General features: G+C 27.2%; 3 protein-coding genes across 3 annotated transcripts; 1 reads left to right on the top strand and 2 right to left on the bottom strand.

Annotated features, from left to right (window-relative positions):
* Positions 1 to 36,591: 36,591 nt before the first annotated feature.
* On the bottom strand, positions 36,592 to 38,249 carry LOC145831981 (uncharacterized). The gene is made up of 3 exons (XM_082939338.1): positions 37,978 to 38,249; positions 37,432 to 37,564; positions 36,592 to 36,937 (listed from the first exon to the last, which is right to left on the bottom strand). Exons 1-3 carry the CDS (start codon positions 38,198 to 38,200, stop codon positions 36,784 to 36,786), a joined length of 510 nt encoding a protein of 169 aa, XP_082795464.1. The 5' UTR covers positions 38,201 to 38,249; the 3' UTR covers positions 36,592 to 36,783.
* A 5,881-nt stretch (positions 38,250 to 44,130) lies between these two features.
* On the top strand, positions 44,131 to 53,038 carry LOC145831849 (uncharacterized). The gene is made up of 5 exons (XM_082939192.1): positions 44,131 to 44,243; positions 48,447 to 48,555; positions 50,419 to 50,558; positions 50,916 to 51,073; positions 52,020 to 53,038. The coding sequence occupies exons 1-5, from the start codon at positions 44,146 to 44,148 to the stop codon at positions 52,187 to 52,189; spliced, it is 675 nt and encodes a 224-aa protein (XP_082795318.1). The 5' UTR covers positions 44,131 to 44,145; the 3' UTR covers positions 52,190 to 53,038.
* Positions 53,039 to 63,071: 10,033 nt separating this feature from the next.
* Positions 63,072 to 64,391, bottom strand: LOC145832452 (leucine-rich repeat and WD repeat-containing protein 1-like). The gene has a single exon (XM_082939767.1). The coding sequence runs from the start codon at positions 64,389 to 64,391 to the stop codon at positions 63,072 to 63,074; it is 1,320 nt and encodes a 439-aa protein (XP_082795893.1).
* Between the last annotated feature and the right edge of the window lie 7,698 nt (positions 64,392 to 72,089).

Below are 72,089 nucleotides of genomic sequence, written 5' to 3'. Positions count from 1 at the left end.
AAAATGATCGATCATTTAGTGCTTACAAACTGGCTATAAAAAATAAACTGAATATATAATTATTTCAAACCCGCTTAAAGTTTTAGGGCTAGGCAGCATTTACAAACATCAGTAGTACAACAAATAAATAGTTTTACAAATGTAAATAATATATTAGTTTTTTTTACAGTATTTAGGATAGTTTTACACTCCAGAAGTAACGCAGTACAATTAATTACGTTGCAACATATTCTTAACATGTATGTTTTTATTTCAGCAAATATTGTTTCTAGAGGTTATGCGTTAAATTATTTTTCTGAACATTAGTTTAAACTAGTGACAATAAAACAAACAATAAATAAATAGTCTGCAGACAATTTCCGAATTACTTTAATTTTACTTTTATTCCTAAAGAATAACAGTAAAAAACATTGTTTTATCATCTGACATACGTTTAAGCACATTTATATATGTATTTATTTTTATTTGAACACACAAATCCTAAAGACACATTAAAACAACTTGGCAAAGAGATATGGATTTGTTTTAATTTTATGTTAATAAGAAAATGTTTTTTTTTAGGTAAGAAGCAAGTTCAAAAACATTTTTCGAGTTAACCAACATTGCTAGAATATTTAAAAAAATACCCATTACCTCAACTTGAAGTTTGTTTAGTTTTTATTATTGATAAACAAGCCCTTAAAGAGTGTAAAATTTTTTGCTTGGTCACCGTAAACAATGTTCAAAATATTTAATAGAAAAACTGTAATCCGGACTTAAAAAACATAAAACTAATAACTAAACTTTCTTTATCCCGTCTTTTCATTACGCGCCCTATTCGAGCACTTTTCTAAGAAGCTAAACACAATGCACTTGAACTCGTTTGATCTTCACTTGAGATGATAGTAGCGTTAATACTGATAAAAATCAGAAAAATATATTTGATTGATTAGAAAAAGTTGAAAAAAAAGGAGACAGTAGTTTATCAATGTTGGTAACTTGACCATTTAGTTATCAATTAAAGTATACAGATATTACAAGATATATAAAACCAGCTGGTTTGTAAAATTTTTCGTAGTATACAGTTTCGTTACAAAAAAGCTTTATTGTTTAAAGATTTCAAGTTGAACTCTAAAGTAAGTTATTTAGAAGAGAATAGTATCTTAAGTTTGTAGAGTTTTTGTTACACAATTATAATAAATGAGTAAATTTTATTAACAAAGGTTAAGATCTGTTGTGGGTGCTTGATTTAGCAACATTAAGTTTTGCTGTTAATTGAAAATAATAAGCTTAACAACAGTTCATTAAACTAATGTAAGTTTTCAAAATTACTTTAAATAAAAAATTACTATTGTACTTTTATAGCACTATTAAACATTTCAAACATAAAACTTTACGTACAATTTTCTAACAAAAAATCTAAGTTTTTTAGCAACAAATAAAAAAACAGGTTGATTTATTAAACTATTCGTTTTTTAATCAACTTTTGCTGTCCTTTAATAAAAATATGATTCAATTACAAGTTTAAGCGTGTTATAAAATGTATACCTTTCATTATTATTTAAATTTGTCTAAAAAGAAAGTCTCTAAACCTGAATAAAAAAATGTTAACGTTTAACACAAAACAAGCAAGACTAAGTTTGTTTAGTAACTAAATTTAAGTTTTATTTGAGCCGAAGCCGTATTTTTTTTAAACTTAATACACAGTATAATTCATAATTTTATAAAACATTAAACGTCTCCTAAATCTAAATTTATTTAAAAATAAACAAAATATTAATGTTAAGCTAAACTAAAATAAAAATCAAATTACTTTTAACGTGAAATGCATTTATTTTTTGTAATTCATTAATGAATTATTTTTTTTAACAATTTCGAAAAGCTAAAATATAATATTTTTGGGTACAACTTTTTTTATTGAGTGAATATCTCATACTAATCATACTTTTCTGAAGTGAATATAGTTTATTTGCAAAAACTCCAAAGATACGTACTAAACTTTGTGTTTCACATACACATTGATGTACTAGACGTTGTTAAATGTTTATATATAAATCAAGTTTCGGATAAAAAAAACTATGTGTTTTTTTATAACTTACCCTAAAATTTACCCCCAAAATTTTTATGTAAAAAAGTAAAAAAAACAATAAATTTTGATTTTTTCAAATAGTTATTTATACTCTTTTTTGTATTCCAAACTATGTTTTCAAGTGTTAAAAATTTAACACTTCATTGAAGTTAGTTTTTTATTAGTCTTGAATTATCATTAAAGTTATTAAACTAATAACAAAGCAAAATAAGAAAGATTATTAGGTAGTTAGCAAATTTATAATGTAATTATTTTTCTTAACAAGTCAATTTTTACTTTTAAACGTTTTTATACTCTAAACAAAATATTTTAAGAAAAAATTTCGACAGAAATTAAAATAAAATTTATTAAATACAAAAACTAGAAAATCCTGTTTAAGTGTTAGGCAGTTACGAATTTAAAAGTATACAAATATACTAACAAACTAAACATAAGTATTTCATTATTAAAATTAAAACCTGCTAAATTATTAATCGGAAAGTAATAAAAAACAACGTCAGCAAAAAAACAGAATCATTATTTCTAGAATTGAAAAGTTCAACAACACAACAACAAAAAACTTAATAACATCGTTTTATTTTGAAATAAATATGTTTTACCGTTAAAACAAAAGTTTTAAAATCATAAAAGAATTTCTAATCTCCGCTAAATTGTATTTCATTAAACAATTGAAAATAAAATTAAACCAAAAGGAAAGAAAAAGTTGTTAAACAGAAGAAGAAAACGAGTGTCCTAGCTTAAACAAAGTGGCTTTTAAGTTTCATCAAGGCTTTGAAGATAAACCACACATGAGCGTTTTATGATCAAAATATAAAACTGCTTGAACTTTTAATTCAAAACATAATAGACAATAACTCCGATATCAAAATTTAAAAACCATCATCTTTTTAAATATTTATCCCTGCTTGCTGGCGCATTCATCGTATGGACTTCCACTTTGTTGTGACGTCATAGTGCAGTGGCAAGCATCCGAGATGCGAAACGTCTCTTTACCGCCATCTAGTGTTTTGAAGGTGGCGTACTTCCATATCGGAGTGTTTTTAAACTTCTATAAAATTTGTTAATTTATAACTTGGTTTTACGTATTTAGAGCTTTATTATGATTTCTATATATACTTTATGTATATGTATTTTTTTTTATAATTAAAAAACTTGATTGTTTTCCACATACAACACCAGTTATTTTATTATCGTTTGTAACTGTAAGAAAACAATTTTAGAAAATTTATGATTCACTTGTTTTAAAGTATTTTTACTAAAAAAGCATTTGTTAGCAGAGCTTTAATAATACATCTGATTAACTCAAAAAAAGGTTATCTTGAACACTCGGCATGTATTCGGGTTGTAACATTTTCCAACACAATCTTTCACTTCAATGAAGCTAACCTCTAGGTTTCTATAACGTAGTGATTCAATATTAAAACTAACTTTTAAGAATATTTAAACTTAAGAAAAGTCAATTAAGTTTTTTTTTTACTACAAGTAGGTTATATAATAAACATTCAAGTACATATGAAAAGCTAATCAATAGTTTTTAGTATTAATCACAAAAAACTAAAACTGTACTTAAAAGCATATTTGATTATTTCACACAATCAGTAAAAACTATTTAAAGTTTTAGCGAAACAACTATATAACTAACATTATGTTTTGATTAAACTCATTAGTTTTAAAATAAACTGAAAAAACTGTAGCTCACCTACATTTGAACCTATAAGTTTTGTGAGGAGCAACCGGCTTGATATTATCACTTTGATGCACACTTTCGAGTTGAGTCAAATTGTCAAACTTGTTCAACAGAATAACATAACCCCCTTGCTGAAACTCAAACGAGTGGATAACAGTGACCATTAACACAGTTGTTAACAGTTTTATGTTTGATGTGAACATAGTGAAAGTCAATTTTTTTTTGCTAAATCTGCAGTTGTAGAAAACGTAACCGCAAATATTACTAAAATCTTAAGGCCGTAAAAAAGTGTTTTTGTTCGTAAAACTTTTTAGTTACTTTATTTGTGCCAACTCATTTTTAAGTTTATGAACTATATTTATTTAATGTATCCATATCAAAAAAACTGGCTAAAAAATATTTCCTTTTTTATTTTGAACAGTATAAGAAATGGCTAATTTGTTGACTAATACAAGATAAAAAGATTAGACTACATTTTTATGTTTGGCTACTAGTTTTAAACAAAAAAATAATTCATTTTTTAGAATAGAATTTTTAAATTGTTCTCATTTAATCGAACCAACATCTAATTTAAAAACTAATTTGTTAAAAAATAAAAAATTTAATTAATACTGCTTAAAATTTTCAAAAATTTTAATTTTTTTGTTTCACATTGTCGATAACTTTAAAAATTACAACATAGTTCATAAAGGAAAAGTCATAAAGTAACTAGTCAACTACGTGTTGTAGTATAACAAAGTTTATTAACTATCTATCTTTTTTTGTTATTTATTTAAAAGAGGTCAAACCATTTTATGACAATATCAGACAGTTTTGTCTTAAAAATAAATCTAAATCAGCAAAATATAACTAAACTATAGTTTAAACCTTTTAGACAGATTTTTACACTTAACTCTATATGACTAGCTATTTTAAGCTAGACATATAAAAATCCTTGTATATAACTAAATTTACTTTATAATTTTATCAGTTTTCAGCAAGCGTATTCTGATATCAAGCTAAATGAAATTAATAACTTTTTTTTAATGAGTGACTTATATTGTTTTTTTTAGTTAATATTAGTAACAAAACAAAGCTTTTCAATTAGACATACAAAAAAAGTATTTATAAATATCTAAAAAACTTTTAAAAGAAAAAATATTGATAAAAGTGTATTAAGACTGCATAACTTTTTTCTATGTTATTTTTATTATTAAATATCGATAAATATTTTTTTTTGTTATTATCATCAAGTCTATTTACCAAAACATATTTTAAGTCAACAACAAAAGCTTACCCTTAATTCGATAGATAGTCAGTACTAATAATGTTTTTTATCCATCACAGTTTTTTTTAGAATAATAAACTATTTTATAAAGTACAGCTTCTTTGAGAGAGTTATTATTGTTTTTCTTGCAGTCATTTTACTGTTGAACTAATGTATTATAGCAAATTACAAGTAAAACATCTGATTTGGTAATAGTTTTACTTTATTTAAAAAATTCATTATTGAATATCAACAGCTTTTGTTCAAACCTTATTAAAAACGTCATTTTTTTGAAACATTATTTTATTTTTTTCTTCTATCCTATAAAGTTTTTTAAGTCGCTGTTTAAGTAAAAAAAAAAATTTAACTGTTTATATTAGTCATATAAGATTAACTTGTTATTTTTTTAAACTTATTTTTTGAAATTTATTGTCATGAAATTTAAATAACTCTTAAACCTTATATGCAATAGGTGCTGTCAAGTTATTCAAAGATTAAAATTGTTTCTACATTTATAGATTTTATTATTTTTATTATTTTTTGATGTGGGCGGTATTGATAGAAATTATACCCTAAAGAATCTGCAAAAATATTTGAAAAAAAGTTTTATGTTTCGTGTGAAATACTTTTAAATTCCGTAAATTGATAGTTTAGTTTTGAAGATTGCTTATTTGAATATTTGAGCATTCGTGTGAATTTATAAAGTATTAAAATAAAACTACAAAAGTATTTGTTTAGCCGATGCATTATTTGTATTAATATTTATCGTTATAAAGTGTATCTAGAAAATATAGTCAAATTGTTCTAAAACTATTTTTATTTTTGTCAAAACAACTTTAACTCAAATTAAAATAGGTTTAAAAATACAAGTTTTTGAGTGAATAAAAACGAAATAGCTTAACCTGTAATAAAATTGTTGTTAAAAAGTAATATTGAAATTGAAATTGCCTATAGTTAAACCCCATTTAAAACGATTTTCTTTTTGCTTAATTACATTTTCTTAAAATAGGTACTTCAGTATCTGTATTTTTTATTACATGCTTAAAGACTAAAGTATATTTAAAATATAAGTAAATAAGTAGGTCTTTTGACATTCTGCATTATATTATATCTATTATATTCTGCATAGTTTTCTGTTACGTCATAAGAGTGTGTAAGGAAATGTCACCTCTTGCATTATCAGTTTTAAGTTTAGTGAATATTTCTGTGTGATCTGCATTAAAGAAAAAAACAATATTTTTACGCTTAAATTAAATTTTTACTAATCACCTAGAAAAAATGACTGCCTTGGTCGATAATTTTAGATTAGGATCTAGTAGTTAAACATATTTGTTGGCTTCAATAAAAAGATTGTTTAAACAAATGATATTTTATGATTAAGGTAACAACATATCCTTTCATAATATTATTGACATTTACTTTTAATGGAATAAAACTTTTTGTATAAAAGTGTTTTTTTAAGTTCGCACTTTCCATTAGTTTTTGTTTTCTTAAAAGTAAAAACTCAAAAGGAAGATTACTGTATCAGTTTCCCTGAATTTTGTTTTAATATTGCATGATATTAAGTGATTATATGTACTAGGAAGCATTTTAGTACTAATTTTCAAGTTAATTTTAGATTCGTTCTTAGTTTTTAGTTTCTGCTAAGTATTCACTTACATTTTTTGTTATAATGCGTTGAAAAATATACATTATCCGTCACCTCTTATCCCAACTTTAACCTGTTTTCTTTGGCAGCACAAAAACATATACTACTATTTTTTAAATACTTTTTTTCAAATCTATTAGATTATAGTTGTTTAAATGTCTTTAAATATCAACTCAATCGTAACTTTTTTTATTCTAAATGTAATTAATGAACTTATCTTAAACAAAATATAAAAACTAAAAGAACAATAAACCATATTAGTTTGTTTTCACAAGACGTAAAAAAAAGTTATATAATCAGTAATCACAGAAAAAAAATTATTGCATAATAACAAACACAGGTAAGATTTAACAAAAATAAAAAACATAGTTATAAAAGACTTAGTAGAAAAACATAAACCAACATTGAAACCAAACTATAAATGTCACTTAAGTACTGGTAATATAAAATTCACACATTAAGTCTTTGAAATTTTAATATAGCTTACTTACTTGAATTTTTCTGATTTCATCGAAGTTTTGAAGCTGAAAAGATCGTTATTGACGTCATAGCTGTTGACATTGACTTTATGGTTTTCTTTTTTGAAAAAGTGAATTTTATTACCAATGATAACTGTCTGTTATGAACAAATAAATGGATCATATTCAAAATAATTACATAAACTTTCTGATGTTCTCACCCATTTTGGCATTGTTTCAATATACGTGAATTTTCTTGTAACGCTGTCGAACACTTCAGAATAGTCACTACTATCTCCAATTATAAACATTTTGTTACCAATTCTAACTGCAGAATGGTTAGTTCTTCGTGATAGCATACTAGGAAAAGAAGTCCATTTGTTTTTATAATGATCATAAGCTTCTACTAAAGTCGACCTCAGTCTTACAAAGTCTATTACTACAGAATTATGAAAAGCCTCATAGGTCATAATCCGTCTTCGAACCGTTTTGAAACCTCCTGAAACAATAATTTTGCCTTCGAAAACTGTACAAGCTGTATCTTCTCTACTTCCAACCATTAATGCAATAGGTCTCCATTTATTAGTATGTTTGTCATAAAACATGCAAAGTTTTCCAATTATACACATTTTTTGCAGAAAAGAACAAATAGAATAAAATCCCTTTTTATCAGATATTTCCAACTTTTAGTTGCAGAAGAAAACATTTTAACAGAAGTTGAATTGTACTAATTTCCAGTACTATAGTTTCTTTTTCCTAAAAGGTGCTGATACAACAAATAAATGTTACCACCAACACCGACAGACTTTAAATTTCCATAATTATCAACTGTTTTGAGCCTTCGTTCTTTATTCAGTTTTTGAGGTTTGCAACTGATTTTTGGACTGCAGTTTGTCGTCAAATTAGTTAGATGGTCTTTAGTATCGAAATTGCTCAGAAAAACAGGTTTATCAATATAAGTATCTTTGCCATCGTAATCACTACAAAACGCAGCAATTTCGAAATTTTTCTGTTCACAATATCTGCTCCTATACAAAATAGGAAATTGCTGTCCAAAGTTTTTCTCAGGTTTTGAAAAAGAAGATCCCATTTCTCTAGTTTTACAACAATATTTTTGTAATTACAGTAAATACTACAACTGAAAATAAATTATAACTTAAGCAAGTAGTTTTAAATACAACTATTTAAAACTTTTTTATAGCATAAATATAGTAAGATCTAAGTGTGTTCAGCTGAAATCGAAGATGTTTTTTTAGTTAGTTTTTGAAATAAGTTATTTTTTTGTGCTAAAAAGTTTTAAAAGCTATACTAGTAATCAAGTTTTATAATACCTGAAACATATGCTTTTTAACCAGGTAGTATAAATGATAGTTGTATAACAGATAATCAAAAGTATGTTAATTAGATTACAAGCTATTTTTAAAATGTTATGGAATGTTCATTCAAGTTTTATTTACTAATAAAATTACCATTAATGTTCAGATTATATTTAGAAAGATACTTCAATACAATTTTTAAATTTTAAATTGTACTAGAACAATATCAGATTTAAAGCTTAAATATAATCAAAAATTTTTAAACATTTTCTGTTAAGTAAATCCATGTACAAAGATTCAATTTTTAAAACTTTTATACATGTTTAATACAATAATTATTTATAAGAACTTAAAACGATGAATACGTGACCACTCATTATAAATGTAGTCAAGTAAATTTAAGTTTTTATTTCTATAGAAAAAAGTTAAAATTTATACAAATAAAATACTACTTGCCTGTAATATGTAACTGTAGTGAAAGTAAGCATTTTAAATTAATATTTTTAAAACATCGATTTGATATTATCACTATTTCTTTTCCTGAAAGATTCAAAAAGAAAAGAAAAAAATTTTTACTTTTAGTTTAAAAATGTTTTTGACTTATATTAAACCAGTATTAAACTTAGACAAGTACTTAAAATAAATAAAAAGTATATTTAAAACAGAAAGAAATTTGCTGTTGCTAATACTATTTTTTTTTGTTTTTTGTTGTCTTATTAAAAGCATAAACTCAACATTACTTAACTTTTTATTTTCATTTATAAAATTTAAGTTCAGTTATGATAGAATATACTTCTTTAAAGTTATTAAAAAGTTATGAAATAGTTTATTTATCTATTCAAATATAAAATTATTTTTACTGTTCATATAAAGTTATTAAATTAAGTAAAAATAACATTTTTAGCACAATAGATATACTGACTAAAAATAAAAATAAAAATTAGCATAACACATTTTTTCTTTCTTTAAAAAGGTTGTAATCTATAACTCAATTATAAAAATGATTGCTATAAGTATTTGTTTATCTCCTTTTATAAGTTGATTAAAACTTATATCTATTTTTTAGTTCTTATTTTACTAAACAAGTTTTTTCTTTCATTTCGTTTAACTAATTGTTTTATTATTAAAGATTTAGAAATTCAAATGATAAAAACAAATATATCGTGTAATAAATAATACTATTATATGTTCAAATTGTGTATAATTGCTTATTTAAATTAGTTCAGTTAAATGGTAAAATATGCCGTGATTTTATAAAGAGACAAATGAAATCATGTATGTACTTGTTTATTTTTTTTCTTTATCTTATGTTAATAGAACTCATTTTTATACTCAATACAGTTTAAACTGAAACTTTGATTACAAAAACAAGAAAGAAATGAAGCAATTTTTAGTTTTAAAAAGTATAATACAATCCATTTATACAATAACTTATAGTTGGACTTTTCTTTCCCAACTAATATTTTTTGTGTTTTGGAGCTGATGAGCATGACCAAATATTTTTAATCTTACATCAGAGTTTAATTTTACATCAGAGTATTTTGTAGTTTAACTGTTTTTAAAAATCAACTATTTTTATGTTCTTTAATTTTATAATTATTAATAAGCTTATATATACCAAAATGCATGAACTAAAGAATTTTAACAATTTTAGTTCGTATTAACTTCAAATTTATTGAGAATCTAAAGATATTAAAACTTTTAGAAACTATATAAGAAGCAATCGACAAAAATAATTTTATTGTAAACCAACATACATAGGTAAAATTACAACAAAAATTATTAAGTTATAAAAACTAAGTAGAACAACATAGACTGACATTTAAATATTTATAAATACAACAAAAGTACTATAACTATAAACTTCATACTTTAGGTCATTGGAATTTTAGTGTAGCTTACTTTCTTGAGTTTTTCTTATTTCATCGAAGCTTTGAAGCTGAAAAGATCGTTTTTGACGTCATAGTTGCTACATTGACTTTATTGTTTTCTTTTCTAAACAAATAAATTTTATAACCAATGCTGACGGCCTGGTATGAACAAACAGATAGATCTCGTCTGAAATGATCATGTGAACTTAGTTCTGATGTTCTGACCCATTTCGGCAAAGTTTCAATATACGTGAACTTTCTTGTGATACTGTCGAACACTTCAGAATAGTCACTACTGCCTACAATCATAAACAATTTGTTGCCGATACTAAGTGCCGAATGGTTAGTTCTTCGTGATAGCATACTAGTAAAATAGGTCCATTTGTTTTCATGATGATCATAAGCTTCTACTGAATTCGAGCTTTCGCTCACAAGTTTTCTTCCAACGGAATTATATGAACCCCGATAGGTCATAATTATTCTTACAACCGTTTTAATTCCTCCTGACACAACGATTTTGCCTTCGAAAACTGTACAAGCTGTATATTTCCTTCTTTGTATCATAAAATGTTTAGTTGCAGAAGAAAACATTTTAATTGTGTTTGAACAACAATTTTTTCCAGAACGATGGGGTCTTTTTACTAAATGGTTCTGGTGCAACAAATAAATATTATCTTCATTACCAACAGACTTAAATTTTGCATTGTTAACAACAGGTTTTGAATTACTGTTATTACTTACCGATTTAAACCTAGAATTTATTTTCAATGTTCTAAGTTGGCAACTGATTTTTATACTGGAGTTTGTCATCACATTAGGTATATTCGCTTTGGTATCGAAGCTGCCAAGTAAGACAAGTTCATCAATACAAATATCTTTTCCATTGTATTCACCACTAAACGCAGCAATTTTAGAATTTTCCAGTTCACAGTATCTGCTACTATACAAAGCAGGAAACTGCTCTCCAAAGTATTTCTCCGGTTTTGAAAAACCAGGTCCCATTTAAAAGTTTGACAACGATATTTGCTTGTAATTGTCCTAAATACTACAACTGAAAATAAGTTTTATTTTAAGCAAATTAAAATTAAAAAAAAAACAGCTATATAAATTATTTTTATTTGTTCATGTATATCAGGGTTTCCCAAAGTGGGCGATATCGCCCCCCTTGGGGCGATTTTAGTAAGTCGGGGGGCGATAATTAGTAAGGGGGCGAAAAGGGGCGATTTTAAAATTTTGGGCTGTCATAAAATTTTTACTTTTCATATTGCTATTTTACTAATTTTGGCTTGCGTTTAAATATTTGACCCTGAGGTAAAACTTAAACAAAAAAAGTTTATACTGTTTATGTAAAATATAGTACTTATGACTCCTACTTTCAAGTAAATTACATATTTTCATTCATATATTTTATTATTTAACATTTACATCGATCATAGATGATCGGAATCCCTCTCACCATTTTATAACCTGGCATATATGTTATTTTGAATCATAAATGGTTTGTAATAATCTATGTTATATATTATTAAATTTCTAGGTAAACTGGCAACCCTGTATACCTTTATTTTTATTGGAAATATCATGAGATGATAGTTATATCACCTCATGATATTTCAAATTGTTTTTTGAAAAGTCACTAAGTTAGACTAAGAAATAAAACTATACAGGGTTGCCAATTAATCTAGAAACCTGGAAAAACCTGAAATTTGACAAATTACGCAAAAAAAAAACCTAAAAAATTTAGAGTTTTTAACGATTTCAACATATTAAGTAGTTTAATTTCGATTTAACACAAAAAAGCTTTCATATAGATAAGAATATGGATCTTTTCGAGGCAGATGTTTTTGAAGTAAACGACTTACAGGAAACCTTCTCAGACTTACAAACTGACCTTGAACTTAAAGTATATTTTTCAAAAAAACGATATGAAAGCTTTAGGACTCAACAAAAACTAAGGCAAAAGTATCCAATCATTTGAGAGGAATTTAGATTGTTGTTTATAGTTTTTCCTTCTAGCTATGTTGTTAAAAAAACTTTTAAATCAGTTATCAACATCTTAAGCAAAAGATCTAATCTAGATATTTAAAAAGGAGGCTTTATTTTACTGATTTAGAATCATATTAGAAAAACTTGCAAGCAGTCATGAACCTAATCCTTCACATTATATTAGACTTCAGTAGCAGACATAATTTTATGAAAGTAATTTTTATTTTATTAAATCTTTTAAAATACTTCTTATTTAACCTGTTTTTTATTGTATTTAAGTAGTCTTTTTATAATAAAAATTTTATTAAGTCATTTATTCTACAACAGGTTTGCATAATGCCTAATAAATATTAATTACGGTAGACTTCCTCTTGAGTTCGCACTTTTTACCCAAAAAAAAATGCAAACTTATATTTTCTAAAACTTAACTTATAAAATTAAATAAATTAATAAAGTCTATTACTATTAAGTATTAATAAAACAAAAAACACATAATATTTAATAGCTTATATAGATATATTTTTTAATGAATGTTTGTTTTATGTTTTAGTTGATTTCATGTTATATGCATAATGTTATTGCATATAACATATTTAAATTTATCATTTTTTAAAAACAATGGTAATAATTCTTGATTTTGCACTTTTTGATTTTGTTCAAAGTGCGAACTCAAGCGAAAGTCTACTGTATTTATTAAATGGTTTATGTTTTAAACATTTTAATAGTTTTATTTTGACCTGGTTAATTTTGTAGTTTATATTTGTCGTTATACATTACACTAAAAGTTTTTATAGCATAGTGACTTAAGTATTTGTTTGAAAGAATTTTACTTGACATATTTTGTTATTATTTGTTTAACCTGTATAAATAAAAAAATCTTGATTACCATTAAAGTTTTTATTTAATTTTTTTTTTTTGGTTTTAGAGAGTATAGATTTGAGATCTCGTATTGAAATGACTTCAAGTTTTTCATTTAAAAGGTTCTTAAACTCAACTTTATTTTCTAACTTGATTTATTATTGTTAAAAAATCTATGTATTAAGGATTTTTAAACTATTAATACAACTGTTTTTTTGTTTTATCTTAATTCTTAATATTTTAGCAATTAAAATGTGTTGTTTATTTTAATAGTTCAATACTAGCTTTTAGTTTTTCACTATTTTCTTCTTGTAAATTATTATAGGCTAATAACTAGAGAAAATATAAATTTAAACAGTATTAAATAAGCCATCAAAAAGGCTGCTACAGTTACAAAACAAAACTTTAACCTAATTAAAAGAATTTTATAATCGATTACTTTCTGTTCACAGAATTAACTGTAAAGCTTTGGATTCATTTTTTTGAATTTAAATTAAGAAAATGAAAATGTAAAATTAAGGTTTAGTTTCCTAAAGGTTATTCCAAGTCAATTACTATTTAATGGTATTCTACTACAAAGCGTATAGTTTAAAAAGTTAAAAGTTTAGTTTTTAACTTTACAACTAACTTGCTTATAATATATCTTAGCATTGAAATTAATAATTTTACTGCATTAAATGAAGCTGTTTATGAAACCACTTTTCATGTGAGATAATCAACCAGTTAGTCAAACTTCTTCAAACTAGATCATAAATTATGCTTTAATATTATCATATTATGTGTAAAATAAACTGTTCATTCTTTTGTAGTTTTTTAATCTCTGGTAAAAGTAATTTTAGAATATGCCTATTTATAAAATATTTTAAGTATTTTGTGCGGCTTAAATAAGTTACTTAGTATTAATTTCTAAATGTCCGAAATTCGTTATATGAGAGATTATTATAATGTCAGGTTTAAGTTAAGATTTCAGATGGGTAACGTATAGTTAAGATCCAGTCAAATTTAGACCCGCTAAGTAACTTAAAAACTACTTGTGGAAAATAAATAAAGTTTGGTTTTTTGATACTTAATATTTTGAAATAGACTTTCAATTTGGTTTTCAATTAACAATAGTAATTATAATAATAATTAATATATAATAATATATAATAATAATTAGTAGGCATCATAAATCTTTCTCCGGGTTCTTACACGACCGGAACGACGCAGTTCATTTTCTGGAAACACTCCATCGTCATTAAAATTTCTTTCAAATACCCTAGATTTATCATTAGGGTCCAAACGAGACAATACACCATTTTTCTGATTTGTAGAGGATTTGCTTTCATCAGTGCAATTTGAATCCTCAGTTGAAAGGAAGGTAGCTGGTTTTTCTTTGCAAATTTTGTCAAAGTTATCTCCAGCTCTGAAACGTATTCCTTTATGGGAGCGCACACAATCAAAACTTTCCTTGGAATCTTTTCTCTCATAGTTGCCAGAAAAAACCAACTTCTGCGTTGGTTTGTTTGCTTTTCTAAGATAAGGGATACTATTTTGAGATTTGCAAACAGGAGGATTAAATTTTCTTAAAAACTTTCGATTTCGTACAGTTAAGCGACCTGATCCATCAATTTTTACAACATACTGATGATAGTCTTTTAGCTCTACTATTACACCACTTTTCCCCCACTTGTTAGGGAAGTTACCTGCTTGATTCTGTATCATGACATAATCACCGCAATTCAATGGTGGCAACAATCTTGTGTGCTTACTTAAATTCTCGAGAGACTTAACATAACGAGACCTAAGAGCTTCTTCCTTTTTATCCATGCGTTACGCCAAATGTTTAAGATCTGCGGGTTATTGTAAGCCATAATACTCTTCCTGAGGTAAGGCAAGGAGTCCTTTAAATTTCGTCCCAGAAGGATCTGTGCAGGTGATAGTTTGCATCCTGAATCAGGCGTGTTTCTCTGCGTAAGTAAAGCTTGTACCATTTTGTCATTATTTAGTTCACCATTTGAACCAACATTCTCCATTAACAATCGCTTATAAGCCTTTACTGCTAATTCCGCCCTACCGTTTGACACTGGATGATATGCAGATGACATACGATGGTGTATACCCCATCGTTTCAGAAAATCTTTGGTAACTTTTGCAGAAAACTCTGGACCTCCATCAGAAGATATTTCAACTGGAACACCAAAAGTCACAAAAATACGACGCAAAGCTTTACACAGCCCTTTTGAACCAGAATCATTTGTACCCAATTTTATTCTTTGTTGTTCTGTCCATCCTGAAAGTCTGTCGGCAGCTACAAAATAATACCAACCTTTGAACTGAAAATAATCACAAACAATTGACTCAAAAGGAACCTTTGGAATCAATGGTTCAATTGGAGGTAGGCGAGGATTGCTTGGTGCAATTAAGTTGCAACTATTGCAATTTTCCCGACAACCTTGAATGTCATTTGTTATTCCCGGCCAATAAACAATCGATTTTGCTCGCTCGTTCATTGCAGTGACTCCTTGATGAGCAGAATGCAACACTCTTAAAACCTCTTTTCTTAATGATGGAGGAATAACAATTCTATACACATCATCCTGAAGTATACTGCTAGGTGATAGAAGCTTATTATGATCAAGTTCTCGTTTACGATCACCACACATAATGACCCCATCCATCATAAACAAAGAATAGCGAACTATCCAAAACTCATGCAATTCTAATGGTAGGTGGTTTTTGGTCTCTGGAAAACCAGCTTGAACGTAATGAATAAGCTTCATCATTTGTTTATATTTTAAAGTTTCTTCTTTGACTCGGTCAAAAGTCACAGCTTGAAAATTGTCACCTACTTGATTACTTGCAATGATACACTCACTGTCTGGCAAACGTATTCCAGCTAAAATTTCAGAAGCACTTATCTCAACTTCATCTTTTGTTTTATGTACGGTTTCCACTGGATGACGTGACATTGCATCTGGAGCAAGGTGTAGTTTACCAGGTTTATGTAGAATCTTGAATCGCCATAAAAGACTTCTCTGCTTTAACCGGAAAAGGCGGGGGTTTGCAATTTCATCAAGTGTTCTGTCTCCAAATAATTTAACCAGTGGTTTGTGATCAGTCAGAACCAACAAATTATCACATCTTTGTGTGAAATACCGCGATTGCTCAAGTGCCCATACAATTGCAAGGCTTTCTCCCTCTACCGCAGCATAACGTGATTCAGAAGGTCTAAGAAAGCGAGAGCCTGCTAAAACAATACGCCATCCGGTTTGACAACATCCTGGCACAGCAGACTTACAATAGCAATGTTTCTGCGACAAAAAGTAACCAATACCAGTTGTAGACCAGTCTGGCTGTATACAAGTGGGATTTTCTAAATCAAAAATTTGTATCCCCTTATTTGTTATGGCTGCAACTATAGCTTCTCTTGATTTGTAGAATGTATCATCTACCTCAGGGGTCGCCAGGCAGTTGGTGGTCGCGGGCCATATTTCAAGTTTCCAAAGTCTTCGCGGGCCGCAGTTTTAGTTTTAGTGACATTTGAATAATCTTATGGTTTTAGTTTTAGTCACACTAGAGAAAAGTCTTACTTCTATTAACCTTATTATTTAAAATGACTTTTAGCTATACATAGAATGCCTATTCAAATTAACATTCATTAGATTATGATTTACATTGAATAATGTACTTTAATAAATATGTACTAATATTGTTAATAAAATATGTACTTCCATAAGCACTTAATAAGTTAAACTTAATAATTTTTTAATTTTACTTACAACCTAACTCTCTATAAAAACCTAACTTGAAAGACAATTTATGGGTTACTTCTATACATTTGTTATATCATCAACACGTTTTCATATTTCTAAGAATATTTACTTCGAAAAAAGTTTTTACGAGTTAAATATTTTACACTCATTAAGAAATTTAGTAATTAGTTAACATAAAAAAATTAATACATGTTTGTATTCCAGAAAGCTAAAACAAATGATATAACATAATTAATTCTGAAATACTTTAATAAAATATTTTTTTAGTAATTAGACTTTTACATGGTTGCCACTAAAAAGCAAAAGTGTCTGAGATGTATCAAACCAGCCTAAGTTCATTAAAAATTGAAAAAGCTAATAAATAGTTGTTAATCAAGCTTAAATACCTAGTTAAAATATCATCATTATCAAAAAGTACACAAAATGTAAAAAACAAGAAAAAAATGCAATAAGTAAACTACACAACAGTCATAAAAACTATTCTGAGAATTGGAAGATTTCTTAAAAATATTTGAAATAAAAGCTTCACACACACCTGAGTTTTCAAGCTTTTAAAATAGCTTGTTTGTGTAGCAATTCAGTTAGTATAAAGTTCACTAATTAAGAAATAACAAAGGTTATTAACAGTAAATAAACTACATGCCAAAAATATATAAGTCAGCTGGAATGGACAATTGAGTTTCTTAAAAGAGTTCAACAAAAGTATAAAATTTTATTGAGTCATTAGCGAAGTAGATTTTTTTTTTTTATTAAGCATGATAGCAATTCTTTATTTGCAATAAGAATATTGCATTTAAAAATATTAATTTTAAAATATAAGACGAGCTACAAGAATAAAAAAAGCGTTAGTTAGGAGTTATTGCGAGAAAAAAAAATCACCAAAGTTATTTCCGACAAAGCTTATTATTATCTTCAGTAACTACAGAATAATCAGAAAAAATTGTTAAGGCAAGTAATTAAGTAGCAAAATTTATTACCTAAAACGAGTTATCGTTTACAATTGAAAATTTTTATAATGAATTGATGTTGGCGGTAATGAAAAACTTTTGTTTATTTCTTCAATGACAACATGAAGTCGTGTTAAGGAAATGTATTAAGGTTATAAAGTCGCATAAATCAAATTAGGACTTTAATCAAACTGTTAACATGAGAGCACTGATAGAAAAACTATTGCTCATTTGAGAATTTTTATTAGAGATGTTTTTACTAACTTTGACAATTTAGTAGAATTTCTTTGTTTAGTTCCAATGCGAAACACAACAATCGTTGAAATTTTTCAAGTAAAAGTGCAATGTACCAATACGGAGTTTTTGGAAGTACAATTCCTTCTTTTATTTTTAGTATAAAGTTTAATTAAAATTTAAAAAAATGTCTTAAAACATTTACCAATGTTAGAAAATACTGTTAAGCTACTATAATTAATTTTTTTATAAAAAAAACATTTATTTGATCATTTTTTTTCAGTTATATCGAAATTTCATTACTTTAAATGTAAAAATTGTTTGAAATTCTCAAATTCAAGTTTTTTTATAGAATTTTTAACCGTAAATTCACAAATTCAAAGCTTTTCCGGGATTTAACTTTTTTGGCAACACTGATTGTTCATTCTTTAATGTACACAATAATTTGAATTATATCAGCTGCAAGACTTAAAACTTAACATATATTAAAACTTAAACTAACACTGTGGTTGAGCAAAACATACATCATAAGTTTAATTTGCCACTTTTTCAAGCAAAAAAGCCAGCCTGAGTCAACAAACACATTCCTGATATTTTTGTATACAAAAAACAATTCTAGCTAAAAACTTAAAAATGGCTTAGTTGGCCTGAGATTTAAAGTCTTCAAATAGTGATAGTCTGAGTGTGTGGCAATGTTTAGTTGTTTATTTGCTTGAATTTGAACTATTTTGATTAACAATGTATAAACTTTATAAATTTACCATCCCTATATCTAGTTTATATTAAATAGGTAGCTCGAAAAAACAGCAATTGTGTGTATTGATATGCAAGGCATAAAAATTAACTTAGCTTGAAAAAAACAATGTTTGAAAAATGGACTGTATACCTAACAAAAACTATATTAACTTATGTTATATATATTATTTTAAATGTGTCTGTACAAATTAAGATATGACATGTATAAATAACAATGTTAGAAAAGTATGCATAAACTAAACTTAAACTAACTAAAGTATTAAATAAAAAGTGGTTTAAAATATGAGCATTTTTTTAAGTTGGTGTGCATAGAAAACTTATAAAAAATTAATATGTGTCAAACCAAAAATCAAATGAACCTTGATTCTTATTACTATGTTATTTTAAATGTATTCAAACTAAAATATAACATTTACAAATAAAAAATTATAAAAGAAACTGAGGTATAAAAAATATTAAAAAAGCATATCTAAGCTATAAAGAAATGACACTTAAGTTAATTACTGTGCATTACTTTTCTACAAAATGGAAAATATTTGCATTTAGTTTATTTAATAAATAGGTATTATATAACCAGCTTATTAAATCCAAGCACTCTTGACACTCTTTTTTCAGATAATTACTTACTGTTGTAAAAAAGAAGTAATTATGAAACTGAGAAACATATCCTGTTAGAACGCTAATCTGTCTTTTTCACATTTTTAAACTAAAGCAGTAATTACTTGAAATTATTTTAAAATGTTATAGAGAGACTTAAAATCAAACTAATCAAATTAAGTCGAATTACCAGAAAAATTTAACTAGAAATATAATTTTGCTCAGCGGGCCACATTTACATGCTCGAGGGCCACAAAATTTTTTTTCGCGGGCCGCATTCCATTCAAAAAAATAACATGCTCGCGGGCCGCAGATTTACCCTTTGCGGGCCGCAATTGGCCCGCGGGCCGCAGTTTGCCGACCCCTGATCTAGTTCATCATTCCAGTAAAATTTAGTTTTTTGACTTAATAATGGCTTAAACACAATCATCAAAGAAGTCAATTGGTTGTAGTGTGAAACTTGGTGCACTAAACCAAACCATGATCGCACATCTGTTATTGACTTTGGTATAGGAAAATCTCTTATAGCATTTATGAACTTTTCTTGTGGCTTAATTTCAGATTTCGTAATAGTAAAGCCAGCAAAATATATTTCTTTTTGTGCAAATTTAAAATTTTCAGGATTGAGTACAACTCCATTTTTTCCCATTAAATCTAAATAGTCAATCATACGCCACCAATGATCAGCCAACTCCTCATCCCATAAAACAGTGTCATCAACGCATTTTGTCTTTCTAGGTATGTCTAGTATGATTTCATCATACCTGCGCGTATATGCATCTCCACTTGCCAAATAACCTTGTGGTGCTACTTTGTAGTAGTACCTCCCCCATGGAGTGAGAAATGTTGTGAGATGATGATCTTCTGGACGAAGTGGTACTGAATGAAACCCATTCCATGCATCGGTCACACTTTTCCAGGTTTTTGCAGGAACTTCACATACTTGAATGAATGGAGGCTTTACATGATGTGTTTCTCGTACACAATACTTATTTAAAGCTGAAAGGTCAACAACTCTTCTACAGCTACCATCAGCTTTAGCAACCACAGCCATACGATGTACCCAAGTAGACGGAACACCAACTGGAGTCTTACCAAGCATACCTAATCGAGTATCCCTATCCAAAGTATCTTTTACTTCATTTTCGCAATGTTTTGGAATTGGGGAAGCAGTTGATATTGCTTTTGGAATGGCATCTGGGTCAATATGAGTTTTCAAAGGTGGACCTGTCATTTCTGGAAGCAATTGGTGAGTACATTTATTAAATGTAGATGATGCGTACCTATCTAAAAGCCATTCTCTCATCTTTTGATTGTTTTCAGGAATGCAAGCAAATGGCAATTCCTTTGGCCTATCAGGGGGAGGAGTTCTAAGTATACAATCACAAGTTTGCAGTTCTTAATGGACAGTGCAGGATTCAATGGTCGCACCAATACGAGGAAAATCATGATTTATTATGCCAAGTGTTATGCAGGCATTTCTTGAAAGAAAAAACCTGTCAGTACATGGGCTGATATATACCATTTCTTTTGCAACATGAACTTTACCTTGTACATCTTTAGCCATTAACTCCATAAATATAGCACCAGTTATTTTGATCTGTTCTCTGTTGGCCGCTAACATTTTCCTTTTAACTGGTATAAGACTTGACTTCTTAAAGCCATGTTTGAGGTAACTATTAAGGTCCCATAAGCATGACTGTGCACCCGTATCTGTAACAACGTTAATTTTGCAATAATTTTGTCTAGGGCATTTTATATTCATCTGAGTGTATGCTTGTTCATCAATAGAAGCTTTTAATTAAATTGTTGGATGTTTCAGTGACACTGATGCTTTCCATCCATTCAAACAATCAAAGACGTAATGATCAAGTTTTACTACACTATCATTAACATCAACTGCCTCATCAAAATTTTGTGTATATGATCCACCAACTAGAAGTGCATTCGTCTCATCTGCACATTTGTTGTTACCATGATAATCTTTTTTCCTGGATTTAATCCAGCATTGCTTGCAGGTAGAACACTCAATATACTTGTTATTTTTCCTGCTCCAAATAAATTTTGTAGATGTTTTACTACATATATTACAAGTTATTTTACCACTTGGTCGTTTTGTAATTTTCCTAAAGGATTTGTACGAGGAAACTGAGGCAGTAACAGCAGGTTGTGTCATTGCATCACGTGCGATCTCTTTTGCTTCAATAAAACCAATTGTCTCATTTACATCTTTCTCGTCTAAACTATCCCATCCTAACACCTCTTTGCGTATATCCTCATCAGCTAAACCGGTTACCATGACATCTTTAAGGATAATGTCTGTGAAATCTATCATTTGGTTACAGCCATCCTTTGGGCATTTACATGTGTACGAGCATGTACTAGCTTTTCCCTTTAAACGGGCAGCAAATGATCTCGTGTTTTCAGTCAAATCCTGTCTTGTACTAAGAAAGTCTGATCGTCGTACAACAACTGAAACAGGAATAACTGCAAGCTGCTTGATCATCCTTAAAAGCTCTTGCTCACTTAAATTTACTACATCATTATGTCCTTTCAAAATAGCATCGCCTAGATCTTCCTCACAGCACTGGTACAGTTGACGATGCTTTTCTACTTCTGTCATTTCCATACTATCTTTAAAAATAGTCCACTTTTGCAAAAATATGTTCCAAGCCTCTTCATTGCAGTCTCTCCCTATTCGAGGACGGTCCATTTTTGGAGGCTTTGGTCTTGAAGAATTTGCATTAATGTGAACGTTGTTGTGAATGATAAGTAATGAAGCAGCTACAGAAGCATCAACGTCTGGTGTTTCATATGTGCAACACTCAAGAGGGCATTTAATCACAGGCATTGTAGATTCAATTCAGCTAGATTTTGTCATAAATAAATATATCTTTCTTTGTTGAGTTTATTCACAAACTAATTAAAAGAATGATAAAATCTGTACAAGAAAACATAATGAAAGCTAGGTAAATACTTATACAGAACCGTATTAGAATTTAGAATTAAAACAGCAGAAAACTTGCTTTCGATAACGTCTGAGTTTTAGTTTTTAAAACAAATTTTCCTCTGTATTTACATCTACTAGTTAATTGTTTTGATGTACTGAATGATTGATCTAAAATGAAGACTGTATTTTTTAAATAATAATGTTGCTGAAGTTTAAAAAATATGTTTATATGAGTTTTTATCTTTTTAGTCATAAAATGGCAAGTCATTTTCTAATTTTTATTACTCGTTTCAAGTTCTAGTACTAAACTGTGTTAAATTTTTCCATTCGAAAAAAATCAAAAATAAATTCCCTTTAATTTTGGCAGTCGTATTTTGTTAAAAAAGTTGCTGCTTTTGCATCTTTGTGAACGTTGTTTGATACAAACAACTAGTTGTCGTTTATTAAGCACAGCTGTTAAGCACACCTAACACCTTGCTACTGCTTAAAAATGAGCATGTTGTTTATAAGTACGACGATATGAATAGAAGGTATAAACATTACGTGTTTCACTTTATTTTATGAAGTCACGATCAGAAATTCCTGCGGTCTTTGTTTTTAAAGTTAATCAATGTGATTGTTGCTGATTCTAAAAAACCGGTTAGAAGACAGAAAACTGAAAAGTTTCCTAAAAAAATAAGATCGTTGTCCATAACAATGAAGATTGAAGTTTCACAACAAATCGTTCCCTCCCTTATTAACCACTGTGTCATTTTGTCGCTGTGCTAAAATGACACTCCGTGACATTTTGTCGCTGCGCCAAAGTGACCCTCCGTGCCAAAGTGACGCACCGTGTCGTTTTGTCGCTGTGCCAAAGTGACGCACCGTGTCATTTTGTCGCCGTGCCAAAGTGACGCACCGTGTCATTTTGTCGCCGTGCCAAAGTGACCCTCGGTGCCAAAGTGACGCACCGTGTGATTTTGTCGCCGTGCCAAAGTGACGCGCTGTGTCATTTTTTCGCCGTGCCAAAGTGACCCTCTGTGCCAAAGTGACGTACCGTGTCATTTTGTCGCCGTGCCAAAGTGACCCTCCGTGCCAAACTGACGCACCGTGCCAAGGTACGCACCGTGTCATTTTGTCGCTGTGCCAAAGTGACCCTCCGTGCCAAACTGACGCACCGTGCCAAGGTGACGCACCGTGTCATTTTGTCGCTGTGCCAAAGTGACGCACCGTGTCTATTTGACGACCGTGTCATTTTGTCGCTGTGTCATTCTGACCCGCTCCTGTTCTTTATATGTAATGATCTGATGTAAATATCTTTTTATATGTAAATACCTGGAGGTTTTAATTTCAACAATTATTTATCTCCTATTTAGCGTAAACCTGACTACATTTAACTTTTTTACCTTCGCTCATTTTAACGTTTCTTTCTATTTTTAACAGAGAAATTAAATGTTTGACTGTCCGAAGCTTGTAATAACTTAAAACTTTAATTAACAACATGTAATATTTTTTTTTCAAACAATAAACTCAATACAAATTTATTCAAAACAATTTTTGATATAGAATGTTTTACTAACTATCAAAACGACTTATTTATTTATGAATGTAGCTTAAATGCAATTTGAAGTAAATTATACGCTCACTTTTGCTTTTCTTTTATTTTCTTTTTGACAGAGAAGAGTATTAAAATAAAATTTATAACTAACTACATGTAATTTATCTATCTTTGATATTTTTTGCATATTTTATAACACATTTTTCAACAGTGAAGAGAACTTGGGACGGATCGCCACCTTCACTCCCGACGAGAACAACGAAATATACGAGAGCGGGTTCGTCGTGAGAAAACTGAGCAGACCCCTGAGCGAACTCGGCGGCAGAGTGATCATGGTGAAGCTGAAGAACGGGAAGAAGAAGTGCTGCTCGCTGAGGGTGGGTGGCACGCATCAGATTGATCATTTGATCGAACGGTTCAAAGAAAAGTATGACAAGGCCAACCCGCCAAAAACAACGACAATTTCACCAACTACCACGGCTGACGTGACTACGACTGGTGTAAGGACCACGTCCTCTGCAAGACTAAATAAAGTAGGTATTACGTACGCGAGATGCTCTTTTGGAAGTTTTGGTGATTTGTACTTCAGAGGAAACGGTACTGAATATTCTTCACCATTTTTTTATTATCTACCACACGTTAGTTTTGAAATTATATGAAGTTTACCTAGAACTTAATAACAAACAGATTAAAGCACATGAGTGAAATCACTAGTTACAACCTTGACGGTAGAAGACGTATAATTAAAACAAACTCCGCAACAAGTATCAACACGACGCTGGAAGACATAAACGGTTTAATTATCTAAGCAAGCTTTGAGAGCGGTGATAAAGAATGCTACACTGTTGAAGTGGGAGACTTTAAAGAAGTTATGGAAAACTTCAACAAAGCGTTTGCACCCAAGACTATTACTCCATCAACTACAGCTACTGTTATTGAAAATTCATCTGAGAGTACAACAAGTGTGCGTTTAGGCTCTACAGAAACTAAACCAAACTCTGTGGCAGATGAAACGGTCGCTATGACAACTGAATCTATTGTAAGCACTGCACTATTTCCAACAACCAGTTTATCTGTCACAACTTCTGAAAGAACAACACATACGTACCTAACACCAATACTTTGACAGACCCTGCTAGTTGTAACTATTCTAAAACCGCCCATGTTAACAAGACTGTTGTGAAAGAGGTAAAAACGTATGTTGGTATTAAAAAACTGCAAGTTTTAATATTGCAAATAATAAACTGACATTTTTATAAACATTTGTTTAATGCCGCTTTTATTATTAATATATGAAGTGCACTGATAAGTGTGATCTGAACAGGCGGTCTTCGTGCCAGGCCCACGGGCTTACTGCACCTTCAAGCAAAACAACGCTGACATGTTCTTCTTCTTGAAGGAAAACGGCGATGTTTTGACTTCCACAGAGGGATGGAAACTTGAACCTCCGTTCACGTTGAACATTCACAAGAGAATGAGGAACTGTAAAAAAAAGTTAGTTTGTGTTTTGTATAAATATTGGCATACCAATATAATACATGGTATTTTATTTAAAACATTTGTATATATTTTTTTTAAAAAGTTAGTCGGTTTTTTATGAATGTTAAACAAGTTGTTGGTCTGATTGTTGATATTTTGTTTAATTTATTAACGACTTTGTATAACTCAAATAAAAAAAATCTTTTTTTTACAGACATAGTTTTATTTTAAGTATTTTTGCTCAATGTTGTTGCATATTAATAGCTTTAACCTAATTTCTTTTAATTAAATAGTTTTAGTGGCAACTGGTGGAACTTTTGGTAGGGGGTGCGGAAAAAGAAGAATTTTTAGTTTCATACAAGATAAAGCTAATTTAGTAACGTCAAACTACTACACTTATAACAAATTATTTGTCAACAAACTTTTTTACCGAATAATAGTATTAACAGTTTTGCAATATTATAATAATTGTATTTTATTTTTGGATCATCTGATCCAATTCTCTATCCCACGCGACGCCCCTGAATAATATAATCACTATCTAATAAATTTATAAAAATGCTTGAACATAAGTACCATTTACTTTTTTAAGTAACTACATTTACTCTTACCACCAGCTCGGAATACCTCGTGTTCAACCCGATCAAGTACCACCATCCTTGGATCGTCCAGAGCATAACGTGGGTGTTCGAATCTGAAACGCACTCTTTGGATCAGCTGGTGGGCAACACGGTTCGCATCGTTGACAGGAACAACAGGAAGTACTGCTGCAGGATAAAGACGCTGGTGAGCGGGAATCTCGCAAAGATCCTTTCCGAAGAAACTTCAGCTTTAAGAGAACCGACCCATTAAAACAAAATTTGTTGAACTTTTTTTTTTGTAGTATGCCATTAGCCACTTTTAGAATTTTTTTAAAGGAGGTTTTGAGTACGGTTTAAAAATATATGTTCTTTTACACTATATCCGTTACTGTTATTACTACTAACGTAAGAAAATATATTTTTTAAAACGCATTGAGAGGTCTTTTTTAGAGATAGAAATAACTGTTTTTCTGTTCTTTCAACATTTCTTGCTTGTTTTTAAACGCAATAAATTTTCTACTAGAACAAGCTTTGAACTGCATGGTTAGGTCATTTCACATAAAATTAAGTAGCAAAAAAAGTTAATAATTCTTAATAAAAAATTACAAACATGCTGTTTGTTATATACATTTTCATAGTAAAGTTAGATGTAAATTTTATTAAGCATAAAGTTTTATAGTTTATGTAAGCTAAATAATTATATTAGAAAACAATTAAAATTAGATAAAACATTATATAGACTTTCAAATGTAAGTTAAAGTATTTTTTAATGATTTTGAAATGTTTCGAAAGTTCTATGTTACTCTAAACAAGCCAAAAACCTTTATTTTTTAAGTAATTTTTGTTAGAATGTATCAATTTTATTTTGTTAAAGTTAAAAACACTATTGAAATGTATATGTAACCTATAAAGTTACACATAAACAGACCAGTATTAAAGAGTTAATATTTCTAAGAATTTTTATTAATTGTAAAAGAGACTAAATAAATGATTAACAAGGAATGAAACTATATTTGTAAATGATTTGAAAAGTTTGTTACAAACTAATATTTAAGTTATGCTTAATAAAAACACTACAACTATCACATCACAGTAGATTGCAACAATAAAACTAGCACATCACAGTAGATCGCAATCACAAAACTATCACACCACAGTAGACCGCAACAATACAACTATCACATCACAGTAGATTGCAACAATGTACTATGATTTATAATTTGCAATCATTTCTACGCCGGTCATATCTAACCTGATCATTTCTTACCCAATCATATTCTAAGCCGATCACTTCTAACTCGATTTAATACGATCATATCTAACCCGACATTCTATAACCCAATCGTTACAACCCGATCAGTAAAAATGTGTTGTTTGTTTATTTTAACCGATGATTGTTTTAAAATTAAACTAATGTTAACTGAATTGTTCATATATTATAATGGGTAGCTGTCTAAATTGCACGAGGGGACAAAATTGCACGTGTGCACAAAATTGCACGAAGATATTTTTGCACGAGGGGATAAAATTACACCAAGATAAAATTGCAACAAGATAAAATTGCACAAAGATATTTTTGCATGAAGGGTCACTTTTACACGAAGACACTTTTGCACGAGCAGACAATTTTTCTCGGAGACAATTTTTCACGGGTTAATTTTTTTTTATGAACTTTTATATTACATAGTAAGATTTATTTTTAGTTTTTTTTTTATCTATCACTGTTACCCCGAACCTTTACTTTTTTTTCACTTCAGTTTTTTTTTCTGTATTTTTTATTACCGTGCAAAATTGACCCTCGGTGCAAGTTCGCCTTCGTGCAGTTTTGTTCTCCTTTGTACTTTTGTTCTCGTGCAATTTAGTGCCCTCGTGCAATATAGTAACCTCATGCAACTTTGTTTTCGTGCAATTTAGACCCGTTCCCAGCATAGTATAGTGTTTTATGACTTAACAAAAACTTACTGTTTTTATAGTTATTAAAATTATTTGTTTTTCGAATCATTCTATTGTTTTCTTATTTTTAAATTTTCTTTATATCAACATGTATAAACCGAACTTTTAATTTTGATTAAATAAGATTTACTAGATTGTTTAACTGTTTTTTAAATTCTTATTTTTTGAACTTTTAAAGTACGCTGTTTTAAATACATTTTGGTTATATATACTTGTCATTTTGGTAACTACAGTATTGTTTTAACACAAGTAAATTTTAAAAATTAAACTTTTAAAGATAAATTGTTTAATTACAAATATTTGTATATTACAGTCTATAAACTTTGTTGTAAGTCTAGCGCAAGTCTTGTATAGATGTTGACTAATTTTGAATCGTTTTATAGCCTGTAAGTTACATCTTTAAGCTTTAAAACTTGCACACGTTGTTTTACAACTTGCAAAAACCTGTAAATAATATAGAATTAACTTAAGTATTAAAATATTTAGAGCAGTTTTGTTTTATCTAACGTAAGACCATTATTTTTAGATATAACAAGATTTTAGATATTTATTTATTAATCTAACAAGTCCGAGAGTTATCAAATCTCGTCTAGTTAATCTTAAAGAAATTTCACTTAAGTTTATAAAATATCCAAACTATCTTAATTCAGATTTGAATAAATACTTTAGTTTAAATGTATAATTTTTTACAATCAGATTTACTTTATAAAGAATGTTATTACGGTCTTTTGCTCGTAATTTAAATTATTTTAACTATTGGTTTTTCTTTTGTTATTTCGTTTGTGCTTACGTTTTTTTAACAATTTTTAATAAAGTAAACATAAAACAAAATATATATCAACATAAGTTTTAATTTAGCTGTACTTAATATAATTAAAGTGAATCACATGATAGTACTTTTTATATATTTTATAAACTTAACTGTAAGTTTTAAAAAACACTTACTAGACGAGTTTTGGTCATCCGCAAACGGGTTGTATTAACAAACAAGTCTGTAGAAGTGGTTGACATTTTTTCGCTCTAGGTCTAGGTAGATAATATTTATTAATGAATTAAAGGTAGACATTAGATGGTCACGAGACATTACATGCTTTTTCGGTTTGTTCATTGACATAAATGTTTTATAGGTTTTATTTAAAAAGTTTACCTAAAAATTATGATTTTTATATAATAAAAAAGAAAGTTCAGGTTTACCTAATCAAGGGTTTCCCAAACACTTTTTCAAAAGGCAATTAAAAAATTAAAAAGCTATAGCCCTTCCAACAAGATTACACAAAAAACTACCACTATAAAAAAACCTAAGAGCATTTTTCTGCTCTTCATCATCAACAGCAGAACATTTAGTGTAAGTTTCAATACTACCATTGAAAACACCTAAGACCTTTTTAGTGTAACTTTCAAATTACGACCAATTGGCACCACTGGGGCCCCTTTGATGCTCATGACCCCTAAGTTTCTGTCATGTCCCCAAAGGAGGCCACTTGTACTTGTATAAATATTTGTATTTGAATACTACTATTTTAATAGTTTTTTTTTTTAATCTACTTGTATTAAAATAATATTCAAGTTACCGAAATTACAAAAATATATAGCCTAAATGTAGTCAAAACAGCTTACTTTAAGAATTAAACACAAAAAGAATTAAGAAAAAAAAGAACAATCTAGTAAATTTTATTTAATCAGAAAAAAATATTTAGATTTAAGCAGATTGATATGAAGTTAAAATTCAAAACAAGGAAAACAATTTGAAACTATAATAAGTTAAAATAGAATGATTATCAAAAAATAATTTTTTATTGAAGCTAAAAAAACATCACATTTTGTTTAAACAAAGTAAAATATAATTTTATATATAAACAACTTTACTAACATTAGTTTGGTTTTAGAATAAACACTGATTAAATAAATCTAAAAAACGACAATTTTTTACTGATCGGGTTAAAAACGATTGGATTAGAAAAAATCAATTTGGATATGATTGGATTAAAACATATCGGGTTAGATCGAGTTAGAAATAATTGGGTTAGAAGAGACCGGGTTGAAATAGTTCGGATTAGATATGATTGGGTTAGAAATTATCGTGTAAAAAATGATCAGGTTAGAAATTATCGGGCTAGGAAAGATATCGAAGTAAAAAAGATAATAAACGGTTGCAATCTACAGTGATGTGATGGTTGTATCATTTTAATCTACTGTGATGTGACAGTTGTAGTGTTGCGATCTACTGTGATGTGATAGTTGTATCGTTCAAATCTACTGTGATGTGATAGTTGTATCGTTGAAATATACTATCTGCAAAACAACTAGCAAAGTTTTATTGCTATAAAAATTCTATATCCTACATACATATTTTAGATTTTGATGATTAAATGAAGTAAGATGCTTGAAAAAAAGTAAATACTTTGCAATATTAAAAAAATTTTTTTATTTGAGAACTTTAAAAATAAATTGTATTAACAGAAACAGATATTCCTAAAATTTTTATTTTTTAAGATGAATGGGTACATTAAATTAAAAATTTGATACTTTTTTTTTGTAGTATTGTCCAGCTGTTTTATTAATTTTTATTTAAACAAACAAGTTTCGTAAATTTTTTCTTTAACTTTAAAAGCGCACACATACCAAAACAGATTTTGCCCGTATAAAACTATAAAACTAGTTAAAAGTATTTTTTATACTTAAATCTGACTATGAGTAATAACTAAAATTGTGTTATAATATTGCATTAAACTTAATTACATTTAATCAAAAAATATATAGGGTAAATAATATCATTTTAAAAATATTTAAATCAGTGCGTATAAAAACGTAATTCAAAAATTATACAGCGTTTTAGTAGATATAAGAAGTATAAGATATTTAAAATAAACAGTCAGTTTTTACAAAATTAATATATATACTTTTTTTATGAAACTGTCCTTATTTAGTTTTTCATTAAAGCCCAAAAATTTCAAATTTTAGTTTTATTATTATTATTATTATCTTTTTTAAAAGTATGGATTGTGGTAAACTTCTTTTATTAGTACTGCCCATCATAATTAAATCTTACCTTGTTTAAGTAATATCTAATAAATACTTAATTATAATTTAGACTACTTTATATAATCAGACAATATAATTTTGGTGATATATCTATTATACAAAAAAACTACAAAGAAATAAAAGCACTATACTTCAAAAATACAAATTATTTTTAAACATATATAAATCAAATGGTAAAAGTGTAATTTAATATTAAATCAAGTTTTAGTGCAGTAAACTATAAAGCACTTAAATAACTATCAAATATATAAATCGGTTTCAATAGACTTAAAACTATTAACAATTGTTTAAAGCAGTTTTAAAGCATTTAACATACAATTTGAGTATTAACTCTATAATCAAACAGTACCTTATATAAACATACTAAATAAGTTCAAGATTTCTTTCTGAAGGTCTTTCACATAGCTGCCCATCACACAGTCTGAACACATCAAGATGTAACTGTTATGTTTTGATGAATTACTGCATCATTTATTTTAACTGTAATGTTGCATCATTGATTTTAAGCCTCATTTCTTATAACTTCAGCAAGCTTTAAATGTTCTCTTGATATTAAACGTTCAAACAATGAACAATGCAAAGAATTTGCAGCAGTTAATTACATTTTTTTATTTTGTTTACTTTTGTTTATGTAATAAAGAATATTTTACTATAATTTCTAAAATCTTCATTCTTTGACCTTACACTCTGTTGTGATATAAAATTGTATGTGAAAATTTGTCCTAAACAATTAGATATTTTACAGTTATGCATTTCTTTACAAAAAACACTTTTGTATACTTGACAGTCCGATCGGGTCCAATTGTTGATTCACCGGAATTCCCCTTTTCAAATTCTAATGTCAACATGTTCGAATATGGCCGTTTTTGATCTGGCTCTTGTATTCAGGGTCCGAACAATGAATACTGCAAGTAATTTGCAGCAGTTCATTACAACTAGTTTTAACTTTTTTATTCATTACAAAAGTTATTTTATTTAATGTTGATAAAGTACTTCAGTTGTCAAGTTTCAAAAATTTACCTTTTTTGCGCCTACTAGTTATTTTTACCGACTTAATGAGTTCCCTTAAACAATGGCGATATTGTCCTTTTTGGAAAACTCTGGTATAACTTATGATTAGCCATTATTTTCAAGGGCATATACACAAAATATTTAAATTTATTAACTTTTAGCTTAAACTTATTTTTATATATTAGTAAATAAAAAGTTCTAAGTTTAATATTTATTAGGTTTACTACGACTGTACAAAACTGCAACAGCGGTTTTAAGAAAAAGCTCAAAACTCTTAATCTTAAACACAACTTAGTGCTTGTTTTGATAAAAGCCAAACACTGCTTTTGTCAATTTCAGTAAGTTATAAAAGATACTTATACATCTTGTAATAAACAAAGTAATGTTGTTTTCATTGTATCTTCAACTTACAATACTATTAAATAAAATTTGTCTGTACAACAACATTAAAAAATATTCTTCGAAAATAACTTTTTTAGTAAGGTTATCATTTTAGCATAAAAAAAGAAATTAATATTTTGTCCTAAATATTTTAGCTATGCGAACTCACAAAGTGAAAAATCGGCCAATTGTATAAGAAAAATTGAAGAAAGGTTGTTTAGTTAAAACTTTTTGAAGAAACTTTTATTTAGAGTGTTTATTATAGTAAGATAACTATAAAAGTGTTTTTAGAATTAATTTACTAAAAACACTTAGGTTTCCATGTGTTGTTAAAAGTTTAAAGTTATTTTAATTTACACTAATTTTCATAGAAATTTTCTTAGTTTTATTTTTTAGAAAATTTAAAGTTAAATTTTGAAAAATAACTACTTTACTCCAACGAAATAAAGTCAACTAGTTTGACTTTAACTCAGTAAACGTTAAATGTATTTTTGTTAACTTTTTTTTTTTAGTTTTTTTGCCAAATTAAGTTTGCTCTTCAGTGCTTACAACTAAAACTTCTGATAAAAAATATATAAAATCATAGTTCTAAATTTTCAAATAATCTAAAAAAAAAAGCGCTAGTAATTTAGCTTAACCAAAATACTAATTTTTAACTACTACATCAATAAACAGACAAAACTAAAGTTTACATTTAATTATAAATCTTATAAAAAAATTATAAAAGTTTCAAGTTGTCAAAGTTAAAACATATTATACTACAAACTTTTTAATAATTTAAACTACCTAATTTCTAAATTCATATATACATATATACGTATATGTATATGAACAATGAAATAAACAAAAGTTAAAATAACCAACATTAGCCGCTCAATAGCTAACGAACATGACGAATACTCAATGTACAAATTGCACGCCATAGAATTCAACTGTTCTGATTACGAGATCATCAATACATGTTTCAAAGATACGATGATCAGAGGCACTCCCTATGTAGACAAGATATACCGCGTTGAAGAACGGCACCAAAAAATCTTAGAGAAAAGTGACAACATTTTGTTGTTTTACAGCGCGAGCCTTGACAATGCCGTTGAAATATTAAAAGGAGGTTTCAAACCATAAAATAATATTCAAACTTGTACAACATGTTTTTCTGAAATCTTACTACATTTCTAGCAATGTTTTATTTGTTTTTGCCGTTTTGATAGTTTTTTTTTTATTGTAGAAAATCCGTCTTGCAGTGAAGCTGAGTAACTGTAAATTTAGAGTACGTTTTCAAAATCTTCTTTTGAATTAATTTCTATGTTAAATCTGTTTTAACCACACATTTTAAAGATATTAAAAGGTCCCAATCCGGGTTAAATGGACCACACCTAGAGCTCGAAAGTTGCAGCCGGATATTCCGTGATGAAAAATAATCACAATATTGACTTTTCAATATTTAATCGTAACACTATATCTAATTATAACAATACGTCAACGAAATACTGGGGTCGAAAAGTTGCAAATGTTCAGACGAGTTGAACGAGCGAAATCAAATAAGATCCTTTCAAAATTGCGTCAGGCGGAAAGAAGATGAAGGCTCGAAAGAAACGTACGAAGAAGACTGTATCAGGAGTTTAAGGAGCGCACCAGCGGCTAGAAAGACGATTTTAAGCATTTCGTTTGCAACGAGGACACGTGTTTCCGAAATTTTTCAATCAGTTTTATTGCAGTAGGCTCAGGATTCACTAAGTCCTGATTTTTTGGTTTCAAAAAATTTAAATTAGTTCGCTAGTTGGGATTTTTTTCTCTAATTTTAATTGTTTATAATAAAAACACACAGCATCTAGACAACTGAAGCTTACGTCAATAATATCTGATTACTTTTTTGTTGAACTCTGTATATTAGTTAGCAATGTTATCGCGTAGTAAATGAATGTGTAAATAAAGTATTTTGTTTGTATAATTTAAAGTCATTAAAGTAACCAAAATCATTAATTTATAAGTACAGTAACTTTTACTACTTTGACTCGAGATTTATTAAGTTGATAAGTTATATTGTAACAAAAGACATTTTGTCACAAAGTTATTAACATAGTTTATATTTTATAATATTAAATAATTAATGATATAAAACACAAATTTTAAACATATTAGCAAACTATGATCTACTTCAATCTCAAATACTCTGTTTGTTACATTGTTCAACAGAAATATAAGTTTTTGAATAAAAATAAGTTTAAAAATACTTTGTTTTATTGTTGTTTAGTTAACTATAACTGTTGTTTTTGTAGATAAGCATTATTAAAGTAAAACATTCTGTTTTTGGTGTTAATAAAAACTTTTTGTTCATTTTAATGTAAATACATAATAGAATATTTTAGTGGTCTTCAAGCTGATTGTAGTCTTTAAACTTCCAACGAAAAATATAAGCTTTTAATTTAGTTCGCTGTTAGTTGTAAGACTACTAACCATTTTTTACTTTTCATTACAAACTCTAACATATCTGGTTCGAGCTCCAAAATGTCAAGGCTCAAAAATGTCTAGTGTTTAAATTAAATAATAAATACTTCATGTTAAGATCATTGTCTTGTTGATAATTTAAATTTAGATTTTTTTAATTTGGATAGTTATTAACAAAGCCATATAATATAAATACATGCAGATATTGGATTTAGCAATCAGTTTAAATGAGGTAAAAATTAGTTGATTGAAAGTGTTTGAAAATAAAGATTTTTATAAGATTACATTTTTTAACTAGACCTAATATTTTTAAAAAGTTTAATTCTACTAAGTTTTTTAATTGCAGAGTACTGATTAATAAAATAAAAATACTATGTTTAAATATATTTTATCTAACGATACAATGTTATTGAAAAAAAAAACAATTATACTTTTTAGATGCAGCTAAATATTATAAAAACAATAAACACAATTTGCTAAAAACAGATAATATAGATGTTAAAAAATAGTTTTAATTTAAAAAAGTTAACAAAGAAAAATTGCTTTTTCATATAGTACGTTTTTTAAACTTGATCATTTTTTACTTTTTTGGTAATTTTCAGTTAATGCCGTTTAATATTTTATATTGTTTTTTTTTTCTAAAGTTTCTGCCAGTAACGTACTTATTTATACATTCTTTAATTTCAACTTATTAACAAACAAACTGGAATACATTTTATGCTATTAAAGAATACATCTTATGCTAAACGTAACAGTGACGGTTTCTGTTTAATAATTTGTATACAGTAAGTCTAGTAAGTAATATACAGTAATGACTCATGGATAAAATAAATAAAATTAGTTAGTTTAAATCATTTATTTGTCATGCTACACGTTGTAGTTAGTCAGCAAAACGTAAGCTACCTTTTGTATACAATAAAACAATCGAGTAAAGACAACTAAAACAAAAATACTATAAACGTTGTTAGTAAGTAATCGTAAAAGTTTAAAGAAAAGTATCAATAAAATATTTAAAATGATTTAAACTGACTAGTTTTATTTATTTTATCCATGAGTTAATTTAATCTAACACATTTACTGTTTCCAAAACTTTAAAGAAGTTTTTCTATAAATTTACAAAAGACACATAATTTTTAAACTTACTGAGATATATACTATTAGTTTTAACAAAAATATTCAATTAAGACTTTTTGTACTCAGCTTTGTATACACTATAAATAAATTAAGAAACTAGAGACTAAGTGTTAACTAAATATGTTGAATAAAGACTTTAAGTTTGTTGCAAATAGTTTTATTGAGATTATTTAAATACATTAAATTTTATAGAGATTGTTATCCATAATCTTTGCTTATTTCAACGTTTTTACTAAATTATAGCCATTATTTTATGTAATCTATTTAAAATATTTTATGCATACTACAGAATTTTAGAGTTTAAATTTTTTCAAAATTTTGAATAAATAAAAGCTTGAAACCTTTTTTTATTTACAACTCAAAACAAAGCTAAAAATTTTACCTTTAATTAAAAAAACCACTGTAGTTTATTTTATATAGTAAAAAGGTAGTTGATACACTAATAATATAATTGTTTAGTAACAAAACAACTTTTTTATTATACAAAGATTTCTAAGTTTTATAGATTTGTTAGATAAATGCTTTTTAGTCAATACAGTGTGTTTTAAAAGCTTAGTTTGTAGATAAAAACGTTAACTGCTCATTAATAAAAAAGAAGGAATTAATTTTTTTTTAATATTTAAAACCTTTTTAGAAACGATACGTACAGATATAAAGTAACTTCTTTTACAAATTGAAACTAAATTTACAGATTTGTTATTTTTTGCTCAGTTAAAAAAAAAAATAATTACCCTTGTAAACTTAAACAACAGTTAAAACAAAAACAAAAGCCAGAATCTATTGTGCTCCTTAAAAGTAAAATTATACTCAAAACAAACTAATCAAGTCTTTATGACGTCACTAAAACGTTAGTTTAAAAACGTTGAAAACGGCCACCGCAAAAAAGCTCATTAGAAAGTTGACACCAAATGTTCTTCCACCGCAGCTGGCTGAGATGTTTTTGTCCTTGACATCATTGCACTTGTCGGTCGTGCAACAGTGAGCTTTGACGTCACTGCATTGTAACAAAAAACAATATTATTTTCTGTTTACATTTGAACTTTTGAACAATTGTTGCGTTAATATTCTACGGCAACTTCATTTGGGAGTTATGCTTGAAACTACAGTGCTAGTTAAACACAACTTGTTCACTTTAAGTTTAACTTAAGATATCATGTTTTTAATTCTATTAGGTTTGTAATTTTGTAAATTTGTTCACACTAAAATTATTTTAAACAATGATCATCCTAGATGTTTGATTGAAAAGTAAACTTTGCAAATCAATTTTTAAAACACTTTTTAAAACTTTAACAAAACTGAAAAATTGCTAGTTTCTTATTCTATAAACGTTTCACTTAAACAAATTTTTTACAGTGTAGTAAAGATGCTTAAAACTAACTTTATTTAATTTTAATAAAAAACTAGAAAACATCGTACAGCATGTTTGCAAGGTAGTAAATAGTTATTAAAACCAATAAAAGTAGTATAAATTAACAACTATCAGCTCACCCCTTGCTCACTTGAAATGGGGTACCTGCAACCAGGAAAAAATCGGCTGCAAAGAACTTTCTAGTTTCTTCAGTAGAGTTCCTAAAATCTCTATCGCAATACATCGAGCAACCCATATACGTCACGTCTTTTACTGTGAAGCAAATTAAAATGCTCAAAATTTTACAGTAAAACAAAGGGTCATTTTTAACTTGCGTGTTGATGAGCACTAGAATAATACTGTGAGTAAATCACAATGTTAAGTACATAGCTCACATTTTTGTTAATTTTTTTTTTCTTAACTAATAAGCTTTACTAGTTTGCTTACTTTACTGTTCGTGATATACAAAGGCTAGTTTTGAAACATAATTTCCTACAACTATTGTAACAAACTGATACTTTGAACTTTTTGAATAAACTTTGTTAAAAAACAAAATTATAAAATAGCTTTCCTAGATTATTTTTATCTATAAAGTAATAAATGTAGCGTGATTTATTTTTATGACACGCAATAAATAAATTAAAATAAATTTAACTACGGTTTATCCACAATAATATGCCACAAACTTTTGGTTCCGTTAAATTCCAATTCTTCCATTTCCAATCGCAAGCATTTCTGTTCGAGCGTTGTATCGAACCCGCAAGCCACCTCCGTAAGACCACCAGATTTCCACGCCTCGACTTCCGGCATGGACCCGCTAGAATGACCAATTTTGTAGCCCGCTTTGCACTGAAATTGCGCAGCGATGGTTTGCGCTATGAGTAGCAGACAGAGTCTTTTGCAACTCATCTTCGGCTGTTGTTTTCTAAAGTAGTTAAGGAGTTAAAAAACAGGTCGTTTTCAGTACTACTCTGTTGAAGAGAATGTGGTTAGGGTTTCTAAAAGTATTTTCTTACTTGCTTGAATTATTTTGCTAGTTTTTAACTATTATGTGTAACTTAGTTTAATTCCTCAATCTGTATAAACAGTATTAAAAATCCTGGACATGATATTTGTAATATTCATTTCGTACAGTCTAAAATTTTTTTTAAATTAAACGGATATTTTTATAAGCAGAAAATTCTTTTTGTCTGATAAAAACCAGCTCGCAGAATGTAGTAGTTGCTACATTAAAATTAGTTTTAAAGTTTTAGTATTTTCATATTATCTACATTGTAAACCCTCACTTACTTCATAATAAAGCAATTTCAATTGTTATATTCACTATTGGTCGTGTTTAAAGGTGGATGTTTTTTTTTTTTTTTTTTTTGATTACAACCATATCAAAAGTTAGTTAATATTTGTACATAAACTTATTGCACAAAATGTAATATAACATTGTGAATTGAATTATTTTTTGTACTAAAGTCATTATTCTTGATAATAGTATCATTTTTAAACATAATAATACTTAATTTTAAAACAAAAACATTAACTACAGTTAAAAACATCATTTAAAAAAAAAACTGACTAAAATCTATAAAATTAACAGGAATTTTCCTAAAAATAGCTTGAACTTGCTAAAACTTTTCTTTATAGTATAAGTAAAATTTAACAAATTAAACAACTTTGCCTATTTGTCTATTTTTTTTTATCGTTCGATTATTGTCGTAATAACTAAAAAGCATTTGAAACATAATATCTCAACTATTGCTAAAACAAAATGAAAAAAACTAAATGTGACTTGAAATAAAAAAACTAAATGTTGGTTGCAAGTGCTGTATTACTAAATTGCAAGTCGTGGCGTTTAGAACAAACTCCCACTCATTTAATTAGGAAGTTACGTAATTGACACGAGTATCCTATACAGCAAACTAAGCTGTAGTTCTATTTTAACGATATAACTTTAAGGTTTTAGTTTTCTGGCTAATCCAAAGTTACAAAAGAAATAGTTGTAAAGTAAAAACAGCTTTCATTTAGGGAAAAAGGTTTCTTAAATTGTTTAAAAGTTACTGTTGTTTTTTAGTTGCTACAGCAACCAAATACACAAACTACATATAGTTGTTAAAATTGTATTTTATTCTAATTTTACGACACACATTAATAAAATACGACACTAAAATAAACTTGACATGTTTTTTTAACTTTTATTACCGACTGTTTTGGAAAAGCGTAAGTTTAACTTTTACTTTCAGACGTTTCAAATCAAAATATGATCTGCTTTTTACTTATACAGCAGATGGTTTAGAATATACCAAAGTAAAAATACATTATAAGTTAGTTTACTTTTTTGTTGTCATTATAAAAATCTTACCTAAAATAGTTAAATTCACTCAACTAAACTTAAATAAACTTTTAACACCTGTTAAAAACTTTAACATACAAACCTACCTTTATTTGAAAGCTGTTTAACTTTAGTTATTTTTAATACTTTTTATGTACTTATTTGTCTTCATTAAAACATTGCTCAATTTACTTAAATATAAAGAGCTTTTTTTTATAAAAAGTGTGCCAGTTAAATACTTTATTTACTACTAGGTTTCGGTGGCAAAAATTTTCGACCTTTTAAAATATAATAAAAAGGTAAACTATACAAGTACTATTTTAATATACTTGTAAAGGTCGGAATGTTTTTTTTTCCACCGAAACCTGCTGGTAAACAAAATATTAAATTAGCATATTTTTTATTTAAAATGCTTATTAAAAAAATTAATTTGTACAATTTAAGAAACAAAAAGGTGATGAAAAACTTCAGCACCATTTGTAAATATATTTTTTTAATTTCAATTTTCGCAAAGCAAAATTAAATATTTGAATTAAGAAGTTGAAATAGTTTAAGGTTTTCAAAAAAGTTTATTGTATTTAAATCAAAATTAGAAAAAAAATATTAAATTAATTAAATTCATTTTAAACCGTTTATAATATTTTAGTTTTTAATAAAGAAATTCCTTACAATCATCTTCAATATTTTATTTACTTTGTTTATTGTAGTCTTTACTTAATTTTCAGACTGTGTAAAAAGTAGCTTACGTTTAGCTCAATAATTATTACATGTAATATAACAAATAACTGTTTAAACGTATTAAACATACTATATACCAATTAATAAACAAAAACTGTCAATGTTTTATCTAATAAGCTTTTCTAGTTTAAAACGTACTCAAATTTGTTTATTTAAAAAAATAAATGAAATAATAAAATAAATAAAGAATTAATTAAATAAATTAGTTATTTTAAATACGTTACTGGCAAAAGTTATCTGCTTGATAAATAATTAAAGTATTGAAATAAGTTGTAGTTTCATTTCATTTAACACGCACAGCTTTAAGTTTAAAAAGTTTAAATTACTAACACAATTAACTATAATTATACATTGAATAATAAACAAACTAAAATATTTGTTAGAAAGAAAAGTTAACTTTGGTTTGATATCTTTTTATATTTAAATTTATTCTTAACATCTTTATTATCTCTTTTGAGAAAATTTTTGTTAGTTTTTTATAAATTTTTATATGTTTTTAAAATGCATAATTATTTTATGCTTGCTCAGTATTACTGTATTTTTTAGAGAAAAATGTTAAAAGTCTAGATTCTTAATTTATATTTCTACGACAAATTAGTAAAAGTATGTTAGAATTTAATAGATTAGGTTTAATATTCTTTGAGTAAAATCTTATATAAAAAATGAAATTGAATATTTATAGTGAATTTATGTTTTTATTTTATAGCTTATTAAAACTAATTGGTTTTTTAAAGTGTTAAAAAAAAATTACAAAAAAATAAATTTTATTGCTTAATTAACAACTACCCAACTGTTCAAACAGTTTTGACTTGAAACACAGTTTTTTAAAGTACCGACTACCGAACTCATTTAGCTGAATGAAATCTCGTAGGCTAGTATATGTTTTTTAAGAACACTCTTTAAGACTATTTATATAAAAATACTGATAAAAACGAAACAATTTTTTTATAGATCGAGAACAAAAATAAAAGACGTAGCTCAAGAATAAATAATTCTATATTAGGAATTAGATATTCTTGAGCTATTGATTTTTAAATTTACACTATATACTAATAGTTTAAAAAGCAACATAAATTATAAAGGGTCACTTTTGAAGGGTCTTTTTTGCACGAAGACACTGTTGCACGGATTGAGATTTTGGCACGTCATCGCTTTTGTACGAGTAGTCACTTTTGCACGGAGATAGTTTTGCAGAAGTAGTAAAGTTTTTAGCAAGAATTCACTTTAAACCGAGAATTTTTTTTGTTTACAATATCGTTGTTTTGCATAAGGTATGTTTTAGATTGTATTAAAACTTAAGTTTATTTTTTTAAGCTTAATTAGTTTCATTTCATTATTTTTATCTTTTTTAACCATGCGTAAATACTGATTCGTGCAAAATTGACGACTCGTGCAAAACTGTCACTAATGCAAAAGTTACTCAACGCATATTTGACACTTGTTTAAAATTGACCCTCCGTGTAAAAGTGATCCTTTGTATTTTAATACATTTTTTTTTTATAAATTCCAAATATAATCTTTATTTTTTATTAATAATGATTTGTTTAAATTACTTTTGTAACATTTTCTCCACGTGTTTAATCTGTCTTCTTAAAGCATATGTATACTGAACAGAAAATACGAAAGACCAATTTAGCATGTTTTTCTTCATGATAATGAATCTGTCCAGTAGTTTGTTTTTTATTTGGTAACATAACATGTAAGTTATCTTGGTTACTTGTAATACATGCGACTTTTATCATCAATGAGTTTCATGTGACTAAAAATGTCAGGAGGCTCTAGCAACATATGATCAATCCATTTTAAGTGTATTTTCTTTTGTTGCTAATTAGCATGAAGATTGTGAACAGTGATCAAAAATTTTGTATGTTTGAGATGGGTAATGTTTTGCTCAAGGTTTTTTATAGAAACAACTTTTTATTCATCATGTCCTATCAGTATTAAAATTTTTTCTCAAATTTTTATTGACTCATATTTTGACAAGCACCTTATTAGATTGAACAAAGGTGTTTTGTAAATCACATACTATTTTGTTAATTCATCATTCAGACTAAATATAAGTGATTGTAAAAACTAGGGTTTTATTGAAGCAGGTAAATCATTCTTTCAGTTTTTTAATTTTTGTTATTGAATAAATTCAAACTTTGGCAGTTCATAATTCTGAATCTTATGTGCCTAACTTGTTTGAATTTATCCAAACTTCATCAACTTAAGGCAGTGAAATTATTTATTGATTATTTTTAAAATAATAACATAAAGTGTAATTAAATTAAGTTAAATTTTGAAAGTAGCCCAAAGGTCACAGTCTTCCAACCATTATTACAGGGTTGCCACTTTACCTGGAATCCTGGAAAAAACTGGAATTTGACATTTTAGCCAAAAAAAAACTGGTAAAACCTACAAATTTGAACAAAAAACCTGGAATTTTTTAGAATTTTAATGTGTTCAGTATTAAAATTTTGGCTTGACTCAAAAAATTTATCACATAGATAAAAAAAATTTGTTATCATTAAAAATGTTTTATTAAAAAATACATATAAAGTAGCTTTACCCTATCTTTTCAATCTTTTTATACTAATGAACACAGTTTCTTACCTTAAATTTAACTTTACACTAAAAATAGACTAAAAAATGTGTACTTTTAAAAACCTGGAAAAAATTTTGAAAAAACAAGTGGCAACTCTGTAATTAGATCTATATCAGGAATATTTTCCATAACATTGTTGTTATTAGTGTTTAGGGAATAGGGGGGTTAACACCCTTTTTTGGTTTTTCATCTTATTTTATATAGTTTTTACTAAGCTAAATAATACTTTTTACATATTTAATAAATTCAAAATAGTTTTTGAGATATAGCAGGTTCCTTATGGGAGGCGGGATGTTACACATAATAGTTAATAATAGGTGAAAATAATAATAATAGTTTACCTATTATTAACTATTGTCTGTAAATTATTTTATTTTAATAAAAAATATCTATACATCCACTTTATTCTATGTTTCTATTCTTTCATTACAGTAATTATTTTTTACAGAACCCAGTTGAAATGTGTTGATTCGTTAACACACAGAAACATATGTTGGTACAATAAAGGAAGATTACTGTACAATTTGTTTTTATTTATATTCCAGTGAAGTTACTTCACTAGGATCTTTTATTAGCAAACGATTAAACCTATATTTTGAACAGTTATAAGAAATATATATTCTTTACAGAGTCAATATGTTTTTAATATTTAGTGCAGCTCAGATTTTCTTAATTGTACTTTTAAAAATCAAATAAAACGTTTTCTTAAAGCAAAAGTTCTAGACTTACAGTAGTACCTTTATGTAATATTTTGCTTTGTGATTTTTTGTTAAAAAGATTTTTTTTAACTTTAAATATTGGAACTTAGACTCATACTTCAATAAATTTAGTGTTCTAACAACTTGTAAATATTTAGTTAGTTTTAAATATAAATTTTAATAAAGATTTTTTTTTACTGAAACTTATCAATGAATTATGTCCTATATGGTGTATCAGAAGTTTACAGTGGCTTTTAAACTTTTTTTGTTGAAAGCATGATGGTTAAAAAAAACTTAAATTAAAACAGTAACAAGCATAAGTTGAATATTTTTTTGATTTTTTTTATTCACAGAATTTAATAATATTGATATGCAATGAATTTAGTTTTGTTACTCAAACTGGTTTAAAACATCTTAACTTCTAAATGTCTTATGTTAGACTATCAACTAAGTAAAAAAAAAATTAATAAGCAGTTGCTCATGTTTTAGAATTTTAATTGCTACTAACATGAATAATGGAATTGATTTCATATTACAAGCTGCTCAGTTGATTGACAAAAATGCTGAAATAGAAAAGAATGAGAAGCTAAAGTATAATGACGACAGGTAATAATAATGAAACCAGTTATTTGTAAACATATTTAAATGAGGTTAGCTGCAAAGTAAAACTAACAAATACAGTTTATTAAGAGCACATGGGTGCAAGGGATTTAAAAAACAGATAATATTGACTTGTATTTGAAAATTTAAATTATATTTAATTTTTTTTTTTAAATCAAAAATGTTAATTAACTGTTGAGGCATTGTTAGTTTTGTAAACAACTTCCGATACAAACTTACTGACTGCAATTTTTCACTGTAAATGTACTTTAAATATTTAAAAAATAACAAAAAATCTATCTTCTCTCTATTTTTAAGGAGATTAGGGGATTGGGCATTTTTTTTTTACTAAACATTGATTCTTATGCTTATATAAGCTTAAATTATTAACTATTACTCAGTTTTTACAGAATATAAAAATTTCCTATACAAAGGTTAGACCACAGTTTGTTCATTTCTAATTTTCTCAGATACTTAAAAATTTACTTGAAGTCTATCTTCTCCCTTATTTTTTGTGCTATGGCCCTCAAATTTTCAGGAAGCGTTTCTAATAGTTTAAAGGTATACTATCAAATTCCACCCGAATAAAAATCCACTCTCTTTTTTTTCTTTACTTATTAATTTGTTTAAAAAATTTTTGCATTTATTATATTGATTTTTTATATATTATTCACCATCACTGTTAACCTTACCCTTGAGGGTTCTTGAATTTGACTGGGTGGATTTTGATTGCAGGTAGATTTTGAACGTGTTCCAGTTTAAAGGACTTTAAATATTGCAATTTTAAAAATAAAAAAGATTAAGAAATTAAAAAAAAAACAATATATAAGTGTTTTTATATATATTTTTTTTTATAAAAAACATTGTAATCAATTGATTAAGATATCAGTAATAGACTTTCTGTAAAAATTTGAAGAAGGTTGATTAAAAAATGAAGGAGAAGATAGATTCTAAGTGATTTTTTTTTGCGTTTTTTGGTTTGCGCCATCCATTAGATACCTATTAAGCACACCGACTTTGATTTTTTATGTCTCAAAAATTACCTTTTTTTTTAAGGGGTTAAAAATGTATGTTAGCTCAAATAAAACCCTACAAAATCAAATCAACTTGTGAAAAACTATATGGACCTCCCTCCCTCACTATGCTCTTAAGCTAAAGACCTCAAATTTTCAAGAAATCCTTCCTTGCATTAGAAGAAAAAGTTCTATAAAAATTGTTAAAAAAATTTTTTGCACCAAAAGAAGAAAAAATTTATTTAAAAGTGTTATAAGGAAAAAAATACTCACTTTTTTAAATAACAATAGGAGATTCTTTTTATAGATTGAAACTTTTAATCAATTTTTAAGCTTTAGTTAGTTTAGTAAAAAAAAATCTAATAAAAAAATATGAAGATAAAACTTTTCATTGCCAATTATCTCATAATGTTCAAAATCTATTTAAACACTTTTCTTCTCTTTTATTGCTTATATAATTAGCTTTAAATTATTATTCAAGTGTTCTTTGCAATATAAAATAGTTAAATGTAATAAATTTTAAATAACTATAGAAACGGTTTTTTATTCAAACTTATAAAAAATCTAGGGTTAGGATTTAAAAATTTGATTAAAGCTTATACTGAAAAAATGCATGTAAAGCTAGATTTGTAATAAAGTTGTCTTTTTTCTCTATTTAGTTTGTCCTTTCTGTAAAAACTTTTTGTACTCTCCAATTTTGTATCTTTTTAGCTTAAAAATTGATTTGTTGTTTTATATTGATAAAAAGTTAATGCCTAGCTAAGTTAAAATCTTTAAAATAAAACTGACAAGTAATGAAATACTTTATAGCATAATGACCTTATCAATGAATACTGCATACATGCAAAATAATTGTATACTTTTTTACATGTATAAAAGACTGCAGGCCATATGTGGTCTACTTTTTTTTAGAAGTATTTTTTTGTTCTGTCTAAGCTACCAGAAATTTATTAGGGATTAACAATAACTAAAACAGATTTGAAAAAATAACTGGTTGAAGTTGACAAGTTATATAGACTAGAGAATAGTAAATATGAAGACAAAAAAAAAACCAATAGACTACAAATCTATCTTTGCTTTTATTTTTAACTAATCTCATTTAGTTTTCTACAATTAATTTCTTAGCTAGAATTTGATAAATTAATTATACACTTCAGAAAAGTATTGTCAGTGTATTAAAAGCTACATTTTTCAGTTGTTATCTAAAGTTTTGAAAATGAATTATTTCTATACTATTTAAGGAAAATTTCCTAGAGTGTTCTAGCTTAAAAAATAAACTTGAAATTTTAAAGAAAATTGAGAAAAGAAAATATCAGGTCTATATATTAATAATAATTTAAAAAAAAATCAGTTATATATACTGACTTAAAGTTAATATTTTGAGCTTTTATATAAGACAAAATCTTGATTATTGTAAAAAATACACTCTCCTCTATACCCTTATATGTTTTGCAGAATTTTTTAATGCATTAGCAATTATATTATTTAATTGTTTTTTAATTAACTTATCACAAACTTCAACTTTATTGTACATTTAAATATGTCATTAGATTAAGCAATTATTTAATAAATAATTTTAATTACAGCAGGTTTGTGTTACTTACTTTTTACTGGTAATAGTTAACAATCTAAAAAGTATTTTTTGACATATCAATCATTATTTCATAAGGTCATGGGGGTGTAAATCACTTTTTTTAAATTTATTCTTATTTTTGTCATGAAATACTAAGCCATTAGTTTTTTTTTGTCATTTAAAAAAATTCAAAAATAAGGGATCAAAGTAAAAGAGTTCATCAGGTTCTTTATTGGAGGCGAGAACTAAAATGACAAAAAAAGTCCATTTCATTTGAAATGTATCTCCTCCTTCAGTTTTTTAGTAACCTTTTTAAAACTTTCTCAGTTTAATCTTTAATAAATTTTAAATAATTTGTTAAAAACTAATTTTCTTTGTTATAGTGTTTTTAATAAATTTAATTCAATTTAAATAAGATATTTGTTGAGGGGGAACGGGTCTAAATTGCACAAAGACAAAATTTCACAAGGTTACTAAATTGCACACTAGTGCACAAAATTACACAAAGCCTAAATTGCACAAAGCCAAATTTGCATAAGTTACATTTTTGCACAAGAGTAAAAAATATATAGAAAAAAGAGCAAAATAAAGATAGTGATAGTTAAAATAAAAATAGAAAAACAACTAATGAAAATTTTTATAAAAAAAATAATTAAAAAGAAAAAGTTACTGACCAAGGGTAAGGGTTAGGGGTAACAGTGATAAAAAAAATATAAAACAAAAATAGAATTTTAAACTAAAAAATAAAAATAAACTTACCAACCAAGGGTAAGGGCTATGGGTAATAGTGATAGAAAAATAAAATAATATAATAAAATTTAACCTGTGCAAAAGTATATTTTATGCACTTGTGCAATTTTTTCCTCTCGTGCAAATTTAACAGCTACCTTTGTTCAGGATCTCAATATAAATTATTAATGGAGTGAAAAGCTGTTTTATATATAAAGAAATTCATCAATCAAAAATGTTTTTTTAGATATTTATTCATAAAATCTAAAAAAAAAAAAATTATCTGTGCAAATTGTTTTTAATATAAAAGAATATCTCCTAAAAGTTTGCAGTAAATTGTTTTTAAAAAGGAGATTATGTTGTAGTTAATTGTATTGAATTCAGAAAAATTACTATGATAATTTACATTCAACATGATTGTATTAGATTTTTTCTATGAAAATTGTTTTTAATCTTAAAAAATGATTAGATATTTTTGTACTTTTAAAATTACCTCTTGGTATATACTCTGAGCTTTTAAATAAGAGCTGCTATTAGTCTTAGGTAAAAAAGTGGACTCCATTATGGCCAGCAATTTTATTGTTCTGACAAAATATTTACTTACATTAAACAGAAAATTCCCTCTATATTTAGCAAACTTGAATTTTTGAAAATTCTGAGATTTATTGTTAGATACAACTAAATATATTTATATTATTATTTATGACAAGTTGCATAAAAGTTTTGCCAATTTTGATGTTGATTAAAAAAAAAACATTATATATGTTTAAGTTATGACATTAGGTCATTCTTTGTGTACATTTTTCTTTGTTGTATAGTTTTCTACATATAAAGTGTTTATATTTTTTATGCTTAAATTGTTTTTTACTGTACAAACCTGTATATATACAACAGATTTGCCTACTTGGACGCCAAGAAGAACCAGGCACTGAAGGACAAACACACAGAAATTGAACGAAGCAGGAGAGCCGACTTCAGGTTCAGAATGGACTCTTTGAAAGCGGTTTGTCTTATAAACATTAATAGTTTACTATTTTATTTTTGAGAGACTTTCTCCAAATCTGCTCTTGATTTTATATTTTTAAATTACAGTAGGGAAATTTATAATATCTGTGTTTTTAATGCTACACTACAAGGTAATAAACACTAAATCTCAAAAAGTATGAAGACCTAAAAAACTTAGTATGAAGAGCTTATTAATACTTTGTTAAACAAATGGAACTAAAAAAATAAAATGTAAGCTTAGTTGGATTAAGAGCATAGAGGTGGTTCACATTGATTTTTACTAGTTGACCTTATTTTATAGAACTTTATCTAAGCTATCAGACATGTTTAAGTACTTGAGAAAATTCAAAGTAATTGCTGAGATATGAGCGATCAAACTCGGTGACCTCAATAGGTTCCTAATGGAAGGTGTAAACTTAAAACGCATAGAAACTAAATTTTAAAAAGATTGAATGCAGGAATTTTTTTAATTTTGAAAAATATAATTTTTATGAAAAAAAACAACCTATTTTTTTGTTTTTTTTATCTATGATTTTTATATTTTAATGTTTTTTAAAATTCCAACATTCCAAGTCTTTTAAACTATAAAAGGAACGTTCCCTGAAAGTTTGAGGTCACAAGCTCAAAAAATGAAGAATAGTATAGATTTTTATTTTTTTTTGAATTTCTGAGAAAATTGACCTTAAAAAAGTTTGCAGTCCATATGTTTGTATCGGAAACTTTTTATAAAAATTACCATATCTCAAAAGTTATATAAGATTTTTTAATTCTATGAAAACTGACTTGTAATTTTTACTTCAAGCTTTTATATAGTTCCAGTGTTATTTTTAGTTATAAAAAAAAAAGTTGGATCCCCCCTATGCCCTTAAGCCAAATACAATACAGTTCTAATTTCCTTAATCATGCAGAGTAAAACTTTTGTTATTAAACAGGTATGTATTATTTTTTATTTGGCTTTAAAATGTTATGATTTGTCTGAAAACTATTAGGTGTGCATTAAACATAAGATACAAACTTTTGCCTAGGTTTTGTATACCTTGTTCAGATAGATCAGGGTTTCCCAAAGTAAGCCAAGTTGCCCCCTTGGGGGCCATGAGGTCATAATTTGAAACTTACACTAGATATTTTGGAGTTGATGAGGAAGTGCAAGAAAAAAAAATATCATAGGCGTTTTTAACGGTAGTTTTTTGAGGGGGCCATAGCATTTTTCATTTCTTTAAAGGGGTCCTTATCAAAAAAAGTTTGGGAAACCCTAATGTAGATAGTTAACAATGTTCGATTAAAAACAACTAAGGGCATATGGGGTCCAACAATTTTTTACAATAACTTTCTTTTGCTTTTATTCGGAAGCATATATTATTTACAAAAACTTATTTACAAAAACTTTATCTACCCTTAACCTATAGTTATACAACAATATTGTTTTTTTTTTCATTACATAAGACATGTAGTTTGAGCTGTAGTCTTTATTTAAATAAAAGAATGTTTTGAAAGGTTGTAACTGATAGCTCATATATGCATTATAAAACCTATGTATTTATTAAAGTTTATCTATCAATAATTATCTTCATAGTAGTTAAATGAAAACATTTTAGAAAGATGTTTAACAATTTTTTTACTAGTTATCAAACATTTTTATTGAGTTTAATGTTTTAAACACTTTAAAAAAAATATATATACTGCTGCTTTCTTTTACGTAAGCTTCTCCTTTTCATCACTAATAAGATGTTTATAGTACTTAATATAAAACTGTGTACTAATAAACATGCACCAATTTTTTTGTTTTCAAATTTAAAGTTGTATATTTTATGTTATACATCAGATTGATTAATTTTGGTTCTTTTAAGTAAGTTTTTAACAGGTAGTACCGCTGGGCAGAAAAATGCAGAAATTCACCATTAAAAAGCTGTTGGTAGAAGCAAAACAGTATATAGAAACCCTTAAGAGAAGGGAGAAAGAGTATAAGTGCAACATACAAGATCTAAGAAGTAAAAACTATAGGTAGGTTGAAAACAATTTAAATTTACATGAGTTTACTAGTGTGTTTTTATTTTTATGATTACAAAATGCAAAGTATAAGGAGCGATTACTATGGGTAAAATAAAAAAGTTTTGCATTTTACTGACTTGTGTTTTTGTTATATGTTTACATATATGTAACATTAGAATAATGTTAGCACAATATTTAAAACCTATTTACAATACAAACAAGTTATTTTTTCACAATTAATACATTTTTTTACCAATGTGAAGTAGTGATATTTTTATCTAATTTATTTTCTAAAGATGTTTTAGGTAACACAATAAATTGTTTATTTTATCCACAGTTAATACAAATACTTTAATATAAATTCCACAGGCTTCGACAGAGGTACCTACAATTGGAGCAGCTCAGCAACCTGGAGAACACTTTGCTCACATGCCAGGGTCCTCACAGCCAATCAAATCCCTGCATTTCCGTTTTTCCCGCCATAAACGGATCCCGCACCCCCGTAGTACTATGCGCTTCCCGCGAAAGTTTGAATTGCATTTTTTTATTAAACTAATTTACCAATGACCTCATTTACTTTTGTAGATTTTAAAATTTTTATAATATACAAATATTTGTTTATTGGCATACGGCTAAAACTGCCATGGCTAACCATAAAAGCTTTTTTCAGTTATTTTTTTCTTTTCGTTTTATAACAGTTTTTAATAAAAAGTTTTAAACGACTATAAATGCGACTTTTTATTTTTTAAAGTTCGAGCCAAACCCCAACTTTTAAGTCATCTTAAGGGCATTGATAAAAAACTTTTTATTTACAAAAATTATCATCAGCTCTTATTTCAAAGCTTAAATTATATACTATAAGATACTTTTTTTAGAACAGTATATTTTCAATTAGCTTTTGAGATATAACAAGTTTTGTAAAAGAACTTTGCTACATCCTTTTGGAATCAAATATTTTCAAGGCGGATTTTCTCAAAATTTTGAAAAATTAACAAAAATCTATCTTCCCTTCATATTAGCAATTAAATTCAAATTTTCAGCAAGCGTAGTTTTCAGCATTACAAACAACTTGTAGGAAGTGGATTTTAAAAATAAAAGTCATAAAAATATTTTAGACTAAAATATTTTTTTTTGTCTATTTTTCTAAAAAAGTTTTTTACTAAAATTAAAAAATGTGTTTCTTACAAGTTTTTTTTTTAACTTTAATAATATTACTATTAATAATATTTAAAGTAATTGCTCGAAATCTGAAGGAGGAGATAAATTTTTGAGAAATAATCTATTTTTGCCCTTTTATTTTGAGCGTACTTTAAAGAACCTATTGAGGGCTCGCCTATATATAAACTTTGCTCGCCTATATCTCAAAAATTACTTTGAATTTAAACAAGTAGCTTATCTTATTATGTAAAATTAAATTTAAAGAAAAAAGTGTTTTACCCCCATATGCCCTTAGTATATTTATTTATTTTTCAGCCAAACCCAAGCCCCAACCTTCGCGGGTGACTAGCCAGGTGCAGCCCGGCCCAAACCGCATGGTCACCATCCACATCAAGAAGACCATGCCAGGCAACAGGAAGAGGGGCGTGGAAAATGTTGGCGGGCCCCAGAAAAAAAACCAAACTTTTGACTTAGGTGTTTTGTGAATGAGAGGCGGTCTATTAAATGATTTTCAAATATTTCATTTAGTTTTAACGAAATTATTTATTTAGGCACTAATTTTTTATTTGTTTCAAGTTATTTTATTTATAATGCGCCTAATTCTTTAAAATGTAGTGATATTTTGCATGTTATGATGCCATAGATAGTGCGGGGAAATACGAATTGCAGCAAAATTTGTCAAATGTTTTTAACTTATCGATATAGACTTTGTTGATATTTAGAAAAAAAAGTTATCAGTTAAATATAAGAATTAATGAATTTAGGCAAAATTATGTTGCTTTACACCAAATTGACGTCATCACTCGTCGTCTTATAGTGTATATACATATATATATATACATATATATATATATATATATATATATATATGTACTGGTTTTAAGTTGAGTAAACTTTAGTAATTGTTTACTTAAAGTATTGGTAACGGTAGCTTTAGCATTAAGATTGATTAGTTTAACTCTTGCCTTATAGTATAAGTTGTATTATAATGTATAAAACATAAAATTTCTGAGAAAAATAATTTAAGGTCCTTTTTAATTTTTAAACATTTTAATATCCTAATAATTATTTATTCTTAAGTTTAATTTCTAAGTAAAGTTCAAACCAGTGACCATCAATAATATGTTCATATTTTTTTAGTCTTTTAAGCTCTTACAGCTGCTAAAGTTAGCTAATAATTGACTGAGTTTTTATACTAAGAAGTTCAAACCTTATAATCTCAGCAATAAATATTTAGTTTGTGTATTAACTTCCATTATTTATTAGTTTATACATATTGCAATATAAAACTTTGGTAGCTATTTTCGTTTTTAATTTTAAAGAGTAAGTTTATATAGGTTGTACTAATTGTAGCTGCTTATTAGAATTCGTACTTAAATACTCGTAAAGTTATTTTTTTTTGAAAGCCAGCAATTTTATTTTAGCTTAATATGTTTACAAGCTTATAATATTATTTTATTTTGTTAAGAGACTGTCATACTTTTATTTGTAAGCGTTTTTAGTTTGTTAGGAAAATAAATTATAAATTTTGTTTTGTATAACTTTTATTTTTATGGTGCTTTATCAATTATTAGTGTACTTAAAATATTTTATTCAATATATTTATTAAATTTTATAATTTTTGTGTTTTTAGTTGAATTATTAATTTAACTAAATAAAAAATTTGAAAAACTACTTTTTGACTATATATGAATAAAATAACAATAAAGTTTTTTGCATAAATTCTTTTTGATATTAAATTTGTTATAACAATAATTTGATAAATAAAACATAAGTTAAACTGCTTACTAATTATTAAATCAGTTTTAAAAACACTTATTTTAGTTTGTATTTACTAATACATTTCTTACAATCAGACTAAAAGTCTTGATAGGAATAGTCACAAAATTAAAAGTAATTCTTTTTTTTATTTATTCTCTTATTCTTGAATATTTTTGTTTTTGAAATTTATTAATTTTAACAATGTTCAAATTAAGTTCTGGAGAAGCTTCTACTATTCTAGTTCATTTTATAAACCTTTAATTTCTGTTAAACTTTTTCGAGTATTAAAGTTATTGTTTATTTCCTGTCATATCTGGTTCCAATCAAATTAATTTCTTTACACTCGCCTTTTTTTTAAACAGTTATTGTAAAACTCAGTTCTTACTCTGAATTATTTAAACTTTAACAAATCATTTTGTGCATAAAGAACGAAACAGCTTTAAACTCTTTTTGAAGTAGACATTAGTCTACATAAAACATCTATTAGACGCCCAACATTTTAACAGTAGCTACATAATTTTGCCAGCTTACAAAGACTGAATTCAACAAAAAACTTCCTGTTGACCGTGTTTTAAAACAAAATAAAGTATACTATAGCTACAAAAGCGTAAAAAAAAAGTTGGGAGTTACCGTTAAACTGATTTGTTATAAATTATAGCTGAAATCTCCGAAAGTTTTTTCATTAGCTTGTACAACTAGACGATAAGAGAGAATTCTTGCGAATGATAATTGACTTAAACATTGTTATACATTTGTAATACATAATCTCGCATTTTAGACTTGTGCACAATCAGTAACTGTTTTCATTTAAAGTGTTTCAGTAAATTTCCATGAAGTTTTTCATAAATCGAACATTAAGTGTTTCACATTTCAAAAAATTATCACTTTGTGTAAACTTTTTTTAAATATTTTCAATACCACACTTTTTGTTACTATAGTATTTAATTTCTTTAAGAACAACTTTTTTATGAATTATTTTAATGTTAAGTCGAGGTCATTATTTGATTAGCGCATAATTAATTTCAATTTTAAAAATATTTACATATATTTTTTTTCCTAGTTTCTTTATAAAAAGTGTTTAAGAATTCTAATATTGCTTAACTATGTGCTGTACACTATCTAAAAAAGTATTAGAGTGCTCTAAAACAAATAAGCAAAACATTTTACTGATGAGCTGTTAGTGACTGAAACAACTGTATCACATTTATTAGACATTTTTTAAGGTAGATATACATCAGAGACACACTCTCCCCTCTGCAACGATAAACGTTTTTTGAAGGTCAAGTGAATGAGTTTGAGCTCATTATGTGTTACTATACCTACCCTATCTTTAAACTTATCAATTAAAAATTTTAACTTTAAGTTAAGAAAATAAAACTAAATCTATTTATAAACAAAAAAAAAGTAGAACTTTTAACTAAGTAAAATAATAAAAAAAACTAATTCTAACCCTTCATTGAAAAAAACCCTGGTGACACGTCGTTTGGCAAACACTCACAAGGTTAAAATCTCAACATTAAAATTACATAGTGTGGAAAAGTCCTGAAGCTCAAATTTTGTTAGACTAATCATTAAAATATTTAAAAAAAAATATTTTACTGGAACTTATGAGTGTTATAAAAGAATATTTTTTCATAACTTCCTTTTAAATTTAAACTAAATACTTTACACATTATAAAAAGGTATTATAAATAAAGAAAGCGTAGTTCAAATTGGTATTGGTAAGAACAAACAGATAGTTTTTCAGGACAATCAACCTAAAAAAAACGTGGAAACTTTGCAAAACAGTTGTAAATTCATTTAATCCTGTTGTTTGACATAAAATCTAATTAAAGGCAAGACATTATGCTTTTATATATCAATAACTGTTACTAATCAATCAATAAAACATGTTTCTAAGCAAATAAACACTTTTTTTCATGTTATAGATATCTGTTAATTAAAAGTTACTATAACAGTTTTTAAAAACTAAAATTTTACAGCTAATTTAATTTTAAAGTGTTCAAAAACGACTGAAAACTATTTGATGATGTTTTTAAATAAGTAAATTTTTGATTTGTATTTTACTATTGTTTTTAAATATTTTGATTCGCAGAAAAGAGTTATTGATTTTATTTTTATGGAGTACATCTCTTATAATTTTTTGTTAATTATTTATTATAATTAAAACAGTTAAAAGTAGGTGTAAAAACCCAAGAATAGTAAACATAAGCTTTCATATTAAAAAAAAATATTTTAGTTCTAAAAAGTATGTAAAAACTTATAGTTTACATATGCCTTTATTTCCAATAATTCTATTTTTCTTATAAAAATTTTTCAAAAAATATAAGCTTTAAATCTAAAAGTTTTGTGCAGGTAAAACTTGTAAAGTATATTGAGAATTAATTTAGTTTATATAGAGATGAATATTGTTTTGTTTGGAATCTTCAACTGCACAAATTCAATTCTTGTACTCTACTTAAAATATATGTTTTGGAGCTAGACGAAACTTAAGTTCAAATAAAAATGCTTAAAATATGTTTAAGCTTGGTCAAATATTTTACTTTGTCACTTTAGATATTTTTTTTTATTGAAATCCCCAAAGGTCTAATTGTAAAGTTATAAAAATTTGTACTACACTAAGATTTTTATCTGTAATTTGATAGTAAAGTCCTAATGTAAAAGGCAAACAATTTGTTCAGCTACAGAATATAAGCTTTAGTATATTTGTTTGTTCAATTAAATATCTATTTTAAATAAATTCTAGACTCTGAAGTTACTTTTTGTTATTGTAGTATTTAATAATATTTAGCAATGAAATTCATTAACTCTCAGAATTTTGCAGTTTTTTAATACATAAATCGTCATCTTGAATTAATTTCTTTGTTAAACCTTTTTCAACCACATATTTAAACAATATAATTACTACAAAATTCAAAAAATATTTTACAAACCTAGCCCAAGTTTTGAATTAAAATGTGTTTTTTACGGACAAAGTTAAGTTTTCAATAGTATATTGTTTTTGACTTAAAAAATATTTATTATTAGAAAGATATAAACAAATATACCTATTATTTACCAAAAATAAAAAAAGTAGTTTGTACACCGTTATCAAACACTGAAAACAATAAAGTATTTTCAAGTACATATCAAGTACTTTAAGGTTAGTTTAAAGTTCACTGAAGAAGGAATGTTTTCCGAAATCGATTTGAACTAAAGTATGCAATAAAGTTGTAGATTTTTTAAACCATCTATTGATATTTTGTAACTAATGATGCAGGGAAAAAATCACAAGTAAAAACAATTGACTGTCTCCTGGACCGATTTAAGAATTATTTATTAATCTTGTGTATGCTAAAGTAGTCAACCTGCTAAAATGTTGAATTTTAAAGCAATTATATGCAACTATAGTTTAGCAATCAATGGTATTTGTTCTATTGTTCTTGAATTGTGCTTGAGTAACTTATTTACTCGGTAGTATTGATCTAATATTTTTTTCTACAAATTATACTGCGAGAATTTTTGATACAAGCCTCACGTGAAACAGGTACAGTTTATGATGAAAAGATGGTCTAATCGTGTTCACATTAAAATTACTAGACGCCATACGCTAATGATGAAAACATTGAAACACTGAAAAAAAACAGTTTTTGTTACCTCAAAATAAATAAAGATAACTAAAATAGCTTTTTATTTTGCATTAATGCAAAGTTTTAGCCTGACATTAGGTAAAATTTTACAGAAAAAAATGCTCGTTTTTAAATTTATAGTTAATTTTTTACTGGTGCATTAATAATTTAAAAATGTATATTTATAGTTTTTCTACTAATAGTTTATTTAATAGTCTAAATTGTTAATTTTAGTTTGCTATCTAGTAACATTTGTATATTGAATTTGATATTATTCGTTTAATTAAACTTGTTTTAGTTTAGTTTAATTTATTATTCATATAGATCATCACCTAACTTAGTACTTACAGTAAATTTCCACTAAAGATAACAGTGATAAATTGTGATGAATTTTTTTTTGACATACACTTACTTTCTTGAAATAAATTTTGAAATCAAAGTGCAGCTACACTATTGTGAAACTCTTGCGTAAAGTTATTTTTTGTCTACTATTAAAAAACTTATTTAGAAATTATTTGCTCAATATAGATTTTAAAAAAACTGCAGTGCGAAACAGGTAGAACATTTTCTTATTTATTTTTGATAAAAGAAAACTAAACTAAAACAGTTAAAAACAATTGCACAGATGTTCAGCAAGGATTAAAAAAAAATAATCAGAGTCAGTTGAATAAAGCTAATATAAGTTGTCATAAACTAGTAGGAGTTTTTTGAAAAATCTCGAGATACATTTGATACAATAAGAACTAGATACGAAGAAAATTTTGATGTTTTTCAACATGTATTAAAGTTTTTTTTTATTACCTTAAAGTATACAAAATATGGATAAACAACTAGTGAACTCAAAGTCTAAGTTAAGTTATTAAAACATAATGAACTATTTAATGAAATGGCAAAGAAATGCCTGAATGTTATATTGTTGGACATCAACGTGAAGGTCTTTTTACTTTCACGTCGATTGCCTTAAAATTGAACTCATTTAAAGTTATTTTTTTTTAAATTTCGTTGTTTTGTTAAATCACAAAACTCATTCCTATAAAAACCACTTTAAATTATAATGTTAAACAACCGCTAGTTGACGCATTTCGTTTTGAACTCAATATAGAATCAACCACCGATCACGCCGGGTTTTCATGCCTTAATCAGCATGTTACATCATACAATCATGTCTTGACCAGGTGATGTTATGTAAGAAAAGCGTATAAAAAGAGCCGAGCGAACGAGAAGAGAGATCATTTGGATTTCAACGTCAACAAGAAGCACCACTACGCCAGTTTCAGCCCGAAGCGACAGTCGCCATTTTGAAATTACAACGTCAATCGAAGATCTCAAATCTTATCTCATTACGTCACAATCAGTGATTGTGGCCGCACAAGCACTTCAAATTTGTCATTCAAAGCGTTTTTTTGAGTGATTCTAATTTAATTACTTCAACGAGGCGCATAGCTCAAATTGAGGTTTGCGTGTCTTTAATTTCATAACTTATAAATATCGGGGCGTCAAACTCGACTTGAGTTTGTAACGTGCTTTAGAATTATAGCGTATAGCTAAGTCATTTGATAGATAATTCCTAACGAAACCATTGCGAGTGGTATTGTTCTGATTAAGTCTTTGTTCAGTAACCCAACACTCAAAATAGTGTACATTTATTTTGTAAATATTTCTTGTGTAAATTAAAATTTTATTTCGCTTATCGCACGATCACAATTCAACGACCACGACCAAGAGAACGTGCCCAGCCCAACCCTTCGAGGTAAACCATCAACGGAGTCTGAGCAAAACAACCACTCGTCACACCGCAGTGAAACAGAGCAGGAAGCATATTTCTGCTCATTTTCCTAATTTAGCTGAACTTTGCAGTTATTTGTGTGTTAATTGTTTTTTTGTATTTTTTGTTGTAAATAATAAACTGAAACTATAAAAAACTCATTGTATCTAATCTAATTAAATGTCCTCTATTGAAAGAACCTTAAAAAAGGTTCTTAAACCCCCAAGAACTCGATCCAGAACCGAAGTACTATCGCAAACCGAGAATACTTCAGAAGAATGCCCTGGAACTACCGCGAATCTAGCTCCTGTTGAGGCTGCTGAACCTGTTACAGGGTTGGCTTCAGAGGAATCTGGGGACGCCGGTAACACCGGGAGCATTAATATTGTTAGCTAAAGTTAATCTAATAGAAACTTTATTAATCTTAAGAAACACCAAGATTTATTACTTAGTTAGCAAGATTATGAAATTAGACTAATTTTGTTCACTAAGCATAAGTGCTTGAAACTGGGACCAGATCTTATACGTAATATCAAGATTAGATCTTGCAGTACAGCATAAATTTTCATAGATTGAAACGATTAACAAAGCAAGATAAGTTGTGTATACTACGAAACAATACGTTAATCTGGTTCATACTTTATGGTTTTCCTAAAGTATACAAAACTGACGTGATCAAGTATTACAGCAAAAAGTAGTAAAGAGATGTGTAAAAACCTTGAACTCTTCAGAGAATTCATTTTCTAAACGTGTTATGAAAAATGTTGTTTAATTCGCTTTTGAAACTGTAAAATATCGTTAAATTTAAACTCGACGTTAATTAGAGTTTTCAAAATGTGTCTTAACTAGAATGAAACCTTTGTGTTAAAGAGTTGTTTACCTTAAAACTAGCATTAAATCAAATACTTAAGTAACTAACGAAATTAGGTTGCACAAGAGTGGAGATTTGATAAAATTATTATACTACTAAAATTATTTAAAAATAAAAATCTCCTTACTTTTCTTAAGTAAACTAAATAAGTTAGCATTTTTAAATGCTTTTTAATCATGGAAACTTCTATGTGTTTGGACGATTTTTCGAACTTCAAGTTTCTCTTAAAGGAGAAAAGGGGTAACATATGGACCACAACGTATTTTGTAGCTCGTTAACATGATTGCAGTTTTAATTGAGATTTATAGTATGTCCTGGACAAGACGTTAAAAGGTATTCAGAAGGTGTACGACTCGATAACCGAAAAGTTTTTCCTGCGCTAGCTCCTAGGATCAAATAAATTGAACGTCTTTTTTTTGTGGTTCAATAAACTAAAAGTAACAAACTTTTTGAAAGGTACTGTCCATTTGCTTTTTAGTACACAAATGTGCTTAAATAATAGCTTTTTTATTGTATTTTTTCTCTGAAAATTTAAATTACAATTGTTCACAATTACTCGTCCTGTATAAGACATTATGTGTGTCCTGGATTATGACTCGATAACCGCTAAGTTTTTTCGTACACTAGGTCCTTAGACCTAACTTTTTAAGCGTTTATTTTGTCGTTCAATAAACAAAAAAAAACATTATACTTTTTCTCGTTTATAAGGTTGGCCAAGTAGAGAAGCTGGTCACTTCTATAAAAAAACAAACTCTATATTTTGTTTCGCTATTCAAGATAAAATTTTCAACATCAAAATTAATTAATTTTCTTAAAGTAACAAGTTTACTTAAATAAACAGTTAGTTATACTTCATATTTCCCTCTACTTTCTTATTTTTTTGAAAATAAACTCCTTAAACTTATTTTCATTTGATAGTATTTGTCTAATTTGATAGTAATGGACAGTGCATATGCACTTTAGCCCGCATGGTTAGACCACAACAGTGATTTCTCACAACTATGCCTGCCTGATGAGTCCTAATAAGGACAAAACCGGTCGTCGGTTGCCTCAGATGCTGTTGTTGATGGTTGTGTGGTAAACTTCATTATTGATTATTAAATGAAAATTGTCATAACAGTAGAAAAACTTTGTTATTGAATGGTTACACCAGAAGTTAGTAAACTGCGGCCCGCGCAGCATTTTTTATCTCAAAATATACTTTTTCTAAACAATTACACGAAATTTTTTTTTGTTTAATTTAATTTGAAGCTTAAAATTAGATTCCAATCTGTTAGTGCTCAACCATTGCTTATTTGATCTGAGTTTCTTAATCACTAGTGTTTTTAAATTGATTAACTCAAATAGTTTAAAATGACTGAGTCCGGTGGAAACCTTTTTATATACAGTGCGGCTCGCGAGCCACTTTGTCAAGGAAAATTTGCTTGATTTAGAAAAGGCTGTCGACCACTGGTACACATGGGTTTCGAATAAAAAAGAAACAAAAATTTTAGCTTTACAATAAGTATCTGAAAACTTTTAAGAAAGTTAAAAAAAATTCCAAACTTGATTGTTCAAAAGCTTTTTTTGACCAGTAGAACTGCTTTTCACATTTCAGTCAAAAAGCTGTGCACAGTAATTAACTAACAACTAATCTCTGAAGACTAGAAAAATGTTAAAATATACTTTTTACTTGAAAAACTTAACTTATGAATGGATCTTATTTTCGACAAGAATATGTATTAAAAAATTTAAAGCACCTTTATAAGAAAATTAAGACATTATCATTTTATAAATATTTTCACTTCCCACCAAAGTTTCCGTGCACACTGCTGTGTTGAGAAACAATTCTAAACACAATTGACAGTGTAAATTTTAACCATTAAATTTGTAGAAAGCTTTTAGTACAAAAATTCCATACAAATCTACTTGTGATAAGTCCTAAACGATTATTTTTCCACGTAATTAGCGAGCTTTAAGGAAACAATTTTACATCGTGAACAATAAAACAAAATGGTACGTTATAAATTTTGCAGCAGCAATACAGTTGATAACGGATTTCACACATAGTTACTTTGATGTTCAGGTTTTCATAGTAGAAAAGTAGAAGATAAAATATTCGCATTTAGTTATTTTAAGAAAACCATTATCTAACTATTATTATTAACAAAAACTGTCTTAAAACCAGCGTTTGTAAGCTAGATGTATGCATTTACTTAACAAAGATTATAAAAAAAAACTAAGGTCCGGGTATAAAATTAGAACATTCAAAATTAAAACTCAACTTTTTTAGTATGTACATTACATAATCAGATACAATTTATACATTAAAACTAATTAACTTTAATTGTAGGCAACAATTTTTTCAAATAGATACTATAACAGCTAAACACTTTTATATATAAAAAAATAAAGGAGCAATTTAAATGCCTATTTTTTATTTGAAATAACATTGTTTTAATATATCTAACTATTTTTTAAATTTTAATACGTAGTTTTTTATTTAACACATATGTAAGTATCAATTAAGTTTTTTAATACTTGTTTTACTAATAAACTAACAAAATATAGCCTGTAAAACGAAATATATACCAAAAAAAGAGGAAAAATAAAAAGTTTTTAAATTCTATTTAATTGAGTAAAACAAGTTAAATTATATCAAGTGTGTTCAAATTTATTCTTAAAATTTATTATTCACACTGTTTGTTGGTTTATTTTTAAACAAGTAAACAAAACATATATATATGATAACTAAAACTTGATAATAAATTTAAATGTTAACCATTGATATTAAGTGTTAACATTATATTAAATTCAAAATAAGTACATTTTATATCCATTTATACGCTTGGTATTTAAACTGTTTTGATTTTCTAAGCACCTTTTCTTTATCGAAACAATTTCCACTGACGTATAAAATATATAACGTCAAAATAATAAAACAAAAATAAGCAAAAATTTCAAGTAAATCTAAAATTATTTACTCATAGATAAAAAAGTATTTCTATTTTTAGAGGTTTTACAAAATAACAGCAGCTTTAACACAGTTATTTTTAAATAAGTTCAAAGCATTCACTTATTCATTTCTAACTTAAGAGGTCTAAAAAATAGCACAACTATTATTTATGAAAGAATACAGTTCAATGTTCTTTATGAATAACATTATTGAGTTTGAATTAAACATATTTCTAGTAAGTAACTATTTTGTTTGAGTTCAAATAGAGTTTAGCTTTCAATTTGAAAAACACTTTTCAATTGAACTGTATAACAAATACTGCATTACCAAATATTATCTATAAATATTTCAACATTATTCTAACACACCTCGATAAAACTCTGCATGCAACTTACAACTGGAAAGGAATGAAAAAGTACAGAAAGTTTCAGTTTCGTTTTGCCTTGTAAGACTCATATATTGCAACAAGGTTGGTGTCAGTGGCAACCACAATGTACTTCATATCGGCGCTGTTAGTCAGATTGTTGAACTTCATGTCACTCGAATCTAACTCTTCCATCGCTTTCCTGTTCATCGTGATCTTGGGCTTGCTCAGCACGTACTGGGGCTTGATGACGTCTCCCTGGAGTTCCTCCTTGTTCTTGAGGCTTCGTTTTATCTGGGGGTAGACGTTGTAGCACCACAGTGATCCCTCGCTGTCTCCAGCAAAAACCCTGCTCTTTCCGCCGCAGATGTTTAAATAAATTTCCTCAGTGTCCGACCACAGCAGCTTTGAGAAGTTGTCAATGGTGCAAGTGTAAGTCTCATCCCTTGTGCTTCTTTCATCTGGCGGAAGCGCGTTTACTTTGTCAATTAAAGTTGAGAACTTCCACAAGTATATGTACCTGTCTTTTATTTGCTTTGTTATTACAAAACCGTCGTTGATCATCTTCAAGGCGTCAAAAGACACTCCTTCGTGACTATCCTTAAAATAAGCAGTGCAAATTCTATGTTCCCTCTTTGGTTCATTAAGACTATTAAGCTTGTTGTTGTTGTTCAGCTTCCAGCAGTGAAGTCCTTCTTCACTGGCAGCCAACAAATACCTTTCTTGGCCAATAACCGGCATGACAAGACCCAGGGCTCCAGCTGATTCCATTCCTGTGAACACTTTCAACTTGACAACATCATGTTTCAAGTATTGTCCTTGAGGCACTCCAATGTCATGTAAAAACACAAAGCCTTGGTCATCAGCGCTGTACAGGTGGCTCTTGTTCTCAGGGCAGAACATGAGCGCCTGTATTGAAGTATCATGGGCCTGGAACTGGTGGTAGTACTTTTTGTGTTTTGGAACCACCAGGTAAACAACCCCCTGAAACCCCCCAGCAGCCAGGATGGTCTCAACCTTATTCTCATAAGCGTAGCCAAAGTAAGTCCAGGCCAGGGCGTAGAACACCTCCCCCTTGTTGAACATGTCCAGCCTGGATTTTATCTTCAGAGTCTCACAGTTAACCAATACCACTTGGTAGTCCGAGGCCACTGCTATGAGGTCAGTAGTGCTGTTCAGGGGATCATTTAAATCAGGTTCAAAGGCGCAGCACCACAACTGTTCTTCAAAGATGTTGCTAGAGTTGTCTCTTCGCTCCTCGTTGTCAAACAAAGACACCATGGCCTTCAGCCTGAACTTTGTTGTGTATTTTTGTGCTGCTGTTTTGCTGCCTTCATTGTTGGGCGCTTGTTGAGGCTGGGAAGCTTCTTTTGGTTTTGTCATTGTTAGATTACAAAAAATCCTGGAAAATGTATTTTAGATGCATTAAACACAATTATGTGACAGTTTATACACTGATAACTCTAACTATTTAAAACAATAAAAGGGTCAAAATCTCAAGTAACTTGAAATTATAAAAAATAAAAATGTACCTGGAGGTTTAAATTAAAAAATTATGACAATACAACAAATTTAAGGATTTTAAAAAGTAGAGTCATAAATGAGATAATTTATAATAACTCAAATTTATTAGATTTTGAAACATTGTGCACCCATCAAATACCTTTAATTTCATTTACAAGAGTTTAAATTTTTAATAATAATAATTCAAGGTGGGTGCACAATTATTCAAACTCCTACAATTCAAATTTGACAATTCAAATTCTTAAAAAAAAATTGAAAGGGCCACAACTACAAAAGTAATGTATATTTTTCAAATATAAAAAATATGGGTAGCTGTCAAAATTGCACAAGGTCACAAAACTGCTCAATTATACTTTTGCATAAAGGGATAAAGTTGCACTAAGATAAAAAAATTGCACAAAGACACTTTTGCATGAGCAGACATTTTTGCACGGGTTAATTTTTTTTTTTCTTATTAATTTAAACCTTTTTTTTCTTCATTATCACTGTACCTAAACCTTACCCTCTGTCGGTAGCTTTTTTTTTATTAATAATATTTATTTTTTTTACTATCACTGTTACCCCAAACCCTTACCATCTGTCAGTAACTTTTTTTTTTTCTTTTACTTTTTATTATTAGTTTATGTTTTAGTGTTTTGTTTTTCAGCTTTTTTTCAATATACTTTTTTCTGTTTTTTTTTTACTCTTGTGCAAAATTGACCATTGGTGCAAAATCATCTTTGTGCAATTTTGTCTTCTTGTGCAAATTTCTCTTTATGCAAAAGTATCTTTGTAGAATTTTGTGCCCTTGTGCAATTTAGTTTTTGTGCAATTTAGTCCCATTGTGCAATTTTGTAACCTCTTGCAATTGTGTCTTTGTGGAATTTTGACCTGTTCCCAAAAAATATATATGTTGGTCCTATTAATATCTACAAGTCATTTTTTCTTTTTGCAAAACACAAAATATTTTTTGAGATATGGCTTAAATAAAATAAAAAACTTAGTTGTTTTTAGTAATTTTAAAATATCTTTAAAATATTTAAGATTTTGCAATAAAGAAAAAGTGGCTTGTAGATATTAATAAGATGTACATATGTTTTTTTTTTTTCAAACTTATATTACTCTTTGGGATATAGTCTTTTAACTATTTTTTAGGAAATTGAATTGTCATATAACCATTGAAGGTTGGAAAACAGTAAACAAGAAAAAATTTTGAAAATAATTATATTTGCTAGAACAACCTTACATTTTGGATTATATTTGTAACTCTTAAGTAAGTCATATTTAATTTAAAAAATCTTATAACTCTAACAAAAAACATCTTAAACAATTTTTTATTCAATTAAAATAGATAAAGCTTTTGAAAAGGGACATGTTCAAAATTCACCCACGTTCAAAATCCACCAAAAATTTTAAAACTTATTCTGGAAAAATTAGTGTTTCATCCTGAACTATAATAATGCAGAGAAATCCATTGTAAGTGGGAGCATTTTTTTTGTAATATGTATTTATCTTATAAAAGTTGTTTTATTGTAAACATAAAAATTTGGAATATTATGCTAAACTTTGTTTTAACGAGGCTCTTTAAAAACATAACTGTTAAATACAGATATTTTTCTTTTGTTCTATATTGTTATTTATATACTAATTACATTTAGCAATACTACAAAATTTTATTTATGCAGAATATTTATGGTTTTATAGTAAATACTTTGCTGTGTATAGGGTTGCCACTGACTTTTGGCAAATTTTCTCCAGGTTTTCAAAATATCTTTCAGGTTTTTATAAGTACATATTTTTGGGTCTATTTTTAGTTTAAACTTAAGTTTAAGGTAAAAAACTGTGTTAAATAGTACAAAAACATTGAAAAGATACTGTAGAGCTACTTCAAATGCCTTCCTTCTTTAATTAAAAAAATGTTGATGATGACAAAAAATGTTTATCTATATGGTAGATATTTTGTATCAAATCAAAATTTTTCTACTTAACATGTAAAAATTGTTTAAAAATCCAGGTTTTTTCAAAATTTCTCAAATTCCAGGTTTTTCCAGGTTTTTTTTTGCCTAAATCGTCAAATTCCAGGTTTTTCAAGGTTTTTCCAGGTTTCCAGGTTAAGTGGCAACCATGTGTGTATCTTGATAAAACTAATAAAAAAATAAACTTTTAGCTATACTTTAAGGAGTTTGATTAATCCTGATGAAATTTTTATGTATTTTTTTACAAATTTTAATTAGTTGTACAAATCTTTATTTAATGTCTGCAACACTAAAAAACATGATCACAAATATGTTTCAATTGTCTATTGCACTAAAAACAATGTATATTTTGATATATTAGTTATAAATTTAACTTTAGATGTTTATGTTCTATAATATATTTTGAATCATGAAGAAATTGCTAACTATCAGTATAGTATGTGTTTAGTATTTATTAACTTCAAATATTTAAAAAAATATTTTCAAATCAATGTTATCTGTTAATAGTAAAATCTAATTCAATTAAATGTATTTGTCGACAACAGTCACTCATACTTTAAAATATGACAGTTGCAACTGCTTCAGTGTTATTTTACAAAATCTTACAATTTTACAAGTTAAAATGATGATAGGTATTAATTAAATAGAGGGTTCTGAACCAAAAAAAATCTAGGTTTGGAAAACAACAAAACTAAGGTAATTTTCAAGAGGTCTCTAAACTATTTATAACAATTATTAATATTTATCATCTTATTTATAAGTTCTAACTCTTTGAGAGCTAATACAATTTTAATAAAGAAATTATAGCAGCTAGTTTAGTAAACTTGAATTTAAGTACCTAAATATCGAATCAAATAGATAACCAACTAGTATCTATTATTTTTTTAGTTAAGGGCATAGGAGGGTTTCAATTCACTTTTTTCTAAATCTATTTTTATTTTAAAGAATTTAAAGTAAGCTACAAGATGTTTTTTACAGATTTTATAAATTCAAAACAATTTTTAAAATATAGCAGGTTAAAGTTGGAGGCAACAATAGGTTCCTTATGGGAGGCACAAACTAAAACGGCAAAAAAAGACTAACTCACTAAAAATCTATCTTCTCCTACATTTTTTGAGATAAATACCATAAACTTTCAGGAAAAGTTCCTTAAAATAGAAAATTCTGTAAGAAATAATTTTTTTTGAATTTAAATTTTATTAAAAAAAAAAAGTTTTTAATCGTTACCCAAATTTGTAGCTGCTTGTACATGAGTTTTTTTAAGAATAAGCTTGCAAGAGTTTGTTTACTTCTTTTTTTAACACTGCTTTTTAATCCCTATCAAAACTCGTACCTAAACCCACAGTCTAACCCTAACCCTTACTTTAACAGTTTTGCCAAAAAAAAAACATGTTTATGAAGCAGTCAATTTTTTTGCCACTAGTAGCACTAAAAACTTGGCTAAAACTTAAAAGCCTCCATGAGTAGCCACTTTTTAAAGCAAAAAAGCCAGCCTGAGTGGCCAATTATTTTTCAAGAAAATTGAATAAAACGTAATAACAAGGTAGCCACTGGTTTTTGATAGTTTTTTTTTCAGGTTTTCTGTATTTCCTTCAGATTATTCCAGGTTGCTTTTACCTAAATTTAAAAACGCCAGCTTACTTCAGCATTCAAAGTTAAATGGCCACCCTGTATTTAGAGCCATTACTGAAGTAAAACATTTTTTTTAATGAAAAGTTAAGTTAAGGCCATAGGGGGGGTCAAACATTTTTTTTTACAAAAATTAACTTTGGCTTTTATATGAAAGTTTTAACTATAAACTACAAGCCAGTTTTTATAGAATTCAATAATATCATTAAACTTTTGAGATATTTAATTTTTTGTAAAAATTTTCCAATATAAATGTATAGACCAATTTTTAATTTTTTTGTGGTCAATTTTCTCTGAAATTTTAAAATTCACTAAAAATCTATCTCCTCCTATTATCTATCTATTATTTTCAAGCAATCTTCTTCAAATTTTCAGGAAACGTTCCTTATAATAAAAGGAAAAAACTTTAATTTTGAATTTTAGTAATTTGAAAAAATAAAAATTTTATCACAAAAATTATAAAAAAAAGTGTTTTTTTTTTCAAAGAAAAAATATTTTTACAATTTTTTTTTTAATTTCAAAGTAACATTTTTTTGTTATTGTATAAAGATTAGACTGTGAAAGTTTGAAGAAGATTGCTTGAAAAATGTCGGAGGAGATAGATTTTGAATGAAATAGTCTTTTTTTGCTGTTTTAGTTTTCCCTTCCTATAGGGAACCTATTATGCGGCCCGACTTTAACTGGTCATATCTCAAAAAAAAATTGAATTTTTTAAAACAATAAAAAGCATCTTGAAGCTTAGAGAAAACTCTATAAAATAAGATCAACTTGTAAAAAACATGGTTTACCCCACCTATGGCCTTAACACTTATTTTTAGTTTTTAAAATTCAAACTAACTTTTAAAGATATAAGTGAAAGTTCAAGAGTTCAATAGATTCTTGATGGAAGCAAAAACAAATGGAGACTAAAAACCCTAAAAGGCAAAAAGATTAACTATTTTAAAATCTATCTTATCCTAAAGTTCTTGATCACTTATTTTATTTTTTTTTTAATCTAATCTTTTACAAACTATGAATAACAAGTAAGTTTATATAATTTTTTTAATTAAAACAAAACATTCTTTTTAAGTTTGCTTCTTACAAACTGCTTGTAATATTCAAAAGAAAAGTTTGAAAAATTTGGTGTAAATTGCTTTAATAATTAAGTATGAGATAGATTTATATTAAGTTTGTTAAAATTCAGAGAAAACTAGTCATGATAAAATTATATTCCATATGTTTGTTTTGGAAAATTTTGCATAACTTGATAATCTCTTCAACATATTTTTTTGTTATATAGAAAATAACTTGTTTTTGGTTTTTATTCAATTAAGAGCCAATGTAATTTTTTGTAAAAATATTTTTGGACCACCCCTACGGCCTTAAGTTGCTAAAATGTGTTTAAAATGTTGTTAGGCTAATAAAAGTTTTTGAAAATAACTTAACTTTTTTGCTTTTTGAATTGACTTGGTAGTAATTTTATTAAAAACTGAATATACTCTCCAAAAACCAGTTTATTAAACAGAGTTGGGACCAGTTTTTTTTAATTAAATATAAAAGTATTTTAAAAATGTATACTTTCAAACTATTTATAGTATTATTATATTAAATTTTCGTTTATACGTGTTTAATTGGGTTCAATCTTGCAACATTCGACTCATTTTCAGAGTTTTCAAAGACGTCATTAAGATACCTATGCCATCAAGCCACACTGTAAAATAAGTGAAGATTTTTTTTTGATATCTTTTTAAATCTTAATGGTTTTCTATATGCATAAAACTTTGTGGTGAAATTAAATAAAATTGGTTAATGATATTTAAAAATTATTTGCAGCTGAGAATAAAGCACAAGTTAATTTTTGAAATATATTCAAAATAAAGCAGGCATGAGGAATGGTTGATCGGTTTTAGAGTTTTAGTGAGCTTGTGTTCAGACTAATCGTTAAAAGTAACCGTATCAACACGTTTTAAACTTTAAACTAACAAGACCTTTATAAAAACAAAATTAAGCTTTAGTTTTGAATTTCATAGATTTACAAAAAACTTAACAAAAAAATAAAATAAAAACATAGTTTTATTTTTAAAAAATTTACTAATATTTATGAAAACTATCATATCTATAACAAACTGCTTTTATGAAAGTTGAAGCTTATAAAAAACGATAAACCACAAATTAAATTCTTTTGATTTGAGACATAAATTTAAAGAGACAGCCTTAGAAAAGATATTAAATAAATTGTATAAAATATGGTTCAATAGGTATACCTTATTCACCAAAAATTAGTATTATGGTAGGTTAAAATTTAAACATTTATTATTTAATAATTTACTTCAGTTTTTTTTTTTTTGAAAATTGGGAACTCAATGCACCGAATCAAGGGTTGGGTTGGGACTGTCGACCATTAAATTTTTGATCTCGTAACACTCAACTCAAATAGTTTTTTTAGCGCTGCCACTACGAATAATACATCATTAGTTCATACCACACTTAATAATAAGCACAGTGTTTAATGTTTCATTCAACTACCGGGGATTTTAAAGGAAATAAACATGGTGCTTTTTACCAAATCTGGTCCACAGTTTTGAATATAACAGATATTTTTTAACAAATAAATGTTAATTGAAAACCGTTTAAAAAAAACGTAGTAATTACAAATATTTTTTTACGTTCAAAGCAGGCTCGGACTATTTTTATGGTAGACTCCGTACCAACCATTAGTGCCTTCATCTTAACTTTATGCGGGTACCAACTTTTATTTGTAAAGTATTATTCAAACCTATTCAGTTCATCGAAGGTAAGCGTTCTCATCGACCTGTATTTTTTAAAGATATAAAACATGATAGTAATTATAAAATTAGATAAAATTGAATAGTTGATTTACCGCTAATGAAGAAAATGATACAATTCGGATAGTTATTGAAGTAATAAAATAAATAAAAAAATTACTGTTGCGCATATAATATACTTACGGTTACGGGTAATCGAACATTTTTACAAAGGTTGAACTGTTTAGCTAAAACAAGTTGTAATGTACACTTTATCCACATAACAAGTTTATCAAATTCATAGTACAGTGGTAACGCTGTTAGCCAAGTAATCGCTAGGTCGTTAGTTTACAAAGTGAATTATATTTAAAAAAATATTATACAATAAAAACGCCTAAGATAACAAAATTTATTATAGTAATTGTCTATAAGCTTTGTCAAGGTAATGAAAACAAGTTAAGTTTTGAATTTTTATTATATCTAAAACCAACTGCTTTATTAAACTTCTACAACCTACCATTTTGTTTAAATACTATTAAAATCAATTAACAGAAGTATTTGATTAATGAGTCTAACTCATAGAAAAGTATTAAAGCTTATAATATTTGATTGTGGTACCATAGTAAATTAATAATCGATGGAGCTTATTGGATTAAGTTGTTAATATTATTTTAAAGCTTTTATTAGTTTAATTACAACTTTATGACTAATTTTATAAGAACAAAACCAAAGTTATAAAAAGTTTCAACGTAATATCTTTTAAGATACTTTAAGTCTAAATATTTTAGCCACAATATATGTTTTTTTATTTAAAATGAAACATTAATTTTGTTCAACTTTATTTTTGCACACATTTTATCAAGTATTTGTAAACTTAGTAACAAAACAAATAAAATTAAATATTTGTTTTAAACAACTAAATATTAACTTTACTTTACTTTGTGTTCAACTACATATACAAAGTTTCTAAGCACCAAACTGTGTACTGCACAAGTGCACACCTTGATAAACAACTAGTTTAGTATCTTAATTCACCAAACAAATGGTAAAAGAATAAAAAAAATTATAATTTTTATTAGATATGTAAAATAGTTGAAAATAGTTTTCAGTATAACTTAAAGACAACTAATTCTTCACAGTTTCTATTTACTCTGAGTTTGCACAATACGGAAATATAAAATTCTAGTGCTTGAAAAGTTTACTTAAAATTATTATTATATTCGTTAAAG

Source organism: Thalia democratica, chromosome 3 (genome assembly GCF_965202585.1).
Source record: "Thalia democratica chromosome 3, ktThaDemo2.hap1.1, whole genome shotgun sequence".
NCBI lineage: Eukaryota > Metazoa > Chordata > Thaliacea > Salpida > Salpidae > Thalia > Thalia democratica.
This window is presented reverse-complemented; position numbering and strand designations above follow the sequence as displayed.

Coding starts and splice junctions, on each gene's coding strand:
- LOC145832452 (XM_082939767.1), bottom strand. CDS start 64,391: ATGACAAAACCAAAAGAAGCTTCCCAGCCTCAACAAGCGCCCAACAAT.
- LOC145831981 (XM_082939338.1), bottom strand. CDS start 38,200: ATGAGTTGCAAAAGACTCTGTCTGCTACTCATAGCGCAAACCATCGCT. Junction 37,565..37,977: donor GGAATTTAACGGAACCAAAA/GTTTGTGGCATA, acceptor TTTGCTTCACAG/TAAAAGACGTGACGTATATG. Junction 36,938..37,431: donor CCATTTCAAGTGAGCAAGGG/GTGAGCTGATAG, acceptor GTTACAATGCAG/TGACGTCAAAGCTCACTGTT.
- LOC145831849 (XM_082939192.1), top strand. CDS start 44,146: ATGAATAATGGAATTGATTTCATATTACAAGCTGCTCAGTTGATTGAC. Junction 44,244..48,446: donor CTAAAGTATAATGACGACAG/GTAATAATAATG, acceptor TATATACAACAG/ATTTGCCTACTTGGACGCCA. Junction 51,074..52,019: donor ACTATGCGCTTCCCGCGAAA/GTTTGAATTGCA, acceptor TTTATTTTTCAG/CCAAACCCAAGCCCCAACCT.